The sequence below is a fragment of the Bidens hawaiensis genome, unplaced genomic scaffold (assembly GCF_021521415.1).
Source record: "Bidens hawaiensis isolate Kalapana, Puna unplaced genomic scaffold, B.hawaiensis_p1.1 tig00001093_1, whole genome shotgun sequence".
Taxonomy (NCBI): Eukaryota; Viridiplantae; Streptophyta; class Magnoliopsida; order Asterales; family Asteraceae; genus Bidens; species Bidens hawaiensis.
The window spans coordinates 416,736-488,824 of NW_027491064.1; the positions used below are offsets into that span (position 1 = coordinate 416,736).

The 72,089-nt window shown below is 38.7% G+C and overlaps 1 pseudogene; it reads right to left on the reverse strand.

The window, feature by feature from the left end:
• Nucleotides 1–406: 406 nt before the first annotated feature.
• LOC143559733 (1-aminocyclopropane-1-carboxylate oxidase homolog 1-like) lies at nt 407–40,530 on the reverse strand (annotated as a pseudogene).
• Nucleotides 40,531–72,089: the final 31,559 nt, after the last annotated feature.

A 72,089-nucleotide genomic window follows, 5' to 3' on the forward strand; every position in this document is an offset into this window, starting at 1 on the left:
TCCTAGCCAATAATTAAATAAGTTGTTTTCAAACTCTATCCCAAACAACTATAAATAAAAAAGTTTATACGATAATTTGTTATTATATATATATCGCATTGAGCATTTACGGGTATGCCAGGATGCAACTTCCTACTCATTTTAACTCGTCTCTTTAAGTTTATTTCCTATTACAAAATGCTTTCTTTAGTCTGGTTCAAGATTTCCAGAACCAATGGTGACTCAATATTGAAAATATCTACCTATTCCAAAATGTTTTCTTTAGCTTAAAAAGACTAATGCTAGTTTACTACAACCTCCCACCTAAAGTTTGTATAACTTGTTTGTATCAAAATTCCTAAAATTGGCCAAATATTTTTTTTTAAAGTGCAAGCATGGTATGATTAATAAGTATATATGTTTTTTATACAAACAAGTAATTATAGGTTGTAAATTTAATAAGCTCGGTACAATTTAAATCTTCAAATGAAGTAACCGAGGAACCCCATCAAGGCCCTTAGAGAAGGAATACTGAACGTAGTCATGAACGGGTGGTCTCCCTGTACCTCGCTGGGTTCTCATCGGAAATCAACTCCTTGATTGGTCCGTACACCTTCGTCGACGCTACTAGGGAGCTGCTGAAAAAACACGCCACTGACACCCTCGGCCCTTTCTCATTTGCCACTACTCTGTGCTCCACACTTTTTAATTTGTCATTTGATATCAACTGAAACTTAACAAAAGTGTCATACTATAGCTACACCACCCCTATATGACTTTATACGGTCAAGCGACCATCAATAAAACACTAAGATGGTCGTTTTGATAAAAAAAATTCAAACTTTGAAAAATTTGGTTTAGAACGACCATTTGAACAATATCACGAAGGTTTCTGACTATACAATGTTCAAACTTTGAAATTATTGGTCAGTGGGTGTTTGGCATTGCTTATTTTATCTCCTTATAATTTATAACTTATAAATAAGTTACAAGGTGTTGAAAAGTTAAAAATTATGAGTGTATAAGTTATAAACTAGAACTTTGTAACTTATACCTTATGACTTATATAAGTTTTAAGGAGGTTAAATAAGGAATCCCAAACACCCCTAGAAACCAATGGTAGTTCTTACCATAGGACAGTCTAAGTTTGAAAACTTTTTGGTCAAAAGTCGTCCAACCTCTATTTGGGCAATCGTTTAAAACAGTATAGGATTGGATGTCAAACTATGTGTATAATCGCTAGTCCTTAGCTAAATTCCTTAACAAACTTAGCCCGAATTTTTAAGTTCCATAATAATAAAAATCAAACGAAACTTGCCTGTAACATATCACCGATATTGACCACAAGCGCGCAGGAACAGGTGGAACATCAATCCATTGATTTTGATGAAGTATTTGCAACCCTCCGATTTCATCTTGTAGAAGCACCGTAAGGAAACCGTCGTCTGTGTGTTTGGTTGCACCCATGGTTACATCTGGTTGCGGACACGCAGGGTAATAATGGCCTACAAACGTCAGCGCCTTATCACACTCCATATCTCCCAAGTGACTTCCTTTCAAACCTAACGCCTCCGAGATCAACTCAAATAACAATACCCTAATTTGAGGACATAATTTGAGAACTCGATTTGAATGTCTTTACAAACCTCTGGCAACTCTTCAGCACCCGGCAATGAATAGAAAGTGTCTCTCCAGTTAGCTGCAGGTGAAGAATACAAATCGAAATTACTATTATACACAAATTATCTCTCGTGTAAAACCGCTTCTTTATCTCCACGTCTTGTTCGTTAAATCTACGTACTCCTTGAAGCATCTCATGCATGACAGTCACTGGGATTCCATGATTCACTATTTGAAAAAACCCGAGGCTTTCCGAGGCCGCGACGGATGCTGTCCACCGTTGATGCTCTATCGGTGGATGCAAGGTCTATGACCGGAAGTGTTGGAATTACGTATGCCCGAGACACATACTTATACTAATGTGGCTAACTGTGTTTGATCCAAGTCGGGTCATACCCAATAACAAGCTAGACGACACCAAATGTATTCTTTTAATGATTTGATCATTTAAACGAATACCGAACACTACGTGTGTAGAAAATTGGTTTTCTAAACAAACACACTTGAGGATTTAAATAAATTATCTGGATAATTTGTTTATATAAATTAATTATTTAATTGGTTAAATAATTACATAAATGTATGTGCATTTTATAAAAATGAGTTTTATAAAATAAAAGGAGATGTTTTAAATGGTTAAAACAAAACAACAAAAAAAAAAAAAAAAAAAAAAAAAAAAAAAAAAAAGGGAAAACCGGCCACCCCATGTGGGTGGTGGTTTTGGTTCAACCAAATGTTTTGTCCTTTTGTGTGGACCATCTCTTTATACTCCACCATTCACAAGACATGCATTTTTGATCTTGTCCCCATTTTGAATTCAAGAGTTGAATCAAAAATCCTCTCTCTCTTCCTCCTCCAAAACTCACGGCCAAAGAGGGATTTTGGGGAGAGCTTGGTGAGCTTGTTTAAGTGTTCATAAATCCTAGCAATCAAATTGGTGTTGTCACAAATAGCTTGGGGTATCACTATCTTGAGGTCTTCTTCTTTGGAGGCTTGCCATTCATCCACCATCATCTTCAATATCTTACTTATTCTTCTAAGGTAGAAGAAGGTACATTTACATTTTGTGAGCATATTGTTCTTGTAATTTTGATCCTTGTTCATTGGGTTTTGATTTTAACATAATGGTATGTTCATAACTAGATTTAAAATCTAAGCTTCCGTTGCGTTTTCTAGTTAAATATGGTTAACTTGACTTTGATAAACTTGTATAAAACCCAACAATGGCATCAAGAGCCGGTTACAAGGACTTATGCTCCTTGCATGTTCATAGATTTCGGGTTTTTCATGGGTGAAAAAGGGGTCCGAAATTTTGGTGGATTTTACCCCTCATGGTTTTGTAAGATCTTGACATGCATGCAAAGATCTTAGGAAACCATTTAACATTTGGATGTTGAAATATCAAAATTGCAAAAATTTTGGGGGGGGGGGATGGGCCGTAGCCTCTTGGGGGGGGGGGGGGGCCGATTCCTTTTGGTGATTTTGGGCATTGGTTGCTTAGGTTGCATGCTTAGAACATTTGGTATGTTTGATTGTGTCATAACCGAAACCGAGACCTTGGATGTGTTGATTGTTGTTTGTGTATGTTGATTATGTTTATTATTCAATATGGTTGTAATAATTCATAATCTTAGGCTTATGTAATTTATTTATTCATAAGTTGGTATGTAATAAATAGATTAGTTGCATTTTCTTTTTTTTAGAAAAATATGTATTAGGATACATTTTGTAAAAATTGAAGATGCAAGAATTGGTGGATTTGGGCCTTGGACCGAAATTTTGGGCTTGTTGGGCCTCACCGGCCCATCATGGGATTCAAGCCCATTAGGCCCATAAATTTCACTCTTGGGCCCAAGAAGACTTTTGGAAGTTTGGAGCCCATTTACAAGCCCAACAAGAACACAACAACTTGGAAAGGATACTTGAAGCATTTGGATGCAAGGTCAAGTGGGAGTCAACATTCCATCCTTGTGTCATGTTTTGTCCCTTAGGTGAGACTTATGACCTATACTTGTTTCGGCTAACAAGTATGGTCAAACTTAGCGGTTCTCGGTTATGACTATATTTTGCATGTATGCTTGGTTGTTTGTTTTACTTTATGTAATGTGTGGTTGATAGATATTAGGATATCCAAACCGTCACATAGGAACGACAACTAGCATAAAACGGGTTCTAATATATATTTGGTAATATCGCGTCAATTAGTTAATAAAATGGGTTTATTAAAACTAAGCGATTACTCACATATAATAAAATTGGTTTTATTATAACTAGAACCTTGAAAATTGGTTTTCAAAATCGCCATATTACTAAATGCATGTTAGGATATGGCATAATGTTTTTCAAACTAGAATATTGGAAAACTTAAAAATCCCTTTTTCATAATTACCAAGGAAACAAGTCTAACACCATCCTTTTGTAAGACACTTAACGTATTAGGAAACTTTAAATGGGATAAAGGTCACCTAACCATTTTAGAGCAAACTAATATACTTAAGGTAATATTAACATAATTGTGGGATAAAGGTCACCTAACCACTTGTATGTTAATCTTACATGTTTATACAAGTAGGACGACTTGAATTGGAAACCATGTGATAAAGGTCACCTAAGCATGGGGTCCAATGGTGTTGATGGGATAAACATGCCAACACGAAATAAGGATTTCGAATGGTCCCATACCTCTAGAAGTTGCAAAGGGTTGCAATTGTCAAGGTTGACTACCTTGTTAAATCAAATAACGGGATAAAGGTCACCTAACCGAAATTTGATTTATCATTGGATTCTAGAATTTAATTATTATTTTAAAATTTGGAATAAAAGGGTATTAATAATTAAATTGTTTATAATACTAAAATAAAACTTTGTTAAATTTTGTAGATGGCCGCTAACAATGCAAACACCTCTACCCATAACACCCGTAACCTATCCTTAAGAACCATCCTTGAAAAGGATCGTCTAAACCATAATAACTTTATGGATTGGTATCGCAACTTGAGAATAGTTCTCAAACAAGAAGAGATATCATATGTCTTAGACGATCCCATTCCCGACGAGCCTAACGTGGAAGATGAGGAGGCTTATTACGATTGGGTTAAGTACACCAAAGATTCGGTGCAAGCCTCTTGCCTCATGTTGGGAACTATGATTCCCGAAATCCAAAAGGATTTCGAGCATCATGGGGCATACGACATGATAACTCAATTGAAGGAAATGTTCCTTCAACAAGCTAGAGCGGAACGTTTCGAAACGGTTCGAGCGTTTCATGCATGTCGTATGGAGGAAACCCAAAGCGTCTCATCTTATGTCCTAAAGATGAAAAGCTACATTGAAAAGCTTCGTAGGTTGAATTGTCCCGTCTCTAATGAGTTGGCTACGGATTTGATCCTCAACTCTTTGACCAAAAGGTTTGAAACCTTTGTCATGAACTATAACATGAACGGGTGGGACAAAAGCATTGGTGAGCTTCACGCAATGCTAAGAACGGCCGAAGCGGGAATGGGTAAAAGGGTTTTACCCGTTCTAACAATCAATGAAGGCAAAAGGGGACATAACTCCAACCCCAAAGCAAGTGTTGCTAAGGGCAAGGGCCACGTCCAAGGAAAGGGAAAGAGGAAAGCCATCACGCCCTACAAACCGAAGGAAAAGAAGCAAAAGGTTGCGACGCAAGATCCATGCTTTGAGTGTGGAGAGATAGGTCATTGGAAAAGAAATTGTCCGACCTATCTCAAAGCGTTAAAAGATAAGAGGGATGCGGAGCAAACCTCAGGTATTATCTTTACTATATATGTTGAACTAAATGTTATTTCTTCAAATACATGGGTACTTGATACCGGATGTGGAACTCACATTTGCAATTTGTTGCAGGGGTTCAAAAGAAGTAAGCAACTCAACAAAGGGGACATTAGTCTCTTTATGGGCAATGGAGCAAGAGTTGAAGTCCAAGCTCAAGGAGACTACATGTTAAAGCTTCCAAGTGGTTTGGAAGTAATTTTGAAAAATGTTTTGTATGCTCCTAAGTTAAGGAGAAACATTATTTCCGTGTCCCTTTTAAAACAATGTGGCTTTGATCTTAAGTTTATTGATTATGATATTCATGTTTTGATGAATGGCATATTTTATTTTAAAGCTATACCCATGAATGGTATATATGAAATAGATCAAAGTAGTATGTCACATAGTAGTTCAATGTATAATGTCAACACCAAGAAACTCAAGAAGGACTTGGGTGATTCCTATCTTTGGCATTGTCGCCTTGGACATATAAGCAAGAATCGCATGCAAACTCTTCGCAAGAGTGGTATTCTAGAAACCAATGAGTTTGATTCATTTGATGTATGTGAATCTTGTTTACAAGGCAAAATGACAAAGCAACCCTTTAATAAGACTTTTGAAAGGTCAAAAGAATTATTGGGTATCATACATTCGGATGTATGTGGTCCTTTTAGACCAATAACTAGGAATGGTGAAAGATACTTCATTACCTTTATTGACGATTATAGTCGATATGGTTATGTGTACTTAATGAAACACAAAGATGAAGCTTTTGAAATGTTCAAAGACTTCAAAACTGAAGTAGAAAGACAACTTAAGACAACAATCAAAGTACTTCGTAGTGATAGAGGAGGTGAATACCTAAGTGGTGTTTTTCAAGATCATCTTAAGAGTTGTGGAATTATTTCACAACTTACTCCACCTGGAACACCACAACATAATGGTGTGTCTGAAAGGAGAAATCGTACCCTATTAGATATGGTTCGATCGATGATGGCTAGAAGCACTTTACCTCTATCATTTTGGGGCTATGCTTTACTTTCCGCTGTTCGCATATTGAATATGGCTCCAACCAAGAAAGTGGAGAAGACACCTTTTGAAGTATGGCATGGAAAGGCTCCATCGCTATCATTCTTAAAAGTTTGGGGTTGTGAAGCTTATGTAAAGCAATACACCCCAAACAAATTAGAAGTCCGATCCACTAAGTGTATCTTTATAGGTTATCCTAAAGATGATTTAGGATATTACTTTTACGATCCTAGTGAGCAAAATGTTATTATTGCTCGAAAGGGTAAGTTCTTGGAAACTAAGTTCCTTGAGGAAGGAACTAATAGTAGAACAGTGAAATTTGATGAGGATCAAGAATCACAAGATGATACACAATTGGTTGATACTAGCACTCAACAAGAGGTTGTTGAAAGTGATCAAGTGGTTGATCAAAACACACAAAACGTTCGCAGATCTGGTAGAATTAGCAATCCACCTGAAAAATATGGATTTTTTGTAGAAGGTTGCTACGTGGTAGATTCGGATGAACCGACCACATACCGTGATGCAATGTCCAAGAATGATTGTGACAAATGGCTTGAAGCCATGAACGTTGAGATGCAATCCATGTATGACAACCAAGTTTGGGAATTGGTTGAACCACCACTCAACTCCAAAGCTGTTGGAAGTAAGTGGGTTTTCAAAAGGAAAACTGATATGCATGGAAACTTGGATACTTATAAAGCAAGACTTGTAGCTAAAGGTTTCACTCAAACTCAAGGGGTTGATTATGATGAAACTTTTTCGCCTGTGGCAATGCTAAAGTCTATTAGGATATTATTTGCCATAGCTGCACATTATGATTATGAAATCTGGCAAATGGATGTCAAGACCGCTTTCCTAAATGGATATCTTGAGGAAGATGTCTATATGGTTCAGCCTGAAGGTTTTGTCGATCCAAAACATCCTAATAAAGTATGCAAGTTAAAGAAATCAATCTATGGATTGAAACAAGCATCTAGAACTTGGAATCATCGTTTTGATGAAGAAATCAAAAGTTTTGGATTCATCAAGAACGCTGATGAGGCTTGTGTGTATAAGAAAGCTAGTGGGAGTATAATTACCTTCTTAGTATTGTATGTCGATGACATTCTACTATTTGGAAATGACATTCCAACCATGGAAAGCGTTAAGGCTTGGCTTGGAAGTAGATTTTCCATCAAGGATCTTGGTGAAGCTGCCTATATTTTGGGAATAAAGATCTATAGGGATAGGTCAAGGCGCTTGATAGGTTTGAACCAAAGTACATACATTGATAAGATCTTGAAAAGGTTCAAGATGGAAAACTCCAAGAAAGGTTTTGTACCTATTCAAAGAGGGACCATATTGAGTTCAGCTCAATGTCCAAGCTCAAAGGGTGAGCAAGACATGATGAAACAAATCCCATATGCTTCTGCTATAGGATCCATCATGTATGCGATGATATGTACTAGACCGGATGTGTCATGCGCTTTGAGCATGACAAGCAGATACCAACAGAATCCAGGAGACAGTCATTGGATGGCTGTTAAGAGCATATTGAAATACCTTAGGAGGACTAAGGATATGTTTCTGATATATGGATCTGGTGAGGAGGAACTCGCTATAAAAGGTTACACGGATGCGAGCTTCCAAACTGATCGAGATGATTCTCGATCACAATCTGGGTATGTGTTCACTCTTAATGGAGGAGCTGTCTCTTGGAAGAGCTCAAAACAGGAAGTGGTAGCATTGTCCACTACAGAATCAGAATACATCGCCGCTTCATTGGCAGCTCAGGAAGCTGCATGGTTGAAGAAATTCATTACTGATCTAGGGGTGGTCTCTTCCATTCAAGACCCCCTAGAAATCTTTTGTGACAACGAGGGTGCGATTGCACAAATCAAGGAACCTCGTTCGCACCAAAAGACAAGGCACATAGAGCGGAGATTCAACTACATAAGGGATGAAGTTGAAAAGGGAAAGATATGTATTCGCAAAGTTGGAACTGATCAAAATCTTGCGGATCCATTCACGAAGCTCCTAGAAAGACCGAAACATGAGCGTCATGCGAGTGGCTTAGGACTTCGATATTCTAGTAATTGGATTTGATCTATTTTGTATTACGTTTAAAAGACTTTTGTAATTTAACTCTTTTATATGATTATGGAATCTTGAGTTAAATTCTAATATTGCATGTTTAATCCATGAATAAGTTATCTTATTCTAAAAGTCCGTAGTCGATCACATTTGTGGGAACAAATATGAAGCAAGACTATTATGAACTAGGATTGGTGGATATTCATAAGGAATGAATATGGAGCATAGGTTTGCTGCCAAAGTTCATAGATATTTGTGGGATACAAATATTGGACTGACCCGCTCTCAATATTACTACATGGAGTCGATTGACCTGATCATTAGTAATTTTGAGTAAAGGAGAATTTCATATTATCCTTAGACCTGAGATGTATATTGGGTCTTGATTTTCACCGAGTATTACACTTTGACTCTCCCCTTCGCTATTCGTAAAAGATGGTACATAAGGATGAGCTCAGGTGGAGTATAAAGTGATAATGAGAGGCGTATACAGTCAAGACGGAATTTGTTCCTCTTATGTGTTGAGAGTTTAGATGTCTAAGGCCTGATAAAGTTGAATTGTAAAGAGAATGATCACCTATGTCTCTTAGATTCAACATGACATCTAGTAACAAAGGGATATAATGATAGATTCACCTAAATCATATCAAGTAAGGGACTTGAAGGGATGATGTTATTGAATGGCACTTCGTCAAACACATTAGGGGTGGTGAACTGTTGTTAGGCGGTATTCACCACTTGCATTAATTTTCTATGTATCTCGTGCAAGTGGGAGATTGTTGGAATTACGTATGCCCGAGACACATACTTATACTAATGTGGCTAACTGTGTTTGATCCAAGTCGGGTCATACCCAATAACAAGCTAGACGACACCAAATGTATTCTTTTAATGATTTGATCATTTAAACGAATACCGAACACTACGTGTGTAGAAAATTGGTTTTCTAAACAAACACACTTGAGGATTTAAATAAATTATCTGGATAATTTGTTTATATAAATTAATTATTTAATTGGTTAAATAATTACATAAATGTATGTGCATTTTATAAAAATGAGTTTTATAAAATAAAAGGAGATGTTTTAAATGGTTAAAACAAAACAACAAAAAAAAAAAAAAAAAAAAAAAAAAAAAAAAAGGGAAAACCGGCCACCCCATGTGGGTGGTGGTTTTGGTTCAACCAAATGTTTTGTCCTTTTGTGTGGACCATCTCTTTATACTCCACCATTCACAAGACATGCATTTTTGATCTTGTCCCCATTTTGAATTCAAGAGTTGAATCAAAAATCCTCTCTCTCTTCCTCCTCCAAAACTCACGGCCAAAGAGGGGATTTTGGGAGAGCTTGGTGAGCTTGTTTAAGTGTTCATAAATCCTAGCAATCAAATTGGTGTTGTCACAAATAGCTTGGGGTATCACTATCTTGAGGTCTTCTTCTTTGGAGGCTTGCCATTCATCCACCATCATCTTCAATATCTTACTTATTCTTCTAAAGGTAGAAGAAGGTACATTTACATTTTGTGAGCATATTGTTCTTGTAATTTTGATCCTTGTTCATTGGGTTTTGATTTTAACATAATGGTATGTTCATAACTAGATTTAAAATCTAAGCTTCCGTTGCGTTTTCTAGTTAAATATGGTTAACTTGACTTTGATAAACTTGTATAAAACCCAACACAAAGTTCACTGAGCGCATCGCGAAGGCTCCCATCCAGCACAAAACCAAGATGCCAAGTGGTTTGGGCAAATATGACGGCACAACAGATCCAGATGATTTCTTGCAAGGTTTTTACAACACGGGAAACCTAGAGAGCTGGACGATGCCAACATGGTGTCACATGTTTGCTCGCTGCCTCACGGGCGCGGCGCGTGTCTGGTTCGAGAGCTTGCCGACGGGGCAGATCGATGGGTTCGAGGAACTATTGGAAAAGTTCCAAGCCCACTTCGTACAGCAGCGCAGACACACGCGCGACCCTGATGACATCATGCACTGCGTGCGCAGGAATGATGAAACGATTGAAGACTACATAACACCTTTCAATCAGGAGTCTCTGGCAATCGGAGGTATAACTGAGCAACTCCTGCGCGTGGCCTTTATACAAGGCGCGCGCAGTGATCAACTCCGAAGAGCTCTCGTAAGCAGAGATGGCATGCCCACCACTTGGGCCAAACTAATGGAAGCATCGCGAGTCTTCGCGAGAAATGAAAAACAAATTGCCCAAGATAGGGCAAGAGAAAGAGCGCATCAAGCTGTGTCACCGCGCAGCAACGAAAAAAGGGGCAAACAGAACTCTGTATGGTCCAGGTTGCAACCAACCAGTTTTTCTTCCGCAGAAAAGCAGGCGCAACCAAGCTCACCCCAGCCCCAAAAAGACGTTCGTAGTCGCGGGGAGGGTGACAAGAGGAAGGCGGCAGAGATCCTAACAGACCTCTGCCAAGAATATGGACTCCCCTCACTAAAACACCTTCACAGGTGTTAAGCACTGAGAATGTCCAATTCAAAAGCCCCAAGCCACCACACTACAAGGGACCATCAGACAGTGGCAAGTACTGTGAGTTTCACAAGTCCACAGGACACAACACTGATGCATGTCACCACTTGAAGGATGCAATTGAAAAGGATGTGAAATCAGGCAAGCTGGCTCACCTGGTGAAAAACTCAAGACCAGAAAATGAACAATCAGGAGCCTCAGCCAGCAAAAAGTACAAAAGAATCTGTGTAGCCGAGGGAGGAAGGCAAGGGCAAATATCACGAAAGAGAAGCACGCAAATCCAAGGAGATTGGCGCGAGCAACAAGTCATCTTCCCAAGAATCAGGGGAGGCCCTTCCATCAGCAGTCCTCTTGTCATCACTACACACATTGCTCATTATGAAGTGTCAAAAGTCCTGGTGGACACTGGCAGCGAATCAGACATCATGTATGAGCAATGTTTCAGGAAACTGGATCCGCCAGACCAAGCAAGGCTTGAAATTGTGAATGCACCAATCTCTGGTGTTTCAAATGAAATCATTCATCCCCTAGGTCAAATACAATTTGAACTAACCATGGGGGATGAGAAACACAAGCGAGCCGAAGTTGTTAACTTCCTGGTCTTGCCCACCACTTCTTGCCACAATATGATCTTGGGTAGGGAAACGATTGCCCAATTCAACGCCATACCGTCGCCAGCGCACGGCGCGTTGGGGTTCCCAACACCAACAGGTGTAACTTTTGTATACCGGGATCATTTGTGTGCAGTGACAAGTACTCCGCGGGAGGGGAGAATGAAACTTCCAATGGCAGACAACGTGCCAGAGGAATGGATTCTCTACCCAAAATTCCCGGAGCAGAAAATCACAATTGGCGCAACGATATCAGACGACACGCGGTTGAGAATGAAAAGATTGCTCACAGCATATATGTCGGTCTTCGCGTGGCAACACTCTGATATGACTGGGGTTCCGCGAGACCTGACACAACATTCTCTCAACACGTTCAAGTCTGTAGAGCCAATTGCTCAAAAGAAGAGAGTCATGGGGGATGAGAAAGCGAGGGCCATGAATGAGCAGGTTGAGGATTTACTGCGCGCAAACATCATCCGCCCGATACGATACCAGACATGGGTAGCCAATCCTGTGATGGTAAAGAAAAGTAACGGGTCGTGGAGGATGTGCATTGACTTCAAGGACCTTAACAAAGCGTGCCCAAAAGATTGTTACCCCCTCCCAAACATCGACGCAAAGGTGGACTCCGTGGCGCCATTCAAACTCAAATGTTTCCTGGATGCCTACAAGGGCTATCACCAGATTCAAATGGCACCACAAGACGAGGACAAGACCGCATTTAGAACCGACAAGGGTGTTTTTTGCTACACAAAGATGCCCTTTGGTTTGAAGAATGCGGGCGCCACCTACTAAAGACTTATGGATGCCGTTTTCAACGAGCAAATTGGAAGAAACCTAGAAGACTATGTGGATGATTTGGTGATCAAAAGTAGGGAGGAAAAACAAATGCTCAAAGACATCGAGGAAACCCTTGGGCGCCTAACGGAAGTTAACATGAAGCTCAATCCGAGCAAATGCGCTTTCGGCGTGCAAGAGGGAAAATTTCTAGGTGTAATGGTCACCAAGGATGGTTTTAAGGTGAACCCTGAGAAGGTGGAGGCCATCCTTGACATGCCCTCGCCATCCACCATAAAAGAAGTCCAGAAGCTGAATGGTAGATTGGTATCAATCAACAGGTTCCTAGCGAACCATGCAACCAAATCTACCCCATTTGTCAATACATTGAGAAACTGCTTAAAGAAAAGCCAGTTCAAATGGACTCCTGAGGCCGAGCAAGCTTTCAGGGAGATAAAAAGATGTTTGATAAATCTGCCCGCGCTCACAGCTCCACTTCCTGGTGAAACTTTGACATTATACCTATCAGCAGGAGAGCGCGCCATCGGCGCAGTATTATTGGTGGATCGCAAGGGAATCCAAATGCCAATATACTATGTGAGTCGGGTGCTGACAGATCCTGAGACGCGCTACTCCATCATGGAAAAGTTAGTTTTGTCACTAACACACGCGTCGCGCAAGCTTCATTGATATTTCAATGGTCATCCTATTGAAGTTCTGACTGGTTACAACATCCAGCAAGTCTTGCGGCGTCCAGCGCTCTCAGGAAGGCTGACAAAGTGGGCGCTGGAATTAGGAGAGCACACGATCTCCTATAAGCCCCGTCCAGCAATAAAGGGACAAGTCTTGGCTGATTTCATTGCAGAAGTCCCTGAAGGAAAAATTGAAGAGGCTCAGCGCGAGGTAGACCCTCCGCGAGCCAATGAGGAAGAAAATGTTTGGAGATTGTTCACTGACGGAGCTTCAAACAATGAAGGGTCCGGCGCAGGCCTCAAACTGGTGGATCCAGAGAATCATGAATATACTTACGCCATCAGGTTGGACTTCAAGAGCACCAACAATGAGGCTGAGTATGAAGCCCTGCTGGCTGGCCTGCGCATCGCGCACAAATTCGGGGTTAAAAAGTTAGAGGCCCATGTTGATTCATACTTGGTAGCAGCACAGGTCAATGGCCTTTATGATGCCAAGGAGAACACCATGCCTCTGTATCTAGAGCAGGCGAAAAAGCTCATCGAGCAATTTGCCTGCTTCAGAATCATTCATATTCCGCGCAGTGAAAACAAATCTGCAGACGCGCTGAGTAAGATGGCATCAACCAGTTTCGATCACTATGTGGATGATTTGGTGATCAAAAGTAGGGAGGAAAAACAAATGCTCAAAGACATCGAGGAAACCCTTGGGCGCCTAACGGAAGTTAACATGAAGCTCAATCCGAGCAAATGCGCTTTCGGCGTGCAAGAGGGAAAATTTCTAGGTGTAATGGTCACCAAGGATGGTTTTAAGGTGAACCCTGAGAAGGTGGAGGCCATCCTTGACATGCCCTCGCCATCCACCATAAAAGAAGTCCAGAAGCTGAATGGTAGATTGGTATCAATCAACAGGTTCCTAGCGAACCATGCAACCAAATCTACCCCATTTGTCAATACATTGAGAAACTGCTTAAAGAAAAGCCAGTTCAAATGGACTCCTGAGGCCGAGCAAGCTTTCAGGGAGATAAAAAGATGTTTGATAAATCTGCCCGCGCTCACAGCTCCACTTCCTGGTGAAACTTTGACATTATACCTATCAGCAGGAGAGCGCGCCATCGGCGCAGTATTATTGGTGGATCGCAAGGGAATCCAAATGCCAATATACTATGTGAGTCGGGTGCTGACAGATCCTGAGACGCGCTACTCCATCATGGAAAAGTTAGTTTTGTCACTAACACACGCGTCGCGCAAGCTTCATTGATATTTCAATGGTCATCCTATTGAAGTTCTGACTGGTTACAACATCCAGCAAGTCTTGCGGCGTCCAGCGCTCTCAGGAAGGCTGACAAAGTGGGCGCTGGAATTAGGAGAGCACACGATCTCCTATAAGCCCCGTCCAGCAATAAAGGGACAAGTCTTGGCTGATTTCATTGCAGAAGTCCCTGAAGGAAAAATTGAAGAGGCTCAGCGCGAGGTAGACCCTCCGCGAGCCAATGAGGAAGAAAATGTTTGGAGATTGTTCACTGACGGAGCTTCAAACAATGAAGGGTCCGGCGCAGGCCTCAAACTGGTGGATCCAGAGAATCATGAATATACTTACGCCATCAGGTTGGACTTCAAGAGCACCAACAATGAGGCTGAGTATGAAGCCCTGCTGGCTGGCCTGCGCATCGCGCACAAATTCGGGGTTAAAAAGTTAGAGGCCCATGTTGATTCATACTTGGTAGCAGCACAGGTCAATGGCCTTTATGATGCCAAGGAGAACACCATGCCTCTGTATCTAGAGCAGGCGAAAAAGCTCATCGAGCAATTTGCCTGCTTCAGAATCATTCATATTCCGCGCAGTGAAAACAAATCTGCAGACACGCTGAGTAAGATGGCATCAACCAGTTTCGATCACTATGTGGATGATTTGGTGATCAAAAGTAGGGAGGAAAACACCATGCGGCCAAAGAACAACTTGATTCCAGTAACCTCAGCATGGCCTTTCCACAAATGGGCAATCGACATTGTAGGTCCCCTACCGCAAGCGCCTGGGCGAGTAAAATTTTTGGTAGTGGCAGTAGACTATTTTACAAAATGGGTTGAAGCCAAGCCACTAGCAAAAATAACAGCCGAAGCGATGAAGCAGTTTATCTGGAGCCACATCATATGCCGTTTTGGCTTGCCCATGGAAATTGTGAGCGATAATGGCAAGCAATTCACTGACAAGAAGATATCCAGCTGGCTCAAGGAATTGCGCATCAACCAAATTTTCACTTCAGTTTATCACCCTCAGGGGAATGGACAAGTGGAACGCGCGAACCAAAGTTTGTTAAATGGGCTGAAGAAAAGGTTGGAGGGAGAATCCCATTCTTGGGTTGAAGAGCTACCTAATGTCCTGTGGGCACACAGGACATTAAGCAAAACCAGCAATGGCGAATCCCCGTTCAGCCTAACCTATGGAACAGAGGCAATGATTCCGGCAGAAGTTGGATGCCCATCCCATAGAGTGCTCATGATGAGCAAGATTGATAACGAGCGCGAAAGAAGGTTGGATCTCAACTTACTTGAAGGGCGCAGAGAGGCGGCTATCATCAGTGAAGCCAAATACAAGAAAAAACTGGAAAAATATTACAGCCAGCGCGTGAAAGAATGCCACTTCAAGAAAAATGATTTTGTCCTTCGAAACAATGAAGCTAGCCGCGCGATACCCCCGGGAAAAATGTCCCCCAATTGGGAGGGACCTTATCAAGTCTCGGAAGAATTGGGAAAAGGCGCATACGCCTTAAAAGATTTGAATGGAAAGAAGATCCCGCGCGCATGGAACGCAGCGCAGCTTAGAAAATGTTTCATGTAAAAAAAAAAAAAATGTCAAGTTTGTAATCAAGGCTTTTTAAGCCATTATGAATAATGATACGCGCTATCTTCTCTTAATGTGGATTCTATTACCTTTTGCATACATGTTTCACACTTCCCTTTATTAGTTTTGAGCAATATGACAACATTGTATTGACATCAAAACGAAATAAAAACGAAGTAAAACATACATGCGCGAGCTTCAAGCTCAAACGCGTTAACGAGTCTTAACTCTAAAACGTCAGGGCCTTAGCCCAATTCTATTACCTTTTGCGTACATGTTTCACACTTCCCTTTATTAGTTTTGAGCAATATGACAACATTGTATTGACATCAAAACGAAATAAAAACGAAGTAAAACATACATGCGCGAGCTTCAAGCTCAAACGCGTTAACGAGTCTTAACTCTAAAACGTCAGGGCCTTAGCCCAATTCTATTACCTTTTGCATACATGTTTCACACTTCTCTTTATTAATTTTGAGCAATATGACAACATGGTATTGACATCAAAACGAAATAAAACGAAGTAAAACATACATGCGCGAGCTTCAAGCTCAAACGCGTTAATGAGTCTTAACTCTAAAACGCCAGGGCCTTAGCCCAATAATGTGAGCCTTAGCTCAAATCACTCACAACATCCATCTTACATGCTGCGCAGCCTGACCATAAAACACCTAAACACAACTAAGGCAAAGCAAATGCCAAAACATAGTTGTTAAGGTCTCAGGTTGGGGTCGCGCATGAAATTGTAGTGGATATCTGAGTAACACATTGACGCGTAAAGGCTAAAAAAAAAAACTCATAATTCCATGCGCGATAACGTCGCGCAAAAGAGGAATAATGAAAACGCCAAGACACGTGTCAGCATAATCAAGATATGGCAAAATCACTTACAATATGACAAGGGTTAAGTATAATAATTTCCTTACAACCTTGTTCTTATTTCAACGTGCAAGCATATCTTATTTGCAACAAACAAACATGCGATATAAAGAGATGAATAGGGAATGCGCAAGATGCGAAGAAGGGAAAAACAAAATTTCATTCCAAAGCATTGAAATTTACAAGTTTACAAGGTGATGAAATACAAACTACAAATAAAAATAAAAAAAAAACATGAAGGGCTTCTCAGGTCTCCACGTCGACTTCAGCCTCTTCATCATCCTCATCACCGCCCTCAGCATCTGGCGCAGCCTGCTCCTCGTCATCTCCATATTGACCATAGTCAAGTTGTTCATCCTGAATGGAGTCTTCTGGCACAACAGTGTCAGGAGCGGATCATTTGGCCACGCCAGAGCCGCTAGCAGGAGCAGCATTCCCCGCGCCATCATCGCCGCCACCAGCCCCTTCGCACTCGTCAAGTAACTTCTTTAGCGCGCCGAGGTCGGGCTGGTCAGCAAGCGCGGATATCTGCAAATCATAAGCAAAAATATGAGTACAAAAATACTTGGAAAATAAATCAAAGTAATCTCATTAAAGTTAAAGTACCTGCCCAAGGATGGGAATGGGAGTATTCAAATACTTCTCCCCCATCGCGGCCATGTCCGCGCAGGCAACGTCGCTCTGATAAGGGTATTCGGATGGGTTCTTCTTCAACATGCCATATTCATAGCCATCCGTAAACCCTTCAGCTCGACCCACCAAGCGCGCGGCAGCGTTGCAATCCATCACAAGGGCCTGGAACTCGTCTGAGTCTTTCATCGCGTAAGCGCAACGAGTCATGCCCTGTGAGATTAGCCATTGGCGATCCTGCGCGAGGGAAGCAACAGACGTCTCGAGGGTAGGAACCTGAGAGTTTAACAACTCAACAGTTTCCTTAGTCTTTTTCAGCTCCTCTTTGTCGGACGCTGCTGCCGCCAAGGCTTCTTCATTTTCCGCCCGCGCAGCATCAAGTGCTTCCTGGCTAGACGCTGCCGTCGCCAGGGCTTCATCTTTATCGGCCTGCGCGGCCGCCAGCTCCTTCTTCAGGCGCGCAACCTCACTCTCCAGCGATGAGTTTTCAGTTATAGACTGGACAAGAGCTTGGTCACGCGCCTCCGCCTCCAGCTCCAAGTCGCGCGCTCTGCGCGCGTACTTGGCCGCCTCCGCCTCCGCCGCTTGTAGCTTCTCCCGCGCAGCCTGAAGCTCATGCCCGCGCTTCACGAAGGCGCTGTTGGCACTTGCTCTGTTCTCACTGTGCTCTGCTTGGAGCTTCTCAGCTCTCTCTCGAGCATCAGAAAGATGCCAAGCAGACACCTTAGCCTCTTGCTTGGCTTCCGCAAGAGCATCACGTACTTTTACATAATCAAAGCGAAGCTCTTGGGAGGCAGCAAAGAAGGCCGACCCAGCAAACATATGATCGTTGAGCAAGTCGTCGCGAGCGCGGCCCTCCTGGAACATCCTTTCAGATGGAGGCACAGCATGAGCCCAGAATTCCGCACACACACCCATGGACTGAAATGTGCTGTCTTCAGTAATATTCCATCTCGGGCGGTAAATGTGATCGGCTTCCTGCAAAAACAAAGTAATTATCTAAGTCATAAAAACATTAAGATGAAAGTCCGCGCAGCGGAGCAAGAAAGAAACTATACCTGCGGGGATGAAGCAGAAAAGTCAGCGCCAGCCCCACGAGAAGGCTCCGCCGTGAAGCCTCGTGGCGCTGCAGGACTGGCGCGACCGTGGTCGGAGTCCTCAACTTCAAACTCCTCATCCTCCTCGGAAACAGGCCTTTTCTCCTGCGACCTAGAGCCAAAATCGGTCTCGCGAGGAGGGCTGTGCGCAGGAGGAGGTGAGGGAGGTCTCGACGACGCCAGATCGACGCGTAAAACGGCCTCCTGCTCCTTAGTAATCCCGATGAGGGGAGATTCATCGCTTGCAGGAGCAGGAGCAGAGCCAACAGCGCTGGCACCGGCGCCAGGAGTGCCTCCAGCTACGGCTTCTATGAAAAAATCAACAAAAAGAAATGATTCATGACTTGATCTAAAAGAAAGTCAGAAAATAAGAGCGCAATACGTACCTTGGCGCAACTCCGTTCGCGAAGCAAACATCGCCATGAAGTCCATTCTACCCTTCTTTGAGGGTAAAACAGGGGACTTCGAAGCGACCTCCGGCGCAGCCTCGGGATCTTGTTGCGCTGTCGCCGGCTCTACAAACATTTGAGTGAGCAAAGATTCATTAGTAATTCTATCAGAATCGCGCTCATAGAACCATAAAAGATAAGTAAAGGATAAGCAAAGTATACCTGTCGAAGGCACAACACCGCTTCCCTTTTCCACCGCGCGAAGGGAGGAGGTAGTGGCACCATACCTCAGGTGGACAGGAGGTCTGCCCACTTTTTGAGGCAGGGAAGACAAGGAAACCTTGGTGGTAAACTCCTGGGTTTTCCCAAATCCCCCCGCCTGAGTAGGAGGATCCTGAACAACAGGGGCAACATCTTTCTTCTGTTTCTTACTGGCCCCCGCGCCAGTTTTCCCCTTAGCTTTACGCTTTAGTTGGGGCGCCTCCTCCTCCTCCTCCTCTTCCGCGAGCTCCAGCTCGTAGTTTTCGAGCGCATCTACAATACATGCAACAGAAGTGTTAGCAAAATTTGGTATTATAAAGGAAAATGCATAAGTACAAAGGCTTACCAGGCGCATCGCTGTCGAAGACAAATCCCAGATCAACAGGGATGAACATGTCATCAAAGCGATCGGGGAATCCAACCTCCCCAGCGCCGAGCGCGACGGAGCCACCCTCCATATGCTCATCATATGCGGCGTGGATATACTCCTTGGTGACTGCACAAAACAAGTCAAATGATATCAGCAAAAAGAATTATATTCGCGCAGAAGTAAAGCAATGAGATAAACTTACACAAGCCGTCGACTTAGATAACGGGCTCAGTCGCGCTGTCCGCCCACCTCCTGCTGATACCAACCCCCACCAGCGCCTCCTCACAAATGTTCTTGGCGGGGGATGGTTCAACGGTCAACTTATTAACCCAGGCGCCAGTTGGGTTCTTGAGGACACCCACATCCGCAGGCGCAGAAGAAATCGCGCGCATCGTCATGCGGATGGGGATCACACCAGCCCTGATGTAAAAAAACCTCTCAAACCAGTCATGAAGGCTCTTGAATGAAACAGTGGAGCACTTCACCTTCTGACTGCGAGGAATGAAGGAGAACCAAGAATCTTGGATCTTGGGCTTGTAAAAAAACTGAAAGCGCCGAGGGGTGGGCTCCTCGCGCTGAGATTTGCACATGAACTCAAAGTGAGTCATGCGCACGAGTCCAAACGGATGGACTTGGGATATATGAATCCCATAAAACCTAAGCACCGCACCCACAAACCTTGTCATCGGGAGACGAAGGTTGCAGTGGGTGAAAAAATGGCTATAAAGGGATATATAGCCGGCAGGCGGGTCCGCCGCCGTTTGCCCGGCCCCAGGCAACATGCAGCCAAACACAGGGAGAAAACCCTGAGAGGCGATAAGGCTGTCAAGATCAGCCTGCCTCAGTTTGCAGGGGATTTCATTCCACCTCTTCACGGCCTTGGTCCTCCCTACCTCCTCCGATGAGACCTCAGCAGCCTTCTTCCCCTTGCCGGTCTTCTTCAATGTAGACATTACTAACGATTTTCTACGGCAATGGATGGGGGAGATTGTGTTGTCTGAGCTATCAGACATACAACTGTGACAACGAACAAGGGTTGCTTCTGAAGAACAGATATTTGGAAGCAGAACAAAGGTAATCGGAAGACAAAGACAGAAAGAAAAGAGCTCTGAATAATAACCAAGAAGATGAAGGATAAAAAACTCTAAGGGCTGGCTTTTATAGGCCCAGGAGAGAGAAAAATTGGTGCTGATCGGACTTCACGCGCCCCCACTCGCAGGTGTAAGCCAACGCGAGCGCGACACGTGTCAATCACGCTGTGTGAGGGGACACGAAAAGAAATAATACAGCTGTTGCCAGAGTTCACGCGCCACCACTCGCAGGAACGGACCAATGCGAGCGCGACACGTGTTCCTGACACTCTGTGAGGGGACACGAAAGTGTAACATCCCGAAATTTCAAGATAATATTAATTATATTACTTAATAATAGAGGGAAAGTTTACTCGGGTTATCAGGAAATAAATAATAGAATATGAGTTGGTATGAGTCGGGCTAGTGTTGGATTAATTGAGATGGGTTAAATGAGAATGGGCCTCGGGTCCGTGGGCTTAGAGGGATATAAATATCCCATCCCAAACCCAATCTTTCATTTCCACCTTCTTTCTTCACACACTCAAAACACACACATTCTAACCGATCAAGATTCGAAGCCGAGACCCGAGATTTTGTTGATAGATCTGAGTTGGTAAGGTAAGAACAAATCCAACAAAGCTAATATTACTGAAAATGGTTAGGATTGGATGGGTTAACCGGACCCGAAACCCAAACTGCCCAAATCGGACCCCTAAAACGTCGATTTTAGGCCGATTTGATGGTTGGGATTTGTAGGCGTCGATCATACGATTCCGTGGGTACCAAAATCGAGTTATTTGGCTAAGAAACGAAGGATTTATGGGCAAACAGATCTGCAGCGCGATAACTTCGCCTGCAAGATTAAGTTCGCCTGATGAACTTCGCCTTCAAGCGTAACTTCGCCTTCAAGCGTAACTTCGCCTAAGGATAACTTCGCCTACGGCCAAGTTCGCCTAAGGATAACTTCGCCTGAAGCCAAGTTCGCCTAAGGATAACTTCGCCTGAAGCCAAGTTCGCCTAAGGATAACTTCGCCTGAAGCCAAGTTCGCCTAAGGTTTAACTTCGCCTGAAGCCAAGTTCGCCTAAGGTTTAACTTCGCCTGAAGCCAAGTTCGCCTGAGGTTTAACTTCGCCTGAAGCCAAGTTCGCCTAAGGATAACTTCGCCTAAAGCCAAGTTCGATTAGAAAATGAATTAAAAGCGATAAGTTAAAGTAAGCTAATACTAGGCCACCAGATTAGATCAGACGAGTATTGATACGTGTAACTTGTACAGTCAGCCGAGCTCAAATAGAGAAGGGATTTACAGCTATCAGAAAAAGAAGCAGAATTCAGGTGTGTTTCTAGCCCCATTCCTTGTTATGTTTTCGGGGCTGTGTGCATACTTGATGTGTTGTTAATACATTTATCCTAAGTGATAAGTGTATGCCATATGTGATATATGTGATATGTATGAATGATTGCTTGATGGTACGTGAACGATCTTCGGATATTGCACGTACTGTCAGGTTGTAACGTTATAAATATGGTAAGTATGATATGTATGTTTATGTGTATGAACGTAATAAAGTTAATAAAAGAAGGAAATGACGGTTGTATGGTTGTATGGTTACGAAAAGGGTACCGAGCCCAAATAATACTCGAGGTAAGATGTATGGTTGTATGGTAACGAAGAGGGAATCGAACCCTACTAATAATCGAAAACAAGGGACCAGACCCTTATAATATCTGTGATGTTAGGGACCAGACCCTTATAATATCTGTGATGTTAGGGACCAGACCCTTATAATATCTGTGATGTTAGGGACCAGACCCTTACAATATCTGTGAGGATAGGGACCAGACCCTTATAATATCTGTGATGTTAGGGACCAGACCCTTATAATATCTGTGATGTTAGGGACCAGACCCTTACAATATCTGTGAGGATAGGGACCAGACCCTCATAATATCTGTGATGTTAGGGACCAGACCCTTATAATATCTGTGATGTTAGGGACCAGACCCTTATAATATCTGTGATGTTAGGGACCAGACCCTTACAATATCTGTGAGGATAGGGACCAGACCCTCATAATATCTGTGATGTTAGGGACCAGACCCTTATAATATCTGTGATGTTAGGGACCAGACCCTTATAATATCTGTGAGGTTATAGGGCGAAAGGCTCTTTAAAACGTATGATTATGAATGTAAAGAAAGTATGTAAGTAAGAAAGAAAAGTATGTAAGTAAGAATGAAGGTATGAGTACTTATGTGTGTATGAAAGAAAGTTATGAGGTTAAGTACGTATGTATGTAATAAGGTATTGTATGGTATTGTATGATTAACTAGAACTCACTCAGCGTAGCTGACTTTTAGTATGCACGCAGGTGAGTAGGATGAGACAGCTGGCTTGAGTGGAGGACACATGGCAGAAGACTAAAGCCTGGCATCTGAAGATCTGATATGTTTTATAAGTTATGTTTTGATTTTGAAAGACAAGAGGAATGTTTTAAGACATGATTATGAATTGATATGTAATGTTTTATGAAAGTTTTATATTCAGCGTAAAGTTTTTAATTAACTCTGATATTTAGAACTGTGTTTATGAGTAAATCCGACGCTAAAGTAGGGTCACCGGGTTCGGGGCCTTACAGAAAGGCAACTGTAGCACCTCGAGCACACGAAAGGTCTGACATGTCTCCATCACGTACAGGGACGATTCGTTTTCAACTAAAAGGATAGAATTTCGCGCAACGATGAATAATAAGAAGAAAAAGACAACCCCTACTAAAAGAGCAAACTATTTAGTCTAACATCTATCTTACCTCGCTCGCGCGAGACAAGACATACATTAGACTGGGGGAGCTTGAAGAGGTATATACCCGCCTCAACACCGAGCGAGGCGGGTCAACCCACAAGATATAGACAAGAGGCTTGAAATCAAGACATTATGAAGGCGCAAAGCCAAAACCTATGCGCATGGCGCATATCACATATGCTCACGCATATCACATATGCTCATGCATCACATGCTCAGGCACCACATATGCTCATGCATCACATGCTCAGGCATCACATGCTCATGCACCACATATGCTCATGCATCACATATGCTCACGCATCACATATGCTCACGCGTATCACATGCTCACGCATATCACATCTGCGCGTGGCGCATCCGCGCGTGGCGCATATCACATGCTTGTGCATATCACATCTGCGCATGAAACATCTGCGCGTGAGAATAAAGAGAAGACCTCGCGCATCCTCAGGATAGACGCATATCATACATGCACATAATCAACCTCGCCCTTATCCAAATCAGGATTAGGGCAACCTTGATTGTGCACGTCAGACAACCTTCCAGAAGGTATCTTTTTAAGGAATAAGAATATGCTGATGTTGACAGCTGCCAAATGAAAGATGGACAACTCAGCATAACCCATGTGCTACCACGTGATTATAACCAATGAGAAAGCACCAGGTGTCCCAGAGGACACGTGGCGCAGAGCAATTGGAGGAGGCCAACAAGGCTGAGCCCAATCAGTGGAAACCCTAGCACTATAAATACAGCATCAACTCCACAAGGAGAGACATTCAATCATATTCAATTACATTCAATCACAGACAGTTACAGTCAGTAACACACAATCACATCCAATTACAGAGTATTGAGCTATTAAGCAATACTCTCCAGATTTCCTTACTCTGATATTATTATCTTCTCCCACAAATACTTATTCTCACACCGGAGGGTTACCCCAAAGAGGACCCCTCTGTCCCTTTCTGAGGGGTAAGTTGACGGTGCTGTTCATTTTGTAGGTGGAAGAGCCCAGATCCAGAAAAACCATCGGTGAAGAAGCATAATCATACCCGAGGAAAGTTGATCGTCTACCAGTGAGTCGATCCACGTTTCTTCAAGAGTAGTTTTGAATTATTATTCATTTAAAGTAGTCTATGAGTAACATTTATTTTTAAAAAAAATGTAAGAATAATCATGTAATTATTATTCAAGAACACTTTGGTGTTTTGAAGGTTCATTTAAAATGTAATGAAAGTAACAATCTTGATCTTATCTTGAGTTGTCACTCAAATTAAAGAATCTTCAATCTTAATGGGATCTTGAATACAAAAATAACCTTGAGCTAAAGAAAATCGGAAGAAGAACAAATACTTTTGGTCTAAATTTGGGAATTTGTTTCATTTTTGCATATACTCATCCCTGAAAAAATTGAATTGAACTCATAAAACGGAAACGACATAAGAGATTTTAGGGTTCATGTGTTGTTAGAATACTTGTTTATTTTAACGTTAATCGAGTAATATATCTTTATTGGATAGATTAGATCGTTTTATTTGAATGTTAGTCATTAAACTAGTATTTCACACGGCGCGATGCGCCGTGGTAGGTATGTTGTCGGTCTCAAGCGTTGAGACAATAAATGACACGATTTCGATCGGTTCTGGTTTCGTGTATTATTGTACTAGAACTAAAAAAATCATGAGGTGGACCAATGAGGTGGAGTCAGACAGTAAAACTCGATCGTTGGTAAAGCCCAACCATTATCGATTCTAGGCGTTGAGACGGTTACTCTACGCGAATTTGGCCGGTTTCCATTATGTTCGTTAAGATACTAGAACTAAAAAACAGTATTCGGTTGGTTTTCGTTAGGGTACCGGAACTAAAACAAAACGATGTTAGTTTACACGAATACGGTCAGTTTCCGTCACGTTCGTTACGATATCATAATTAAAACAAAACAAAATAGATTTTCAATCGATTTTGTAACGTACGTTACAAACTTGAACTAAAAAAAAAACAAAATACCACCAATAAGGTGCCGCAAAGTGACCTAATGGAGGACTTTGCGGCACCAAAGTTCTAAATTATTATATATAATAATAACTAGTTTTAGAGCCCGTGTAACACACATGATGTCTAAATAATCAAGTTACAAAAAAAAAAACAATACATAATGTATATTGAAAAATGTATTACATTTATGCTTTTATCATTATACCACGGGATGTCTAAATAAATTGATTTTATTTATATAATAAAATATTTTTTTCAAAAAAAAAAATTGAACTTAATAAAAAAAATAATGCACGTGCAAAAACATACATATGAACACTCCGTCTAATGAAAAATTATTCTCAATATCATGTATATATAATTGAAAAAAATTGGTTATGAATCAATTTCGGAGAATACTTCTCATATAAAAATAGTTTTAACCTACATCAAGAAATTTTTTTTGATAAATTTGAGAGGCTTCTCGACTTTGCTAATTGACAAAAAAAATAACATGTCAACCCGTTCAATTTTATGAATGTTCTGTTTTACTTGAGCATAATTTTTTACGACATGCTTTACATACAACATTTTGATCACTATTCAAGAAAAAGTCAATACTGACACAAATGTTTCTAATTTGATAAAAGTTAAAAGTATTTCTAGGCCTGGAGGTGGCATGTCAGAAGTGGTTGTCATTTTTTCTTAAATTTTAATAGTAGTTTAAAAATACTCAATTTGCAAATCCCAAATCTTTTGATTATTTTCAAATATGTCATTAAAAATAAATTCGAAACTCTGTCACATTTAAAATTTTAATTTTAATTTGTTTTACATTTCAAGTCAAAACTTTGAACCCGTAACAAGTTTGACGATAAATCTATTTGCACCTCAAAATTTAAAAAATATTCAGATCACCTCTTTTTTTACGCGTAACAAATTTGAGCAAAATGCAGTTAATTTGTACCAAACGATCTATTTATTAACTTTTAACATGTAAAAATCAAATTTAAGTTTCACAAAAAATCAGAGCAATACTTGGTAAAAAAAGTCCAAGAAACTAAATATGATAAACTTTATTATATTTAAAAGTGATTTGTATATACTATTCCTTACAACTTAACACATATATGTCTAGTTTACTAAATTAAATGAAAAACTAAATAGATAGATTTAAATCATATATTTATAATTTATAAATTTATATAACAATGAACAAAACAAAACCAATAAATAAATGGAGTTAGTTCTAAAAAATAGATCAACTTTTAAGCATATATCTATAATTAATGATTAGAAAAATTACTTTGTAAACTGATAGAATATTAGTGTTTTTTTTTGTTTTTTTTAATTTACAATCTTCAACAATATACATAGTATAATATGTTAATACTATTTAAAATTATATTGTTTTCAATATTTATTAAACATGGTTTTTGGTTGATTTTTGGATTTCACCAAAGTATGTTGTGAAATACATTATAACAATGTATATTAGTATAATATGTAAATATTTATTTGTATAAACATGTATAGATATAATATAAATAGAGTTTAAAGAATAGTAAATAATTCAATTAGATATAATATATATGAAGTTTTGTAAAATGAAAGTGAATAATTATTTATTTATGTCATATATTAGTTTTGAAGGGAAAAAACTGTGAGAAGTAACCACAAACTAACACGTGTCTACAATTATTTTTGTTTATTAAAATAGGTAGATAATAATATATGGATTATATATAATTTTTTTAATTTGAAAGTTAAGTAATTTGAAAAATTAATAAATGGTTTAATTCAAACATTTTAGGCTAAAAATTACATACTCAGTTTCATTCTTTAGGCCATTTTTTCTACGCAAAATTTAAAGGCCAAATGACAAAACCTAAAAGACCAAAACGAACCGAACTTATCATAAAAACTAGATAAAGCTAAATTGAACTGATTTCAAATATACAAAAAACCTTGTTATTTTCGATTCGGTTTAAGCCCAAAAGCAACTCAAGCCAACCCCCTGCGCAAGCCTAATCATGGTATTACAATTGGATTAACAAACGACCAAAAATATGATCTTTGTGTTCGTAACAACCATAATTAGACGTGCACAAATCAGGTATTTTTAAAACCTGGAACTAGGTAGGAACCGAGTATTTTGAAACCAACTACAAACTGAAACCGATTCTGGTCAAGAATCGGGTAGGACCTGGCCCGACTCGTTAGGAAAATATAAGAACCCAGTGGAACCAGGTACAGGTTATACCCGAAAACCGGGTACACTAGGTTTTCCATTTTTAAACAAAATATGACTGTTGGGAACCGGTTCCAACGGCTATATGGCCGTTTTTGGACCGTCGGAACCGATATATAAAACATACACACATACTATAAATAGTTATGTTAACTTTAGGACTTGATAAACCACTTCTCTAACTCTAAAACACACTTTAAATCTCAATATCGATTAACTGACAATCAATGGCAACCAACGATGATGTTGTTATGCTCATCGACACACCAAGGTGCCCGAGGTTTAGGTTCATTATGACTTGTGTGTTATGACTGACTCACAGGAGATGACGCAGTGCAAGTATCGTGTCAGGTTTCTGAATGCGGGGTCGAACTCCACTATCAGAAAGCATACTAATAAGTATTGTTGTGAAAAAAAAGTTTGGACACCAAAAAAGTGGAAGTGGGAGAGTCGTCCGGCTCTGCAACTCCAGCACCTGTTTCCTGGACGGAGCTTAATGGGCGTAGAGAGCGGGATGAAAATGACGGAATGGTGTTTGTTATTTTAGTTTTTATGTTTAATAACTAGTTTTTATCCGCCGTATTACGGGGGGTTGTATAAATAATATATTCGTTTCTAACACCATGAATGTATTTTTTTTGATTTTTAGTTTATTTATTGTAAGAAATTAATAATATACTTGAACCTTTTTTTATTAATTTATGTTTGGTTATGTTCATTTTTAGTGAAACGTTGAATGAGTTATCTACTTGATTTTTATATTTATTCGTTTATGTTCATTTGTTATAATTTGGATATTATTTTGTGAAACTTTTCATTTTAGTTGAACTTAAAGGAAAAAAGAATTGTTAATGTAACTAAATCCATATTGAGAAATGAAATTAAGATTTGATTACGGGGTTTGTTTTACGTTTATAAGATTTATATATTTTATGCATTTTAATTTTATTTATTGTAAGGAAATTAATAATATACTTAGTGTTTAATGATTAAAGGACTTCATTAATAAATGAGATGTTATAACCCGTTTAAAAGTTATCTGGGTATGATGATTGGCATGACCCGCTTATTTTTTTGATTATAAAGTTTTTTCATATTTATAAATAATAATTTTTATAAAAAAAATCAGATATTATTTTTTAGTATATTTCTATTTTATATGATTTTCATATAAAAAAATATTTGGTGAGATTAATTTTTAATATAATGAGATGTTATAACGCGTTTAATGACTATCTGGCTTTGGTGAGACCCATACCTTGAATTCGGGTCAAATGCATGAAAAACTACTATTTACAAATAAATCAATATGATGGCTTGAGACAAAATAGGGTGGTTTTGTTTATATATATTTAAGATTAAGATGTTTGTACTTTCTCGTTTTTATAATAAAATGTTCGTCGTTAATGGAATGATATGGTTGTTTTTTTTAGTTTAAGAAGACAAGTTGGTTATTTATAAGAAACCGATAACACTTTAAAAACCGGTTACATTAAACAGATAATAAAAAACATGACTAATACTAATTAAAGCAAGGCTATTAAACTATTAAACATAACTAATAATAATTAAAGCAAGACTAATAAAAACGATTACATGAAAGTTGATCGAGTAATTCGTGTTACATATTACATGACTAAAACAAATAGAAATTAGAACAAATAAAAATTAAACTTCTTCAAACTCTTGTCTTAGTTGTCTTCGCCTTCGTCTTCTTCACCCGATAGCCCGGAAGAAAGCCCTTTTTCCACCTCTTCATCATGAATCGGACGTTCTAGTGGTATTTCATCTTTATAATTTGCATTGTCTTGTGTACGATCCAACGCGTCCAAATGATCCTTTAGGTAAATGCACATCTCTAACGACTCCGAAGTGAGTTTTGATATTCGCATCGATAATATCCTTCCACTAAGAGAAAAAACCGATTCCGAAGCTACAGTTGAAGCTTGTATGCTAAGCAAGTCACGAGCCATGGCGGAAAGAATGAAACTCGTTTTGCTTTCCTTTCCAACAAGCCAAAAGATCAAGGTTGCGAATGTTTTCGATCGATGCACCTTCAACATAGTTTGCTCCACTATATTGACCAAGTTCACTTGTTGGTGTGCTTCCCCTTTGCCGTTTAGCCTTCGACTCACGAACAACGTTCATCATATTTATAAGCTTGTCCTTACATGGCATACTTGTTGTTTGCCTCACAAAATTCGACTTTGAGGTTGGACCATAAAATCGGAAATAATGATCACATATTTTTGTGAAGGGATTTGTTGAAACTATCCTTCGCTTCCGTGTACAACATCGGGTCCATCTCATTCATACCCACGTTAGATATATTCAAATAGGGTTTTAAAGCGGCGACACAAGTAAACATCGGTGGTATGTTTTCATAATATTTTTATGAACTTCTCATTCATTGGTTTAACAATATTATTGAAAAGTCATTCTTGTCTTCAAACTCTTTAAAATTCAAGGAGATGTTGTATAATTCTTGCAACACGCTACAACTAGTAGGATAATAAACCCCCAATAATTTAGTTGCTGAGGTTTTGAAAACATCAAGATACTCCAAGAATTAACCTATATTTACCCAAGCACCGTCGGGAAATATATCGGCTTTGCACCGATCCACAAGAGTTTTATGAAAACTTTGTAATGTTTCTTGTTGGGCAAAAGCACACAAGAGCTGTAACATCCTACTTTTGATTATAATTAATAAATGAAATTTCGTTTATTCAATAAAGTGTCGTGTGTCGGTTTAGATAAATAAACTATAAGATGATGAGTTTGGACTTTAAAAGATGGAATAAGAGATGGAATGGGTCTTAGGTCCATGGGCTTGAGGGAGTATAAATACCTCTTAAATCCTAAACCTTTCAATTTTTATCCATCTCTACACCATAGCCTACACCATAAAAAACACACACAAATAATACCCTTTAACCCGAGCCAAGATCCAAAGGTGAAAACCCGAACCCGTTGGTGCTAGATCGTCGTGACGAACCAAAACAACATCAAGACTAGACCGTGTTCGTAAACCGAACCATTTAAGGTACGTTTATAATTAGAAATCGTTCATTAGGGTTCGGATTTGTTTGGGGATCTTAGATCTATATGAGAATGATACAAATGAATCCAACACAACAAACCTTACTGAATTTTGTTAGCAACTGATAGGTTAATTTGTGAAATAAATAATCGGGTTATAAACAAGCAAATCGCACCCTTTAAGCGTAATTGTTGGACTGATTGGATGGTTGGGGTTTGTTGGCGCTGGTATGGCGAATCCATTGATACCAGATTCGTGTTATTTCATCAAGAAATGAGGATTAATTGGAAATCCTATGACTGTTGACTGTGTATTGTTCATAATCGATTTTGACTTTGACCTCTGAGTCAAACTCTGGATAGGATTGATGCAATTCGTTATGATAATGTAACATCCCAAAATTTCTAAAGTAATATTTAATATATTATTTGTCGGGTGAAATAAACGAGTTAGTGGAACGATAATAATAATAGCAAAATATGAAGACTTAGTAGGATAATTAGATGGGATTAGATATGGACCAAAAGGAAATATGGGCCTTCGGTCCATGGGCTTAAGGGAGTATAAATACCCCCTTAAACCCCAATCATTTCCATTCCATCCATTTATCCATCCTAATCTATACACACTCCAAAACACACAACCCGAACCGAGATCCAAAGGCAAGGACCCGAGCTCGTTGGTGCTAGATCGTCGTGACGAACCAAAGCAACAAGACCAGCTCGTGCTCGTAGTTCAACTCATTTACGGTACGTTTATATCGAGAACATGTTCGTTTAGGTTTGGATTAGTATAGAAATGATAGATCTGTGTTTGTATGGTAAAAACGAATCCTACAAAGCTAAACTTACTGAAAATGGTTAAGATTTGATGGGTTAATCGATTGATAAAATAACCCGTAACCTATATGCCTAAATCGCACCCCTTAAACATCGATGTTAGGTCGATTTGATGGTTGGGGTTTGTAGGCGCTGGTCAGACGATTCCGTGGATACCTAAATCGAGTTATTTGGTTAAGAAACGAAGATGATTAAGGACGAACAGTAGCTGCAGCCGACAACTTCGCCTGCAAGCTAAGTTCGCCTGATGAACTTCGCCTGCAAAGCTAAGTTCGCCTGATGACAACTTCGCCTAAAGCTAAGTTCGCCTAAGGTTTAACTTCGCCTAAAGCTAAGTTCGCCTAAGGTTTAACTTCGCCTAAAGCTAAGTTCGCCTGATGACAACTTCGCCTGCAAAGCTAAGTTCGCCTAAGGTTTAACTTCGCCTAAAGCTAAGTTCGCCTAAGGTTTAACTTCGCCTAAAGCTAAGTTCACCTGATGACAACTTCGCCTGCAAAGCTAAGTTCGCCTAAGGTTTAACTTCGCCTAAAGCTAAGTTCGCCTGATGACTGCCCCCGGACCCCCGTTCGTTGTGGGTAGTAATTAAGATTAGAAAGATGATATAAGTAGTGATAGTTAATTGATATGTATACTTGTTATACAGTCAGCCGTGCACAACTGAGGAAAGGGATTACGATTAACGGTGAACGTAACCGTGTTCAGGTGAGTTTCTAGCCCCATTTATGTGTTATGTTTTCGGGGCTGTGTGCATACTCGATATGTTTGTTCATACGCTTATCCTAAGAGATAAGTGTATGCCTTATGTGAATGATGTGATATGTATGAATGATGCTTGACGGTACGTGAACGATCTTCGGATATTGCACGTACTGTCAGGTTGTAACGCTAAGTATAAGGTAAGTATGATATGTATGCTTATGTGTATGAATGTGATAAAGTTAATAAAAGCAGGAAAGGATGGATGTACGGTAACGAAGAGGGAATCGAACCCTACTAATATTCGAGAACTAGGGAACCGAACCCTACTAATATTCGAGGAAAGAGGGACCTAGCCCTATTAATACTCGAGGAAGGAGGGTACCGAGACCTAATAATACTCGAGGAAGGAGGGTACCGAGCCCTAATAATACTCGAGGTATGATGTATGGTTGTATGGTAACGAAGAGGGACCAGACCCTTATAATATCTGTGATGTTAGGGACCAGACCCTTATAATATCTGTGATGTTAGGGACCAGACCCTTATAATATCTGTGATGTTAGGGACCAGACCCTTATAATATCTGTGATGTTAGGGACCAGACCCTTATAATATCTGTGAGGTTATAGGGCGAAAGGCTCTTTAAAACGTATGATTATGTATGTAAAGAAAGTATGAAGGTAAGAATGAAAGTATATGCAATTATGTGTGTATGAAAGAAAGTTAAGAGGTTAAGTATGAAATGTAAGAAGGTATTGTATGATTATGTGATTAACTAGAACTCACTCAACGTAGCTGACTTTTAGTATGCACACAGGTGAGTAGGATGAGGCAGCTCGCTTGAGGAGACACGTGGCACCGAATAAGAGGCTGGCATCGGAAGACTCAAGACGTTTAAGTTTAATGTTTCGTTAATTTTGAAAGACAAAATGATGTTTTAAGACAAGACGTGTTTTGTTATGAAATGTTTTATGAAAGCTTTTATATTCCGCGAATGTTTTAATTAACTCTGATATTTAGAACTGCGTTTATGAGTAAATCCAACACGAAAGTAGGGCTACCGGTAACGAGGCCTTACAGATAAGGTAACGAATTAGTTAACCAATTCGTCATGGCAAGATAACGAATCAGTTTCCCAGTTCGTTATGATCAGATAACGAATCAAATGATTCGTTTCTCACCCAATTCGTTATGTTAAGATAACGAATCAGGTCACGTCAAGATAACGAATTAGCTAACAAACTAAGATAATGAACCAGAATAACGAATCAGCTAGCAGATCTGATCAGGAAAGATAACGAACTAATCTAATGAATCAGATCATGTAAGATGACGAATCAGATAACGAATAAGGTGATTCGTTACTTACCAATTCGCTAAGTTCTCATAATGAAATAGACCACGAATCAGGCTACGTTCAGATAACGAATTAGGCTTAATTCGCGATAACAAATGAGTGTGAGAATACAATAATAATTTAAAATTCTAATGGTAAATGTGTTAAGCCAGTTAATGGAAATAAACTAGGGCTCTGCCCCTTGGACCCTGCTAGGGGCTGCCGCCCCTAGAACCCTGCTGTCAAGGGCGCTGCCCCCGGACCCACGTTCGTTGATGGTAATAATTAAACTAGAAATGCGATATGGGTAGTGATAGTTAATTGATACGTGCAATTGTTATACAGTTAGTCGTGCGCAACTCAAGATAGGAATGACCATAATCGGTGAACGTAACCGAGTTCAGGTGAGTTTCTAGCCCCAATTCCTTGTTATGCTTTCGGGGCTGTGTGCATATGATATGGTGCGTGCGTGTGGTATAAAATATAAGAGGTCTAATGATTTGCTTTTGCACAAGATCGTGTTTTAAATTTATAAAAGTGATTTCTATAGAGACTAAAAACACACAAAATAGGCAAGTGTACCTATCGTATATGTAGAATAGTATTGGTAAGAACCAAGTATCGATCCGTGGACACAAATGTTTCTAATGATAAATCGTTGTTTTACTTTAATCGGAGGTTTTAATCATTTTGGGGTTAATTTTTGAACTTTTTTATAAAATATAAATACTTATATATGATATATAGGTGACCAAGACGAGAGATTCTAAACGAGTAGTTCAATTACGTGAAGGTTACCATCTAAGATCAAGAATCCACTCCATTTTAGCATTGATAATTAATATTCAAACGTGTGGTATACTTGCCGTGGCAATATATGTTAGATAGCTCCTTAAGCCTTAAGTGAGCATCTTTGGCACTAAGGAGGTAACATGCGCATTTTAAAGTCCACCCTTTCCTAATGTCATGCTACCTCAAGAATGCCAATTTAAGTTGACAAGTAGTTTCGTAAAGTAAAAAGATTAGGATTGACTTCGATTTCTCAAATACCAATTCTAACAACTTCGGGTGGTTGTAGTGTAGTCACACAACCTCCCCTTGGTTGATTTATGTATGTTATATTTACACAATCCGTTAACATATGATTTCTTTAACTAGCATGATATCCTAAGTAAGGCCATTTTCGGATTACCAAGACTTATAGAAATACATTATAACTTATATCTCATAATTTCTAAGTACAATATAAGTATCCATGTTTCGATAATGTATCAAAGTATCTCTATCTGTCACACCCTGGTTTAGGGCCTAGGCGTGTGACCACAAGTTGGTACCTGTTTTGTAAATATATCAGATTTTATGGGTAAATTTTAGCGGAAGACTTTAGGTTGAATATAATTTTAATTTACATTGAAAATTTACTTGGGAATTAAATAACCAAGTATATGTTTACAAAATATATGTTTTATAATACATCACACCCCGGTTTAGGGCCTAGGCGTGTGACCACAAGTTGGTACCTGTTTTGTAAATATATCAGAGTTTATGGGTAAATTTTAGCGGAAGACTTTAGGTTGAATATAATTTTAATTTACATTGAAAATTTACTTGGGAATTAAATACCCAAGTATATGTTTACAAAATATATGTTTCATAATACAAGGATTTGTTTATTAAAAACGGAGCCATCTTGTACGCGCTTCTATCTTTATATAGACTCCAATCCTTGCTAATGCTACTTATACTTAATTACCTGCAATGGGTTGGAAAAATACGCCAGCTATATGCTGGTGAACACGTATGATTCTATAAAACATTTGAATGACATTACAATACAAATATATTTTTCCCTACAAGCTCAGCAGAAGCATTTCTACTTCTGGTCTATTGTACCACTGCCCTACACACACAATTATTCCCGAGCCACATAGCACTTAATGGGAAACTAGTTATGACCATTAGCCCGCGGCCACGTAGCCTTTGAATGATTAGGCTGAACGGTTATGTTTGGATCCAGACACATGTGTATTCGGTCTGAGTTGATTTTATTCTCTACTTTGTATTATCACGTTTTAGAGATCACATAATCTCATGTAAACATTGACTGACTCGTTAAGACAAACACCCGTTCGTCTTATTGAGTATAAATATGTTTTGACTGATATAAAGGTTAACGTATTCACCTGTACCGTCGGTGTTGAAAACCTTGACTGATGATTGATTGTGAATAATATTTAACCTATACATAAATAGGTTTGTATAAATGTTTTGAATGATGATTAAGCTATGATTGTAAGCTTAACCTTGTAATCATTTTATCTTTGATTGTGAATGAAAACACTTGTTTTATGTGACGTTTGATATAGCATGATTTGGCCTAATAGGTTCTATCACGTTGGTAAGTTTCTCCAGGTAAGTAAACGGGTCCCACGGTTGATTTGGATTTATACGAATTACTTTTCCTTAGGCAAGAAACTTACTACTTGTGATATCCCCCTTCCAGTTACTACATGCCCGTCAAAATATATCTTTTGTTTAACATTACTTCATCATGAAGTAACATTTATGAAAACATGATTGTGAATGATTTGTAAAATACGATCAAGGTTAAAGATCATAGCCTCGATTGATAGTCTAAGCTATAATTCAAATAACTTAAACATAACTCATACCTTAGTTTGGATACTTAGAATGATAATAACAAAAAGGCAGGATCTTGATCTACACGCTTATGTGATTGCTACTTGATTATAACTTCGTTTCTTGCACGAACTTCGAGACAATGGCACGTCGGCTTGTTTCAACAATGGGGCACGCTTTTCGAGGCTAAATGTGTGAATGTAGAGGTGTGTTTTGGGATGAATGGGTTCAATCTCGTAACTCTCTAATTATAGGCAAGTTCCCATAGCGGTACGCGATGGGTTCCTTGTGACCCTTCGCGTATCGCGACGCCGCAAAAAGACGCCGCCTTATCTGGCGTGTGACACGTGGCCTATCATATCGTGCCACGTGTGGAAACGTGGTTGGACACGTGTCCGGTGACTCACCAAGTCCATCGCGCTACGCGATGGGTTAAGACTCACCCCGTCGCCTATCGCGATGAGTTCATATTTTTAGAATTTACATTTTTAGTCCCTATACTTTCTAAGTTAGTATTTTTAAGCTAAAACTTATAGGGTTTGAGACATGGTGTTACATCCTCCCCACCTTTTAAATAATATCATCCTCGAGATTTATTGGAATAGATAGGGATACTTTTTGTTCATTTCTGACTCGAGTTCCCATGTGTACTCGGGTCCTCGTCTTGAATCCCATTTGACTTTCACGAGCTTGAGTCGTTTATGTTTGAGAAACTTGATCATGCTATCTTCTATTTGAATCGGCTGTTCTACGAATTTAAGTTTCTCGTTGACTTTAACATCCTTCAATGGCATTTCAAGGGTTTTGTCGGCTAAACATTTGTGTAGATTGGATACGTGAAACACGTCGTGAATACCTTTCATTTCATCAGGTAACTCTAGTTGGTAAGCAAATGGTCCAATTCTTTCGAGTATCTTGAGTGGCCCAACGAATCGTGGACCCAATTTCCCTTTCTTTCCAAACCTTACTACACCTTTCCAAGGCGATACTTTCAATAATACTCTATCTCCTTCTTTGAATTCCAAAGGCTTGCGGCAAACATCTGCATAGCTTTTTTGTCTATCCATTGATGCTTTTAATCATTCACAGATTTGTATTGCTTGATCGATGGTTATTTGAACAATCTCGGGTCCTGAAAACTGACTATCACCCGTTTCTGACCAACACACAGGTGTCCTACCCCTACGCCCATATAAAGCTTCAATTGGTGCCGCTTGAATACTCGTATGATAACTATTGTTGTACGAGAATTCCATCAACGCAAGATGAGTGTCCCAACTTCCTCATAAGTCGATGACACAGGCACGAAGCATGTCTTCTAAGGTTTGAATTGTACGCTCACTTTGGCCATCAGTTTGGGGATTGTATGCGGTACTTAAGTTTAATCGAGTCCCCATAGCCTTTTGAAAGCTTGACCAAAAATTTGAAGTGAAACGACTATCTCTATCGGATATGATTGATAGTGGCACACCATGTAAGGATACTATGTTTTCGACGTATAAGTGTGCTAACTTATCCATACTAAACGTTTCTTGAATTGGAATAAAATGGGCAGACTTGGTAAGTCTGTCTACAATAACCCGAATCGCATCATATTGGCGTGAAGTTTTCGGTAACTTCATGATGAAATCCATAGTTATCATATCCCACTTCCAAATTGGTATCTCAGGTTGTTGTAATAATCCTAACAACTTTTGATGCTTGGCTTTCACTTTGGAACACGTTAGGCATTTAGCTACATACAAGGCAATATCCTTCTTCATACCAATCCACCAATAATCATCCTTTAGATTGTGATACATCTTGTCACCACCCGGATGCATCATAAACTTTGACTTATGTGCTTCTTCTAAAATTTTCTCTCTTAGATTTCCGACCATTGGTACCCAAATTCTTTTACCAAGTTTAAGGATTTTGTCATTTCCTTTGATCAACTGGTCGATTGTGCCGTTTTCCTTTTCAGCCTTAATGTTTCCTTCCTCCAATGCCAACTTCTGAGCTTCTTTGATTTGATTGGTTAAGTCAACTTTAAGTTCTAATCTAAGAGCTCGTACTCTCTTTGGATTCTCATGTTCTTTCCTACTCAAGGCGTCAGCCATTACGTTGGCTTTCCCTTCATGATATACGATCTCACAGTCATAATCATTGAGCGTTTCCATCCAACATCTTTGTCTCATGTTTAACTCTTTTTGATCAAATATGTGTTTCAAGCTTTTGTGATCAGTATATACAGTGAACTTTACACTATACAAGTAATGTCGCCATAACTTCAACGCGAAAATTATAGCGCCTAATTCAAGGTCGTGCATCGTGTAATTCTTTTCATGAACTTTCAACTGTCTCGAAGCATAAGCAATTACTTTCTTTCCTTGCATCAAAGCACATCCCATTCCCGTGTGCGAAGCATCACAGTAAATGGTAAAGTTTTCCAATCCATCTGGCAAGGCCAGGATAGGGGCATTAGTTAACTTTTGTTTGAGTGTTTCAAATGCTTCCTCTTGCTTCGGTCCACATTCAAACTTAATTGCCTTTCTTGTGAGTGAAGTTAATGGAACAGCAATACGGGAAAAATCTTGAATGAATCTTTGGTAATAACCGGATAAACCTAGAAAACTTCGGACTTGAGTTGGTGTCTTGGGTTTCTCCCATTTGGTTATGGCCTCAATCTTTGCTGGGTCTACTTGAATACCCTTCTCATTTATAACATGACCAAGAAATTGTACTTCAGACAACCAAAATTCACACTTGGAGAACTTGGCGTATAACTTCTCTTTTCTTAGGGTTTCAAGTATGATCTTAAGATGAACTTGATGATCGTCTTTGGATTTTGAGTAAACAAGGATGTCATCAATGAAAACGATAACAAACTTGTCTAAGTATGGCTTGCAAATCCGATTCATGTCCATGAAAGCTGCTGGAGCATTAGTGAGTCCAAAAGGCATAACGGTGAACTCATAATGTCCGTATTGAGTTCTAAATGCTGTTTTAGGTATATCTTCTTCTTGCACTTTCAATTGATGGTAACCCGATCTAAGATCAATCTTGGAATAACAACAAGCTCCTTGAAGCTAATCGAACAAGTCGTCAATTCTTGGTAATGGATACTTGTTCTTGATAGTAACTTTGTTCAGTTCTCGGTAATCTATACACATCCTCATAGACCCGTCCTTCTTTTTTACAAAAAGAATTGGAGCTCCCCACGGTGACGAACTTGGACATATGAATCCTTTTTCTAATAACTCGTCCAACTGCTTCTTCAATTCCTTCATTTCCGTAGGTGCTAGACGATAAGGTGATTTGGCAATTGGTGAAGTTCCTGGCATAAGGTCGATCTTAAATTCTACTTCTCTATCAGGCGGGGCTCCTGGTAGCTCATCAGGAAATACATCTTGAAATTCGGACACGATTAGTACTTCCCCCATCTTCTTTGGTTCGGGTTCCTTGGTTACATAGGCCATGAATGCGAGGCATCCCTTACCTATGCAATGACTTGCTTTGATCTTGGAAATAATTCCTACCTTTCCTCCTTTTTTATCGCCGATTATACGAATGGTTTTGTTATTAGGTGTTCGAATGTCGATGACTTTATCGTTACATAGGATACAGGCTTGATTAAACGATAACCAGTCCATACCTAATACTACATCAAAACATGCTAATGTCATGGGTAACAATCGTACAGGTATGATGTGATTGGCTAGAGAAATTGTGGCATTGTTTAGAGCTTCAGTTATTCTACTTATACTTCCATCAGCAGTTTCTACTTCATAATGTTTATCTAGTTTAACTAAGGGCTCATTTAATAGACTACAAAATTTATAATCTATAAAGCTTTGGTTTGCACCCGAGTCAAATAATATCCTAGCATAAACATTATTTATAGGAAACTTACCGGTGATCACGTCCGGTATATCAGCTGCTTTCTGGGTGTCTAGCATAAAGACACGAGCGTTTCCTTTCTTGGCATCGGTCTTCGCACCGCTGCCACTTGCACCAACCGTCACCGTTGCTGGTTTCTTTTTCGAACACTCATTGCTATAATTTCCCTTCTCACCACATACGAAACATTGCCCCTACTTTCCTTGTGCAATTTGTTTCCACATGACCCTGTCTCTTGCAAAAATTACATGTAACCGAGTTGTTTGGTCGAAGGCATCTTCCAAAGTGTCTCCTACCACATGTCTTACAAATAGGGCGACTATACACAAACGCCCCTTCCCTTTTCTTCTCGGTTTTCCTCACTTTCCCACCAACTGGCGACTTGCCATCATCTTTCTTCTTCTCGTCCCGATTCCTTATCATCCCATCCATCAAATACCCGGCCAGTTCCATAGCAGATTCCGTCGAAGACGCCATATGTGACCGAACTAAATCACGGATTTCGATTGGTAATCCGTAAATATATCGCGCCACTTTGTTAATTTCAAGAGTGACCAAGTGAGGCACAATCCTACAATACTCAAGAAACTTGGTGTTATATTCCTTGAGGTTTGTTCCTACAACCTTATGGTTCCATAGCTTGGTTTGTATTTGATCCATTTCATTAATCGGGCAAAATTTTTTAATATCATAGCTTTAAATGTTGCCCAGTCTAGATTGTATAAACTCTCTCTACCCTTGATTCCGATTAGGGTATTCCACAATTCTAATGCCTCTCCTTTGAACATCTGAGAGGTGTACTGTACTTTCTCACTCTCCATACACTTGCTGATCAATACAATTGATTCCATTTCCTCCAGCCATCGAAGGGTATGTATCGCTCCTTTGTCCCCGTGAAATTCCTTGGGGTTATACACTTTGAATACCTTAAAATCACAACCTTCGTGCATTTTGAGTTTCTTTGTTTTCTCACGTAGGTCGTTTTCAGCTGTCGAACTTTCATCACTCGCTTCTTTCTTTCTTTCCATTTCTTTTTCCTTTTTCTTACTTTCTTTCTTTTTTGATTCCTTCTTAGATTCTTTCTTTGATTCCCTTTTTGAAGTAACGGATTCGCTTTTACTTTGGCTTGCTCTTTTGTTAGAATGTGAGGGGTACGACTTTGATAATTTTTTCAATATTTCATAGATTGGACTTACTGCCTCTTTTACCAGATCGCGGATACCAAGCACATAATTTTGTGGTATTGCTTGTATATTTTCCGCAGTTGCTTTTTCTTGCATAATCTCCTCAATAGTCTTTCCTTTATTATTTAGTTGAGTTTCTTATTTACTGTTTGCTTTAGACATGCTGTTATATGAATAAAACAAGATTTCAGAAAAGACATATTTTATGATACATTATTTATTTTACAAGAAAAAGGTTACAACAACTACAACAGTACACAACTATGATTTCTAGTCCTTAATCCACTTTGTAACAAGATTCTTCATCTTGTCACACTTCCGAACTATCTTTTTCCCTATCTTCTTTTTGTCCACTTTCTTGTTTCTCAGCTCGTCCATCACTGAATTTGGCGGGTTCGGATATCCCGTTGGTGCGGATGCGGCTGTGAAGAGATAAGCGTTTTCCCTTGGATAGAGATGCGGATTAGAAACGTATGCATGCATTTCTTCGTCGGGAATATTGTTGGTATAAAATTCCTCGATGAGATTTGCTTCTTCCCGAAATCTCCTTTGCTTGTTGGGAGATTGAAGGTCTCTGTCCTAAGTGTGGAGGGAAATCAGGATTCTCGTTTTCCTCTTCCTCGGGATCATCCTCTTCTTCTTCTTCTTCAGGATCCTCTTCTGATTCATAAGGATTCTTGATTGGTGTTTGAAAAGTTATCTTTTCATGAGGCATTGTAACCCTCATTTTTGGTTTCCGACTTGGTTCAGCGGTAGTTTGTGGCATCTGATATTGATAACTCATTGGTGGTGATCCAAATTGCCATATCCTTTGATCAGAGTGACAATTCATCCAGCTAGACGATTCCGATTCAGTCTCCTATTTGATCTTGCTCTGTACTTCCTGTTCTTCGGAAGGATGGTATGTTGGAATGTCGGAGGGGTAATACTGGGGAATGTTGTCCTCGGTATTATCGGAAATTTCGATTGGGCATTGTTGACTGCCTGGAAGATACACGGGTTGGCTCCCATATGGTAACACCGGATTGATTGGTTGATTGCGATTGAAAACGCTAGTATAATAACTATTGCTACTTTCCATATCAGAAGGTTCGTGAATGATTGTTGGTATTGATCGAATGGCTACTCGGTGTCTAAGACCAAAGTAGTTAATATAAGACATCTGCACTTTAGTTAGATTAGGGATAGGAGGTTTACCAATCCTATCTTATCCCTATGAATAATAATGATAGTAATGGTTAAAGCCTAGGTTCTAATGTTTTAATACCTAATTCGCTGAAACCGATGGCTCTGATACCAACCTGTCACACCCCGGTTTAGGGCCTAGGCGTGTGACCACAAGTTGGTACCTGCTTTGTAAATATATCAGAGTTTATGAATAAGTTTTAGCGGAAGACTTTAGGTTGAATATAATATTAATTTACATTGAAAATTTACTTGGGAATTAAATACCCAAGTATATGTTTACAAAATATATGTTTCATAATACAAGGGTTTGTTTATAAAAAACGGAGCCATCTTGTACGCGCTTCTATCTTTATATTGACTCCAATCCTTGCTAATGCTACTTATACTTAATTACCTGCAATGGGTTGGAAAAATACGTCAGCTATATGCTGGTCAACACGTATGACTCTATAAAACATTTGAATGACATTACAATACAAATATATTTTTCTCTACAAGCTCAGCAGAAGCATTTCTACTTCTGGTCTATTCTACCACTGCCCTACACACACAATTATTCCCGAGCCTCGTAGCCCTTAATGGGAAACTAGTTATGACCATTAGCCCGCGGCCACGTAGCCTTTGAATGATTAGGCTGAACGATTATGTTTGGATCCAGACACATGTGTATTCGGTCTGAGTTGATTTTATTCTCTACTTTGTATTATAACGTTTTAGAGGTCACATAATCTCATGTAAACATTGACTGATTTTTTAAGACAAACACTCGTTCGTCTTATTGAGTATAAATACGTTTTGACTGATAAAAAGGTTAACGTATTCACCTGTACCGTCGGTGTTGAAAACCTTGACTGGTTGATTGATTGTGAATGATATTTAAACTATACATAAATAGGTTTGTATAAATGTTTTGAATGATGATTAAGCTATGATTGTAAGCTTAACCTTGTAATCGTTTTATCTTTGATTGTGAATGAAAACACTTGTGTAGGTTAATCTTGCATTAGCCTGTCTGTTCCTTGCCCTTCGTCCGGTAAAGACTAAAAATGCATGAACATCGTCTTCGTACTCGGCCATCTGCATTTCATACCCAAATTAGTCAAAATTTGACAAAAATTTTCAGTGCTTTCAAAAGCACGGCGGCGTGCTTTCAAAAGCACGCTACCGTACTGTTGCTGCTGTTCAGTTCCTTTTGATTTTGACTTTTGGTTGACTAATGGTTGACCACGATTCGTGTTGTTAAAGGCACGGCTCATGTTTTTAATACTAATTTCTACCCTATTCAGATTCGAACTTCATTTCTAACCGGTTATAACAATTGGGTTTATTAGTTTGTTGGATATTCATCTCAAGATCCAAAACCTGAATTATTCCTTTCTATTAAACCTTAACAATAAAATATTCAACAATATATTCATCCTATACTAATAGAATAACCCATATCATTTTCGGGTTTAGACCGGATTTGGTCGATTTGAGAGATTTTAGGGTTAAACCAAACCTAGAATGATGAATTTGAACAATATAATTGTTAAATTAACATACCTTTGGTTCTAAATTGAAGATTTGATGAAGGAATTAGTAAAATAGGGTTGGTCGGCGGTTTATCGTCCAGAAACGAAGTGGATGTTAGGGTTGATGGTTGGGAAGAGTTATTTTAATAATTATAAAATCGTAACTGTTCTGGGGTTAAAAGCACGGCGCTGTGCTTTTGGAAGCACGGTACCGTGCTGCATGATGCAGACAGTTTTTCTTTTGATTTTGTTTATTTGTCGAGCTGGTTCGTTTTTAACTGATTTTGGTTATAAAAGTCCTAAATTTCATTAAAACATAAAACAAAAAGACACAATTAAACATAGTAGAAATGAAAAGTACAACAACAATCCTAGATCCTAACACATAACACTAGCGGGAGAAACTTTAACATGAAACAAAGTCGGGACTTCAACGACCACCATTCCCGAACAAGTTTTGAATGTGTGGCGGTGCTCGTTTGGCTTCCAAGAGCTCGGAATGCTTTTTGGCGAGCTTTACGATTTCTCGGTTGAGAAAGTTAAGCTTGTAAGCCACATCTTTGTGGTGGCCATACACAACATGGAAGTTTTCGAATCTAAGCAGTTCGACTTTGTTGATTAGCTCGACTACACGAGCTTCGGTTTGAATGTTGCTTTCAACTTGGTCCCTTATGATGCATTGTAGCCTCATGACTTCCTCCTCAAGGTATGAGGAAGATTCATGTTGTTTGTCTTTCCTCACTGGCCTCCATTCAACCTTCTTGTTTTCCATTTCAGTAATGTTTTGTTTGGTGTGAATGGAATAGTGAGTTTATGCATGCATTATATAGAGACTGGAAAGTTGAACACGGCCCCGTGCTTTTGGAAGCACGACCCCGTGCTGCTAGGGGAATAAATGTTTCTGAGTCAGAGAATTGTACGGAGTCGGCGCGTATCATGCTGAAGATTCTAAAGTGACCACGGCCTCGTGCTTTCGGAAGCACGGCCCTTGCTTTTTGTCACATATAATTTTCTTGTATTTTTCAGCAAAATGCGAGAGCAGGAATTCTTAGAATGATGTTTAGTATGTTATTTTAGAAGTTTTGTCATCCTAAAAATTACTTTTCATTAAATTAAAAGGTCCTAAAACAAATACGGGATAAGCCCGGTTTTTCCTAGAAATAAGAAAATACTCGGGTTAAGCCCGAAGTTCCTAGCACATTGTGCGTAATGCACTTGTTTACACATAAGAACAGAAAATTAAGCGTAACGATTCCGACGAAACCAGGTATACCCTAACCGGTAGACGTTAGTTACGTCATAGGTAATGTCGGGTACATGAGTTACCATGGTAATTATACGAGAAAACATGATTCATTGTATTGATTGTACGTGAATATATAATTCACCGTATTGAATATGCGATCAAATGATCGATAGTTATTGAAACCCGAATGAATCGAGGGTTCAATTATAGACGAGATATATGATATTTAGTGATGTTACGAAGTATTAAAGCTTCGGGATAAGTGGATTAAAGCACAGAAAAAGGATTTCGATTTAATAGTACGTCGGTACGTTAAACGAAACCTTTAATACCAAACCGAGCAAGAGACGATCGATCAAGCCGAAAAAGATGCGTAATAACTAATAATATGACGTTTTAAGTTAATAAATGTCATGGTTTAAGTTTTTAAATCGATTTTATATAAATTTTATTTTTAAGCCGAAAAAACGACCGTTTTGGTCTCGTTTTAAGCCGAATTAAACGTTTAACTGAGAAACGAACTGAACCAGATTATCCAAAACATTATCCGGATTGCGGATATCCAAATGAGTGGCCAAAAATGAACTTGTGGGACCCATCCCATCCATCCCATAAGTCCGATCGGACCACACCACCTCAAAACACATTACATTTTCTTTTTTTACAAACACCATCCAACAAACCTTTAATTCTCTCAAGATCTTGAATCAAAAACCGACAATTCTAGCAAGAAAAACCGAGGTAAGATTGAATTATATACGTGTTCATCTTCGTTTCTTGAGTTTGTTTGCAAGAAAATGAGGTTTCAAAGATGAAAACCGATTCTTGCATGATCAAGTGATGTATACGGGTTATACAAGGGATCTTGGTCCAAGAAATGAGTTAAACGAATCAAAAACGAATTTTTACGGTAAAATCTTTGTTTTTAGTATCATATCCGTAACCATGAAAGAAATGGCTTGATCGTGAGTGTAACTTGCTTGGTATTGTGGTATGTTGTTTGTAGGCTCTGTATTTAGTGGTAGATAAGGCGGAAAGATGAGTTTGTAGCTTGTAGTGGCGGAAAACGAAAGGTATATTCGGTTATGTTCGGTCATGAAATTTTACAGAGGTGTTAAACACATGAAAAGATGAGTTCTGTGAATTTTTAGTAATTTTTGGATAAAGGATGAATATTTGGTGAATTTAATGCTCGGTTTTGGCCAAAAATGGTGAAAAATAGTTAAATATCATGAAAACTTCTGGAAAATTTCAGATAAGCTTTTCATATCATGTATAAGTCACACAAAAAATTTGAGGTCCGTTGGAGAAGTCTAAGTAGGCTTTTCGGTTAAACGAGTTCTAGGGATTTCTAGCTCGGTTTTGGAAAAAGGACATGTAAAAGAAGATTTTGGTTCTGGAAAAATTACAGGGGACTATGTGGATGGCAGGGGACATCCAGGAAAAATTTGGGATTTTTCTAAGGTCGTTTGGTATTTACGACATATTTAGTGTTTAAATGGTGTATAAAAATAGATAAATAAATTTTAAATATAAGAATTAATTATGGAAATATTTTTATAAAATTCCCCACTATTAAAAAGTGATTTGTGCAAAATTTCAAGATCCGAGAGTAAACGGATAATTAATCGTGCTAATTATCAAACTTTTAAAGTTAAAACGCGTAAACCGGTGAGGTTCGCTTAAGCGAGCTGACTGGTGTATAAAAACCTTAAAAATGGACTATTTTCATATAATTGAGTTAAACAAGTAAAAATGAATCATCCGAGAATAATTCGGATGATTTGGGTATTTTTAACCGATTTAACAGTTTCCGGTACGCCAAAGACGGAAACGGGTCCCGCGGCCAATCGGGACGTCTAAACCGAGCTATAATTTCACATTTTAAATTGAATTATCAGACAACCACTATTTTCGGGTCGTGTGTGACCAAACTCATTTTTGAAACATAAAACGGATAATCGTGCTAGGCACGCAAAACGAGAAAACAACTAATAGCAATTGTGACCATGGAACTCTAAACGACATCACAATCTGAGTCCGGAGAAGTGTTTCTGGGTTAACATTGCCCCCGGAACAGGTACAGTACTGGGTTAACAGTGTCCCCAGATGTACCGATTGATAAGGTTAAAGATTATATAAACAATAATTGTATAATAACGATCGTAGGGATCATATTACAGATTGGACGTGTTAATTGATAATGATTGTTGTTACCTGCTTGCATGTGCTAAGGTGAGTTTCACGAGCCCCTTTTTACTGAAATGTTTTAAATATTTTCCCGGGGCGGAAAGCATGTTTCTATCAAAATGATTAAGTACATGCTGAACGCATGGAAATGAATGTATTTATATAATGTTTATTGTACGGGAATCGTACGGTAATGTATTAAAATGGTAATTGTTTGAGTTGTTAATATTGTAAGGTCCCGCAACAGTGTTCTGGGTTAACAGTGTCCCCAGAGGTTATTGGAAGTTTCTGGGTTAACAGTGTCCCCAGAGGTTAGTGGAAGTGTTCTGGGTTAACAGTGTCCCCAGAGGTTATTGGAAGTTTCTGGGTTAACAGTGTCCCCAGAGGCTATTAAATGTAATTATGGGTTAACAGTGTCCCTAGATAATATTATATTATGATATGGATTTATCATGGTTTACTAAAATTGTGAAACTCACCAACTATTCGTAGTTGACCCGTTTTCTCACATGCTTTTCAGGTACAACTAAGATAAAGTGATTGATTACGTGCTAAGTGCTTGATGTGTGTAAGGTTTGCGTGCTGGACGTTAGGATACATTATAATAGATAGAATTATGAATCGTATTGTATGATGTGTGTATCACCTAGACTGTAATGAAGGATGAGAAAATGTAATTTTGAAGTATATTAATGCATTCGGTTTTCTTTATAAACAATGTGGTTGATATCAGAGGTGTCTGTCGCATCCCGTTTACGTTTCCGCTGCGGTCACGGGGTGTTACATTAAGTTTCCTAAATGTCCCCGAAAGGCTCTCCTCCTCCGAATGGTCCTGGTGGTGGAAAGTACGTGAAACCAAGAACTTGAAATTGGAGCTGTTCATTGACGTTTCAAAGTTCCATTTCCGTGTTTTCACTGATTCGGTGAGTTGAACGAGGCGCATTTCAGCAAGGAGATTCATTTCGGTGAGTTCTATTACGAGTTCTTGAATTTTCAAGAGAAGCTCGATTTTGGAAACATGGCGGGCATCGTTTCTTGGGTGTCGAGGAACGGGAATTGCTTCACTCATTTCAGTAGGCATGTAGGATTTTCAGAGAGAATTTTTTTGGTTTTGGTTGGTGCATGGAATGCAATGGCAAGAGGTGCCTTTTATAGCCAACTAGATACATAAACACGGCCCCATGCTTTTGGAAGCACGACCCATGTTGTTGCTCTGACAATTCTGTTACAAGCCAGTCTGATTGAGATTTTTGCAGCGAAAAGTCCGGTCGCAATTTTTGGCACATGACCGTGCTTTTGGAAGCACGCCCCCGTGTTTTTTTGTTTTTAACAATTTTTTTTATTTATTTACAAGGCCTAGTTAGTGAAGGTCCTGGCAAGACCTTGTTTCCTTAATTTCCTATTCATGGAGTTGGAGGGTAAATACCTCCAAAATTTCTTCAAATGGTCCATCGATATATGGCTTTAATCGATGCCCATTTACTTTGAACTTTTGGCCATTTGAATTTGAAATCTCAATTGTCCCATAATCAAAGACTGATTCAACTATGTATGGACCTGTCCATCTTGAATTCAATTTTCCTGGGAAAAGACGTAATCGTGTGTTGTATAACAGTACACGATTGCCAACTTGGAATTTATTGTTTCCTTTTAAATGGGCGTCGGGCAAGCGTTTAGTCTTTTACTTGTAAGACCAGGAATTTTCATAGGCTAATGTTCTCAATTCCTCGAGCTCGTGAATTTGATCTTCCCAGTTTATGCCGGCGGACGTTAGATCAAAGTTTACTGCTCTAAGAGCCCAGTAGGCTTTGTGTTTCAATTTTACTGGTATATGACATGCTTTCCTGTAAACGAGTTTGAAGGGTGTCGTTCCTATGGGGGGTTTTGTAAGCCGTCCCGAGGGCCCACAAAGCGTTATCTAGCTTATCTGCCCAATTTTTGCGATTCATCCCTATGGTTCTTTCTAAGATCCTTTTGATTCCTCGATTCGAGACCTCTACCTGCCCACTAGTCTGAGGGTGATATGGTGTTGCCAGTCGATGGTGAACTCCATATCGTGCTAAAACTTTGTCCATTAAACTATTACAGAAGTGAGTACTCCTATAACTAATTAGGGCTTTTAGAGTGCTGAATCGTGAAAATAATTTTTTCAGAAATTGTACAACTACTCGAGCATGGTTAGTGGGAAGAGCTTGTGCTTCTACCAATTTAGATACGTAGTCGATTGCTACAAGGATGTATTTATTTCCGAACAAGTTAGGAAATGGGCCCATGAAATTTATTCCCCATACATCAAAGACTTCACAAATTTGAATGCCTCTCTGAGCCATCTCATTTTTGGCTGAGATGTTCCCGGCTCTTTGACAAGCATCGCATGCTTGGATCAAAGTATGTGTATCTTTGTTATGGTGGGCCAGAAGAATCCTGCATCAAACACTTTTTTAACCGTAGTGACGGTACCGTGGTGCCCACCAGTTGGTCCTTCATGGCAGTGTTTGAGAATATCTAGGGCTTCCTTTCCTGCTACACACCTACGAATAACCTGATCGGCACCTATCATAAACAAGTATGGATCTTCCCAGAAGTAGAACTTAAGGTCGGAGAAGAATTTCTTCCGCTGTTGAAGAGTAAGTCCTTTTCTTAGGATTCTACAAGCTAGGTAGTTTGCGAAGTCGGCATACCAAGGACTTTCGTCTTTCTCCTCTATGACCGCTTGGATGTGCATGAGAATTTAATGTGGAAAATTGATGTACATAAAAATATACATCTTTTCGGCATCAAATAATCTCTAAAAACTGCAAATTCTATCTAATAACATAGCATAAAAGACTATTTATCATAATAAAACATAGTTTCAGGTGAAACCAAGCCTCAAACGAAGAAACAAGCAAAAAGACGAAGAAAAACATTAGAAAACAAAGAAACACGCCCCATGCCTCAAGAAACACGCACAAGAAAAGACAAAATCTGAGAACAAAAGCACGGGGCCGTGCTCAGCATGCACAGGGCCATGGACGGAAATGCAGACAAGACAAGGAAGAATTTAGCACATGTCACTAAAAACCACGGGGCCGTGCCTGCTAACCACGGGGACGTTGCCACCTCACACAAAAGACAAAACAAATCTGGCACATGTCATAAAAATACACGGGGCCGTGCTCATCTTGCACGGGGCCGTGCCTCATCGTCCAGATTGCCTATAAATAGTGGCTCATGTTGCATTCATCAAGTGTGCCTTGAAAAGATTTCTATCCGATTTTCTCTTATATAAACACACACTAACACTCACTTTGAAGATCTAGTGAAGAGTTTGAAGGCTTGGAGGTCATCATCACTAATCATCATCATCATCAACCATCACTACCATCATTAAGAAGAAGGATTCATCTACATTTGGTCAGATTGTTCTAAGTTTAATCATGTATTTGTTGTTATCAATCATCTTAATGTTTATCACTATGCTCATTATGAGCTAAACTCCTTTTACCATCTAAAATCTATGAAGAAGCTTTGTTTTACTTGATAATTATTCAAGACATGTGAGGTAGTCTAGTTAAGTACATGGTTATGTTACAATTATCTTTTGATGAGAAATGTTTCACCGTCTTAAATTAGTAAATCAAAGTTGGTGGTTGTCAATATCATTGGCAATCGTTCATGATCGATTCATGTTCTTGAAAGATAGAAATATTTTGATACATTATCGAAACATGGATCCTTATATTGTACATAGAAATGATGAGATATAAGTTATGGTGTATTTTTCTAAACCTTGGTAATCCGAAAATGGCTTTGCTTAGGATATCAAATTAGCTAAAGAAACCATATGTTAACGGAATGTGTAATCATAACCTACTTAAATCAACCAAGGGGATGTTGTGTGATGAACTAAAACCACCCGAAGTTGTTCGAATAGGTATTCGAGAAATTGAAGTCAATCCTAATCTCTCTACTTAACGAAACTACTTGCCAACTTAAATCGACATCATTGAGATGGTATGACATTAGGAAAGGGTGGACTTTAAAATGCGCATACCATCTCCTTAGTGCCGTAGATGCTCACTTTGGGTTAAGGAGCTATCTATCATATATTGCTACGGTAAGTTTATCACATGTCTACATATTAATTATCAATACTAAAATGGAGTGGATTCTTGATCTTGGATGGTAACCTTCGCATAATTGAACAACTCGTTTAGAATTTCTTGTCTTGGTCACCTATATATTATATATATAAGTATTTACATTTTATAAAAAGTTCAAAATCTAACCCCAAAATGATTAAAACCTCCGATTAAAGTAAAGCAACGATTTATTATTAGAAACCTTTGTGTCCACGGATCGATACTTGGTTCTTACCAATACTATTCTACATATACGATAGGTACACTTGCCTATTTTGTGTGTGTTTAGTCTTTGTAGAAATCACTTTTATAAATTTAAAACACGATCTTGTGCAAAAGCTAAATATCTTATCTTTCATATTTTAAGACGCACGTGCACAGCACATCAAGTTTTTGGCGCCGTTGCCGGGACATGGTACGTTTCTAAGAACGATCCAAGTTTTAACTTAATCATTGTCTATAATTGTACAAATTTTTTAATTTCTATTTTATCCTTATTTTTTTTTACTAAATACTAAAATATATAATTTTACGGCTAGCCTACTTTTTACCTTTATTTACCTAATCTTCACTTTAGCTTAATTAATTTAGACCTTAGTTTAGTTTAAAGTAGCGTAGCATAACTTGTAGCTTAATATTAGACTAACTTTAGCTAACTTTTACTTTAAGTTTAATTTTGATTTAGCCTCATGTATGTTCTCTACTTCTGAGCGTGAGCTTGTTTCTCCAATTTCTGAACCGGAACGACTCTTTCGTCGACAAACTCGTAAACGGACTGCAGAAACAATCATAGACGAATCAGTAGATGCCACCACACCAGGAGAAAATAAAACCGAAGAAATGATGGCAGCCTAGAACAATGAGCCGAACATGAGCCAGTATGCCAAGCCAACTCTCGAAGGCTACGGCAATGGAGTAGCTCCACCCGAAATCACCGAAAATTTCGAAATCAAATCAAGCACCATCCATATGGTGGAAAATTCAGTTCAATTTCATGGTCTCCTCGACGAAGACCCTCTTTCTCACATATCTCGATTCTTACGAATCTGCGGAACCTTTAAAATTCAAAACTGTTCAGAAGATCAAATCAAGCATAAACTCTTTCCTTTCTCTCTAAGGGGCCAAGCCCTAGAATGGATAGAATCTCTTTCCTCTGGTTCCATTACCACTTGGGACCAGATGGTTGAACAGTTTCTTCTCAAATATTTTCCGCCCGATAAAACTGCCAAATACCGAGCCAGCATTACCGGATTCCGGACCGATGATGATGAATTGTTACACGCAGCATGGAAAAGATACAAAAGTCTTCTAAGAAGATGCCCACATCATGGACTGAGCGTATGGTTACAAGTACAAACTTTCTTTGACGCACAATCCAATCAAAACAAACAGGCCATCGACCAAATCGCTGGTGGAGACCTGGGATCCAAATCACCTAACAAAGCATTTGAAGTCCTGGATAAGGTCGCAAAGAAAAGTTTCGCTTACAACCCACCAAGATCTACACCTGCCCATAAAGGAATACACCACGTTGATTCCAACACCCTTGTCACATCACAATTTGAAGCTCTTTCTAAAAAATTCGAACAACTTCAAGCTGAGCTATCAAAAACCAGACTCACCTGTGACACTTGTGGAGGAAGTCATAATACGAGTGACTGTAAACAAGTCATTATGGCTATGGAAGAAGTCGATTTCATCGCTTGACAGAACAATGCTTTCAGCAATAACTACAATCCAGGTTGGAGAAACCATCCAAACTTCAGCTGGAAAGACGGAGGTAACACTCAACCCCTACCAGGATTCGAGAAGAGACCGATGAATCAATTCTTCCAACAAAATCCTCAATACCAAGATCAGAGCTCGAGTAGCCATCAAAACCCAATCTACTCTAAGATCGAAGAAATGTTAATCCAATTAATAACTAAAACAAATGAAGCCGAGAAGAAAGCCGACTCAAGAGCTGTTGATATCAGCGGAGTATTACTGAAGCACGAAGCCGATCTCGAAAGTCAACAAGCATCACTTCAGAACCTAGAAACCCAAATCGGGCAGATTGCTCAACAATTTTCCGAAAGACCACCTGGCACTCTTCCAAGCAATACAATCACCAACCCGAATGCAACAGCTAACACTGTTACACTCAGGAGTGGTACAACCACTGTTGTCTCACCAACTTTGGAGAGAAAGCCTTCTGATGAAACGCAGGAAGGGCTGACCCCAACAAGCACAGCACTGCCTAAGGAGCCAGTTCGAACCTATGTTCCACCTATTCCATATCCTGGAAGATTGAAGCAGGAGCAATTGGAGGCCCAGTACGGGAAGTTTCTAGAACTCTTTAAACAACTCCATATTAACATCCCTTTTGTCGAAGCTATTGCTCAAATGCCAAAATATGCCAAGTTTCTCAAAGAAGTACTGACAAACAAAAGGAAGCTGGAGGAGCTCTCGCATGTCACCCTAAGTGAAGAATGTTCAGCTGTCCTCCAAAGCAAGCTACCAACAAAACTGACCGATCCAGGGAGCTTTACTATCCCTTGTCTCATAGGAAATTTATCTGTTAGCAATGCCCTGGCTGACCTAGGAGCTAGTATTAATTTAATGCCTTATGCAGTTTTTGCAAAACTAGGGATAGGAGAACCAAAGCCCACCCGCATGAGCATTCAGTTAGCTGACCGATCCGTTAAATATCCTTGGGGCATTGTTGAAAACATGCTTGTCAAAATTGATAAGTTCGTTTTCCCAGTAGATTTTGTGATTCTAGACATGGAGGAAGACAAAAGCGTACCTCTAATTTTAGGAAGACCCTTTTTAGCCACCGCAAAGGCAATCATTGATGTTTGCACCGGCAAACTCACTCTCAGGGTCAATGACGAGGCAATCACTTTTGACATAGGAAAATCTATGCAATATCCGCAACAACACGACGACACTTTATATTGTGTTGACGTCATAGACTCTATCGTAAGTTGCTATATGCGAGATTCCTCCATCAATACTCCTTTAGAAACACAAGTCTTAGACACAACGCTCAACAAACCCATTTTGGAAAACGAAAATCTCAACAATAACTATAACGAAGAATCTGAAGAAGTGTACGAAATCATTGAACACAATGAAAAATCAAAAACATCAATCGAAGAACCACCAGCCTTAGAATTAAAAGAACTACCAAAACATCTCGAATACGCTTTTCTAGAAAAGGACTCTCAACTCACAGTAATTATTTCATCTTACCTTTTTGAAGAAGAGAAAGACGAACTTCTTAAGGTTCTCAAAAACCATAAGAAGACCATAACATGGAAGATCATGGATATCAAGGGCATCAGTCCCTCTTTTTGTACTCACAAAATCCTCATGGAAGAAGAATACAAACCCGTGGTCCAACATCAAAGACGTCTCAATCCCAACATGCAAGATGTGGTGAAGAAGGAAGTAATCAAACTGCTTGATGCCGGATTAATCTACCCAATCTCAGATTCACCTTGGGTAAGTCCCGTTCAAGTGGTGCCCAAGAAGGGAGGAATGACAGTCGTAATGAACGAGAAGGACGAGCTGATACCAATGAGGACCATCACAGGCTGGCGAGTTTGCATCGATTACCGGAAACTTAATGATGCCACAAGAAAAGATCATTTTTCCACTTCCTTTCGTAGATCAAATGCTCGAACGATTTTCTGGAAAAAGGTTCTACTGTTTTCTTGATGGATTTTCCGGATATTTTTAGATTCCCATTGCTCCTGATGATCAGGAGAAAACTACTTTTACATGTCCATACGGAACCTTCGCCTACCGAAGAATACCATTTGGACTATGTAATGCTCCAGCCACCTTCCAGCGTTGCATGGTGGCCATCTTTCATGAAATGATCGAAAACTCTATGGAAGTTTTCATGGACGAATTCTCAGTCTTTGGAGACTCCTTCGATCATTGCCTGAAAAATCTAGACAGAATGTTAGCAAGGTGTGAGGAAGTAAATCTAGTGCTCAACTGGGAAAAATGCCACTTTATGGTGAAGGAAGGCATTGTTTTAGGACACAAGATTTCTCAAAACGGACTAGAAATCGATAGGGCCAAAACATAAACCATATCCAAACTTCCGCCACCAACTTCGGTCAAAGCCATTAGAAGTTTTCTAGGTCACACAGGTTTCTACCGACGTTTCATAAAAGACTTCTCAAAAATTTCAAGACCCATGACCAAACTTCTAGAGAAAGACGCGCCATTCGTCTTCTCTGAGGAATGTGTTGAGTCATTCAATACATTGAAAGACAAACTTGTCAACACACCAATCATGACCACACTCGATTGGACCCTTCCATTCGAAATCATGTGCGATGCAAGTGACTTTGCAGTTGGAGCCGTACTCGGACAACGCAAAGAAAAAAAATTTCACCCAATCTACTACGCCAGTAAAACTCTTAACGATGCACAGGAAAATTATACCACAACTGAAAAAGAGTTACTAGATGTAGTATTTGCCATTGAAAAATTTAGATCCTACTTAGTTCTTTCCAAAACAATAGTTTATACCGATCATGCCGCAATACGATACCTGTTCAACAAGCAAGATGCCAAACCTAGACTCATCCGGTGGATCCTACTACTCCAAGAATTTGACATCGAAGTTAAAGACAAGAAGGGAGCAGAAAATGTAGCCGCAGACCACCTCTCACGTTTAGAATGTCCAACTTCCAAAGAATTTCCCAAGGAAACTATCAATGATAATTTCCCACATGAAGTTCTTATGCACATTCAAGAAGTGATAGAAGAAAAAGACGAAAGTCCTTGGTATGTCGACTTCGCTAATTATTTAGCCTGTAGGATCCTTAGAAAAGGGCTTACCCATCAACAGCGGAAGAAATTCTTCTCCGACCTTAAGTTTTACTTCTGGGAAGATCCATATGTGTTTAGGATAGGTGCGGATCAAGTCATTCGTAGGTGCGTAGCAGGTAAGGAGGCCTCAGATATTCTCAAACACTGTCATGAAGGACCAATAGGCGGACACCACGGTACTGCCACCACGGTCAGGAAAGTGTTTGATGCAGGATTTTTCTGGCCTAATATATGCAAAGATACACATGCTTTGATCCAAGCATGCGATGCTTGTCAAAGAGACGGAAACATCTCATCAAAAAATGAGATGGCTCAAAAAGGCATTCAAATTTGTGAAATCTTTGATGTATGGGGGGTAGATTTCATGGGGCCATTTCCTAACTCATTCGGAAATAAATACATCCTTGTAGCAGTCGACTACGTGTCTAAATGGGTAGAAGCACAAGCTCTTCCCACTAACGATGCTCGAGTAGTTGTACGATTTCTAAAAAAGTTATTTTCAAGATTCGGAACACCAAAAGCCCTCATCAGCGACAGAAGTACTCACTTTTGTAACACCCTGATGGGCAAGGTCTTAGCACGATATGGGGTTCACCACCGCCTGGCAACTCCATATCACCCGCAGACCAGTGGACAGGTGGAAGTCTCGAATCGAGGAATTAAGAGAATTCTGGAAAGAAGTGTGGGGATGAATCGCAAAAATTGGGCAGAAAAATTAGATGATGCATTGTGGGCCCTTAGGACGGCCTACAAAACTCCCATAGGAACGACACCCTTCAAGCTCGTTTACGGGAAGGCATGTCATCTACCAGAAGAATTAAAACACAAAGCCTACTGGGCCTTCAGAGCAGTGAATTTTGATCTAACGTCCGCCGGAGCAAACCGGGAAGATCAAATTCGGGAGCTCGAGGAACTGAGAACAATGGCTTATGAAAATTCCTGGTCATACAAAGAAAAGACTAAACGCATACACGACGCCCATTTAAAAGGAAAGAAAATATTTAAAATTGGCGATCGTGTACTGTTATACAACGCTCGATTACGTCTTTTCCCATGAAAACTGAAATCCCGATGGTCAGGTCCATACATAGTTGAAACAATTTTTGATTATGGAACCATCAAAATTTCAAATGCAAACGGCCAGAAGTTCAAGGTGAATGGACATCGATTGAAACCATATATCGACGGTCCACTTGAAGAAGTGTTGGAGGTATTAACCCTCCAAACTTCTTGATTAAAAAACATAAGGAAATAAGGTCTGGCCAAGACCTTCTAAAAACTAGGCCTTGTAAATATTTTATAAAAAAAAATAAAAAAAATAATAATTTTAACACAAAAACACGGGGGCGTGCTCTCAAAAGCAAGGTCCCGTGCCTAAAAATGCGGGCCGGCATCTACGCTGCAAAAATCTCAGTCAGATTGGCTTGTAACTGAATTGTCAGACTAAAAACTCGGGGCGTGCTTCCATAAGCACGGTACCGTGCTTGGTTTCCTGTTTGGTTATAAAAGGCACCTTGTGTCATTGCATTCCTTGCACAAACCAAAACCAAAACCAAAAACCTCTGAAAATTCAGCATGCCAACTGAGATGAATGAAGCAATTCCCGTTTCCCGACATCCGAGAAATGATGCCCGCCATGTTTCCAAAACCGAGCTTCTCTTGAAACTTCAAGAACTCGTGAAAGAACTCACCGAAATGAATCTCTTCGTGGAAATGCGTCTCGTACAACTCACCGAATCGGTGGAAAACATGAAAATGTAACTCCGAGACATCAACGAGCAACTCCGGTTTCAAATTCTCGGTTTCACGTATTTTACACCACCGGGACCATTCGGAGGAGGAGAGGCTTTCGGGGAACTCTGGGAAACTTAATTTTATGCTTTTATGTGTAATCAAGTGCATTAAGCACAATGTGTTAGGACTTCGGGCTTAACCCGACTATTTTCTTCTTATAGGAAACCCGGGCTTACCCCGAAATTGTTCTAGGATCCTTAATTAATGAAAAGTAACTTTTTAGATGACTAAACTTCCAAAATTATCACAATAAACGTCATTCTAAAAAATTCCGGATCGCAAATCATGTTAAAAATCAAAATAAAAAAATCACTGTGACAAAAAGCACGGAGCCGTGCTTTCCTAAACTTCCATGTGGTGGATGGACACCACAAGGATGTAACTTCCAAGCTCAACTTTCTCAACCGAGAACTCGCCACGCTAAACAAGAAGCTTGACGAACTCATGGAAGCCAAACGAGCACCACCACACATCCAGGACTTGTTCGGGAATGGTGGCCGTTGAAGTTCTCACTTTGTTGCAAGTTTAGGTTGTTCCTGCTTGGATAATGTGTTAGGACCCGGAAATTGTTGTGACTTTTCATCTATCTTAATTTATATCTTTGTTTTTATGTTTCAATGAAAATTAGGATATTTAATTATCAAGTTTAAAATAACCAGAAAATAAAAACCCAGTTAAAAACAAACCAAGATCGACAAACAAAATAAACAAACAGTTAAAAACAAACCAAGACCGCCGAAACCTCAACTATTTCACGAATTTCTTCATCAATTCATCAATTCTAAACCTAAGGTATGTTAATTTAACAAATGTATTGTCTAAATTCGTCATTCTAGGTTTAAGGTAACCCTAAAATTGTTCAAATCAACCAAATCGGTCAAAACCCGAAGAGGGTATAGGTTATTAAGCTTGATTTAGATGAATAGGTTGTAGAAAGATTGATGGTTAGGGTTTAATTGAAAGAAACAAATCGGGTTTTGGGTTTTTACACAATTACCCGACCCAACATTAAACCCAAGTGTTATAACCGGTTGGAAACGAGGGTTCGAATCTGAGTAAGTTAGAAATCGATATTAGAAACACGAGCCGTGCCTAAAACAACACGACTCGTGGTCAACCAAAAGTCAAAATTCAAGGAAACTGAACCAGAAGCAGCAGCACGGCACCGTGCTTCTGAAAGCACGCCGCCGTGCTTTGCCTTCTGTTTCAGAAAATGCAAATTTTTCGTATATTTTGACTGATATATGTGTGAATTGCAGATAGCCGAGTACGGGGACGATTTTCATGCATTCCTAGTATTCGAAAACCAAAGGAAAAAGGACCAATTGGCAAACGAAAGATTAACATACCTCAACAATAGATACCCGGAAGCCCATTTCCGTGCATGTGAAAACACCCTAAGAAACGTAAACCAATGGGACCGATATCAAAGCATTCTAACGGAACCTTGGAAAAGAGTTTTTAACCAGACTGGGGATTCAGTTACAGAACTCACAAAAGAATTCCTGGCCTCGTTCAACTTCAAAAAGAAAAAGTTTGACATGTGGGATACTAAGGCGATCGAGTTTCGTTGTGGGGGTGTTTGGCATACAACCTCTGTCACCCAACTGGGAATTGATTTGGGTATTTACACGGCCGAAGAAACCGATACCGACATCTGGTTCGAAGCAAAAACAACGTTTACAGATGAAGGTGATGATGATGAAGCCGTAGCAGGTGCCATACGGGAAGAAGCTTGGGAACAGTTAAGTGATGGAACAACAACATACAGGCCAAGCGTTTCTAAAAGCACTACACTACGTGACCCGCTGATGAGGTATATCCACCGTTTGTTGAGTCACACCGTCACAACTCGGGGATGGAGCGAAGGGGTTGTCAACCTAAAGGATCTTTGGGCATTGTACTGCATGAAAAACAACATACCTTGCAATATCACAATGCTTTTCTGCAAACTTTTCATGTCAAATGCTGCTGCCCGAGGGAACTCCCCAATTTTCGGTGGTCCCTGGATCTACAACCTCTACAGGGCCTATGGTGCAGACACAGAGGGAACCCCAAGCCTGGAAACGATCGCTCTCAACCTTGACTACTGTGAAAGCATGAAGATGGTTCAGGAAATCTGCACGAGAGTGTGGAGATTTTGTGACAAAAACAACCAAGTGTGGGACCCGGAAGACCCGTCAGAGATGTTGATTCAGGATGTGCATGAAAGACGACAGTCACCGCCCAGACAACACCGCCGCCGCACTTACCATCAGACAGGAGGCCCATCTTCATCAGGGGCCGGCCCCAATTCATCACATGATAGCCGATACTCCTTCGAGGGTATATTTGGACTTATTGATCAATTCTTAGCTAACACTACTGCCTTTTTTAACAGGATATCAGAACAAATGGCTGCATCAGACGCACAGCGAGCAGCCGAATATGCAGAGACGAGGTGAGAGATTGATCGCCTGGGCTATCGCATGGACAGGCAATGGGGACCGTTTGACCCGGATGCGGGTAACTGATGACTGGCGGCACTGGTAGGTCGGGCATGGGCATGGGCATGGGTTGGTAGTTTTATGAACTTATTATTATGTGTGTTTTAAACAATTTAGTTTTCCTCGTACTTGTTTATTTATGTTTGTGTTGGTTTGGATATTATTATGGCCGTGGGTGCCAAAGATACTACTTTAGGTACTAATTTAGCCCGATAGGGCAAGGGATGGATGATTCCATACCCGATTTTCAGCAGTTTATGCTTGGTTGTTTGTGGTTGTTTGCAGTTTTATATTATACAGGTACAAAATAGAAAACGGACGAAAAACAGGGGACACTCTGTCGAAATTTCGTTAACCCGTAGGGAAGTAACTCTCCATTTTCTCCCATAACATGCAACTAGAATTTTTATACATTTTCATGAATCTTGTCACATTGAGGACAATGTGAGATTCAAGTGTGGGGAGGAGAATTACTTGACTAAAGTGTTTGTCCAACTAATTATAAAAATTCTCTAAAACAAATATTTTTGCAGCAAACGAAGACTATTCTTAACCTAAAAAGAAAACCAAGAATTTTTTTTGCAAATAACCAATCATTACATAAAAGTGAAAAAAGTAAGAAAAAGTTTTGAAATATTGAGAATAAATTTATGTAAAATATGGCGTTAATACCCAATCCTCCGTTACAGTGAGATAAACCTCATGCCATATAAATAATTTTTTCGGAAGCTTTGAGTGAGTCATATGTTTCTTGTGATTTAGAACTTGTCATAATTTATCATTTCAAGACCGCAGGAAGCGTTGTATAAGGAAGAAGGTAATATTTACACAATTCCATCAAACCCATTATCAAAAACCCGATCACCCTATCCATTTCCACCGGTAAAATACAACACTGGTCTTTTACCGGCAGACCCTAAAGAACTGGAAATGCATTCTTTCGATTTCAATTTCCTTTGCTGCATACACTTTACAAAACCTAGGTTGCCTCCAGAACTTAGGGAGAGAATCTTTCTCTTTAGCAATGAGGTGAGGAAAAAGTGGTACCAAAACGAACAAAGGCCACCAATCTGTGGAATTTCCAAAAACGCAATGAAGAGAAGAGCAAAAAGATATGAACGATGCTTAGGTTGCGGAAACTGGTCCCACGAAGGAAGATGTAGAAAAAGTCAAACTCAGTCTCAGCATGAATATACCGAGCTAATGAGGGTGGGGGCTATTAGGCTCAAAGCCGAACGATCCATTAGAGTTGGAAGTTATATTCATAACAGGATTGAGGAAGAATTAATCCACATCCTCGACAAAACCGGTCTTGACAATCTGACCTTAAAAGAGTCATTAGGTATATAGTAAAAAAAAAACTCTCAAAGAAAAAGTAGCTAACAATCGAAGACATCTCAACAAACAGTAGAAGTTGTATTTACCATTTACCCTTAAACCACCACAAAATACCAATCCCTACTCACACAAAACCACGGTTTACCTTCCGATGTATGCAACCTTTCAAAAGGTGGAGATTTGAACTTGTTACAAGCTTATTTATCACAGGTTGCATTTTGGCTAAGAGTGTTCACATACCTACATCACAGGTATGATCAGATATAAAACCGAGTGTGAGTGAACATTGTGAGAACGTGACGTTTTGCATAAACGGAAACTCATAAAAATAAAAGTTTTTCTATCTTTTATCACTAACATATAGATTGGTTATTTTGTTTCATCTTCTTGGAGCTCACTTAAGAAATATCTATAATCTCAGTTTGCTGTTTTTAGAGAACATTTATAAGATGATTGCTTGAGGACAAGCAATGTTCAAGTGTGGGGATGTTTGATGTACATAAAAATATACATCTTTTCGGCATCAAATAATCTCTATAAACTGCAAATTCTATCTAATAACATAGCATAAAAGACTACTTATCATAATAAAACATAATTTCAGGTGAAACCAAGCCTCAAACGAAGAAACAAGCAAAAAGATGAAGAAAAATAGAAGAAAACACAAGAAAACAAAGAAACACGCCCCCATGCCTCAAGAAACACGCCCCCATGCTTCCAACACAAGAAAAGACAAAATCTGAGAACAAAAGCACAGGGCCGTGCTCAGCATGCATGGGCCCGTGGACGGAAATGCAGAAAAGACAAAGAAGAATTTAGCACATGTCACTAAAAACCACGGGGCCGTGCCTGCTAACCACGGGGCCGTTGCCACCTCACACAAAAGACAAAACAAATCTGACACATGTCATAAAAATACACGGGGCCGTGCCTCATCGTCCAGATTGCCTATAAATAGTGGCTCATGTTGCATTCATCAAGTGTGCCTTGAAAAGATTTCTATCTGATTTTCTTTTATAAAAACACACACTAACACTCACTTTGAAGATCTAGTGAAGAGTTTGAAGGCTTGGAGGTCATCATCACTAATCATCATCATCAACCATCATTACCATCATTAAGAAGAAGGATTCATCTACATTTGGTTAGATTGTTCTAAGTTTAATCATGTATTTGTTGTTATCAATCATCTTAATGTTTATCACTATGCTCATTATGAGCTAAACTCCTTTTACCATCTAAAATCTATGAAGAAGCTTTGTTTTACTTGATAATTAATCAAGACATGTGATGTAGTCTAGTTAAGTACATGGTTATGTTAAAATTATCTTTTGATGAGAAATGTTTCATCATCTTAAATTACTAAATCAAAGTAGGTGGTTGTCAATATCATTTTGATGAGCTAAACTCCTTTTACCATCTATAATCTATGAAGACGCACGCGCACAACACATCAAAAATTATCGTTGATAATTTTCTTGTGAAGTTCTTCTGAAGCTGGGCATTCTAAACGTGAGAGGTGGTCTGCGGCGACATTCTCTGCTCCCTTTTTGTCTTTGACTTCTAAGTCGAATTCTTGGAGTAGTAGGATCCATCAGATAAGTCTGGGTTTGGCATCTTGCTTATTTAAGAGGTAACGTATTGCGGTATGGTCAGTGTAAACTATGGTTTGGAAAGAACGAGGTATAATCTAAATTTTTCAAAGGCAAAAACTACTGCTAGTAACTCTTTTTCTGTTGTGGTGTAATTTTCTTGTGCATCGTTAAGAGTTTTACTGGCATAGTAAATTGGGTGTAAATGTTTTTCCTTGCATTGTCCGAGTACGGCTCCAACTGCAAAGTCACTTGCATCGCACATGATTTCGAATGGAAGGGTCCAATCGGGTATAGTCATGATTGGTGCATTGACAAGTTTGTCTTTTAATATGTTGAATGATTCAACACATTCTTCAGAGAAGACGAATGGTGCGTCTTTCTCCAGATGTTTGGTCATATATCTTGCAATTTTGGAGAAGTCTTTTATCAAGCGGCGGTAGAAGCCTGCGTGACCTAAAAAACTTCTAATGGCTCTGACTGAAGTTGGTGGTGGAAGTTTAGAGATAGTTTCTATTTTGGCCCTATCAACTTCTAGTCCGTCTTGGGATATCTTGTGACCGAGAACAATGCATTCTTTGACCATAAAGTGGCATTTTTTCCAGTTGAGTACTAAGTTTACTTCTTCACACCTAACTAACATTTTGTCTAGGTTTTTCAAACAATGATCGAAGGAGTCTCTAAAGACTAAGAAGTCGTCCATGAAAACTTCCATAGAGTGCTCGATCATTTCATGAAAGATGGCCACCATGCAACGTTGGAAGGTGGCTGGAGCATTACATAATTCAAATGACATTCTTCGGTAGGCGAATGTTCCATACGGACATGTAAAGGTGGTTTTCTCCTGATCTTCAGGAGCAATGGGAACTTGGAAATATCCGGAGAAGCCATCAAGAAAAAAATAGAACATTTATCCAAAAAATCGCTCAAGCATTTGGTCGATAAAAAGAAGTGAAAAATGATCTTTTCTTGTGGCTTCATTAAGTTTCCGGTAGTCAATGCAAACTCGCCAGCTGTGATAGTCCTCATTGGTATCATTTCGTCCTTCTCGTTCATTACAACTGTCATGTCACACCCCGACCAAAGGCGGCGGAACATGCCGGGGTGAACGGATTGCCCAAAAATACAAGACACTATTTAAAGTGACAATACTTAACCAACTCATTTATTTCATAAATCAATAATCAACACATCTCGTTCACACGAACAAATTGAATACAAGTAACATTTATATTGTTCGTTTTACTAATATCCTAACGGTCTTGGTATCGTTTTTCGTCAAGTCCTCGAGTCAACAAAAGTCAAACCTGTAACATTTCATAAAATAAAGTTTTATCAACACAAAGATGGTGAGCAATTCGTAAGTTTGAGCATATAAATATATAGTAATAAAAGCCACAAAACTTGTATACAAACTAATAGATAAAAGCACTAGATTTGGATAAACAGACAATCGCTAAACACATTAGCGCCACCTAGCTACAAGGGGTTGCCAAGTAGTATAGGATTTTATAGTTATCGTTAATTGCATTACGTTAACGACACCGTGCTATAAGAGAATACCAGATAGTTCACGGATTTATAGATTCCACCAACCAAAAGCGATAAACACGTAAGCACATAATCATAGAACACCAAATCGAACAAGTATTTAAGTAATGTATACAATCACATTTGTGGATTTGAGATTCAAGTAAATAAAGCATTTAGTTTGATAAGTATGAAATGTCACCCCAAAACAAAAAATGGAAAACGGGGTATGAAAGTACTCACCTCGATTGACGAATTGAGAAACTAATAAGTGATCGACATATAGATAGCCTGTGAACGAAACGAACAAATCCGACTTGAAAGCTAATTGAAAAAGAATAAATAATATATTAATGAACTTGAACTTTAATTGAAACTACATTGGAAACATTGAACGAGGAGGTTCGGTTGTAAATCGGATTACCGGTTAATTTGTTAACGATTAGGGACTCGTACTTAATTATTAATTAATATAAAAATAATATTATTTTATTTGGGCTTTTAAATAACTAAACCAATATTAAAAAGAAACAAGACGGGTTTTAAATCAAGGGTTCGGTTTTTATAAAAATGAATTGATAATAAAGCTTAATAATGTTATTAATGATAAAGATAGTAAAGACAATAATGACTTTAAAATTATGTTATATATATATATATACACACAGAGCAAAGTTATAATAAAAAGTAGTTTATTTCTAAAAAGTATAAGAAGAAATCTGAGCCGTTAGATGCAATATAACACACAAGAGCAGAATGGTAATCAACCAAATCTTTTAATTATGGACTAAATCATTATTATTAATGTGATCCCTTAAACTTTGCTACTTTTGGTTAGCACGTATATTCTGGATGGTGCTAATCATGGGGGCTAATATTTTGAAATGGTATTATTTGGTTTCCACGAGGATCTTCTACATTATTATTGAATGGATATTATTTTGGGTTAATATGTTTTTCAAGGAATTCTCAACTCTTTGACTTACTTGAATTTTATTTGAGTCTGTACATGGAATAATTGAATAATGAGTTCGTCATAAGCTGGGGTCAAGAACTATGTTGGTCTACGCACAGGGTGAACATCTTGGGATTCGCTTTGGGATTTTGTATGGAAAGGCATAGTGTTTTTGTTCACGACATTTAAGAATATTGTGTTTTAGTTCTTTATATTAATCATTATGTACACCGTTTTTTTAAAATGAGTTTTAGTTCCTCATATTAAACCAGTTTTGTTGCATGATGTTGTTAATGAAAGTTGTTGGTGTTGTGGATTTTGGTTATTTGTAAGTGTGTTTTTTGTTCTTGAATATTAGTTACTTGTAACCGGTTTGAATCATGTACAAAGTGTTCATGGTTTTGTGTTTTAATTTTGGATTAAAATTTGGTGTTGTTTTTAAATTTTGATTATTTTGATTTAAAACACACTGTAATATATTTTGGTGTTGTGTTTAAATTTGGATTAAAAAATGATAATTATAGATTGTTATGTTTCCATATATAATATAGCACACTGGACGATTATGTCCCTAGAGTGTTATAAAACAAGTATAAAAATAAAACACACCCTGAAAAAACACTACAACGAATCTAACCATTAGATCACGTAATTCAACGCACCAGATCACTTCCTACAGTTCTTAGACACAATTATACATATATGGATATATAAGATAATAATAATAACAATAACTATTTCTAATAATACTAATATAGTATAATAATTATAACAATAAATATTATTAATAATACTAATAATAATAGTTAAAGAATAAAAATATTGGTATTAATTTAAAGTGTTGTTGATAAAAATAGTAATAATAATAAGTTTATAATAATAAGTAATATTCAATAGTAAAAATGATATCATACTCGATATTGGTTCGATTTCTAAACGAATTCACAAAATAAATATAATATTATTATTGTTAATAAATAAATGATAGAAATATGATTTTAATAAATAATAATATGATCTTTATTAATAATAATAGAAACTTTAATATTTATAATAATAATGATGATGATAATAATAATAAGAGAAATCTGCATTTTGTCTCCCTGGTTTATATCGTAGCGCGATGGGTTAACCCCTGAAAAAGATTTTGCGAACTTTGGACCATTGGATTTCTCGGGCGGGTTTTTTTGACTCCTATCGTCAGTTGACCGTCCTTTGACTGTTAATGGTGAAGGGTAAAGTTGTCTTTGTCATAATAATAATAATAATAATAATAATAATAACAACAACAATGATAATAATAGAGCAGCTCATCTTCTCAACCATCATCATCATCATCATCATCATCTTCCCAGTCATCTTCTCAGTTCATCATCATCATCATCATCATCATCATCTTCTCAACCAACATCATCATCTTCACAGTTCATCGTCATCTTCTATATTAACCCCATCTCTTATCAGATCTACGATTTCTTCCACCTTCAAAATCCCCAATTCAATCCAATTCCAAACCCTAGATCAATAACATCCTCACCGTCTTTTCCGACAACACCTCCACCATAACAATAACCACAACCTCAACACTCAGTCCCAGAACCTTCATCGTCGCCGGCAACGCCATGATTCCAGCGCCGATTATGGTCGTGGACAGGTTCATCACCACACCCGACATCGATGCTCCGTTAAACTAATTATGGGTGGTTCTCTGTTTCTTGGGATTAATGGGGTTTTGTCATTGACTGTGATTATGTTGCTGCCTTTGTCTTTCTTTTTGCTGGTTTTGAGAGATGGGTGTTTGGGTTTTTTGGTTGAAGATTGGATTGTCATGATTTGCTGTGTAATTGGACATTTAGGTTGGTGGTAAAATGAGTGGAAATGGAAGATGAATTATTGCATGTTAGATGTTCGATGAAAAATATATTTTATTAGTGAGATTTTTGACATGATTCATTTCACACTCACAATTCAACACATAATTACACATCACCAGATCTATTTCAATTCCAATTCAATCCTTACTTACTTACTTACTTACAAAAAGATGATTAATACTTATAAGTCTATTACATAATTAAAGTTTCAATTCTAATGGTGAATATATATTACATACTGTATAGATTTATTAAATGTTAGCTCATCTCAAATGGTTGGTGTTGTGTATTATTAAATTGGGGGTCGGGGGTTCGAACCCCCCTCTTTACACGAAATTTGGATATTTAGTTTTAGGATTAATTATAGACTCAGGGGCAAAATGGTCATTTCAACGTTTTTTGGTCAGTCAACTCACAGTCAACTGAGGGCAAGGAGACAGACTGACCCGCCAAAATTTCACAGTGGTCCCAAGTTCGCAAAATCTTTTTCAGTGGTTAACCCATCGCGCGACGATATAACCAGGGAGACAAAATGCGGATTTCTCTAATAATAATAATAATCGTTATAAATAATGAGTTTTACATATTTAAATAGTTTTATACTAATTATACGACTTTTAACAACGATAACACAAAATTGGTTTTTAACGTGGGACTCGAACTCGGGCCTTGACGAGAAGACTCAACAATTGAAGCCGAGGGAGTGAGAGACGGAGAGAGAGAGAGCCGGAGAGAGAGAGAGAGAGAGAGAGAGCCGGAGATAGGGAGAGAGGTTGGAGCACCGGTGGCCGGTTTTCCGGTCGCCGGAATAACGAACCGGAGAGGGAAAGTGAGGGAGGGTCGGCGGCTGGGTTTTCGGACTAGAGGGGAGGGGAAATACGGCCGGAAAAACGAGGGGTGGTGGTGTCAGGTTGAGGGGGTGGCTGAGATGGTGGTGATGTCATGGAAGGTGGTGGCGCCGACATGGGTGGCGGTGGCGGCCGGAAAAAGGGGAGGAAGAAGATGGGTGTGGGTGGGTTATATGGATTAGGGTTAAGGTTGGGTTAAATATATATGTATTATATATTTTCAAAAACGACCCCTTAAGTTTCAATCGAGTTTAAATACGAGTTTAAAGGTTCTTAAAACTTATAACGACTTTACGAAAATCATTTTGAACTCTTTATGTTTTTCTTAACGACTCTATAATATGACAAACATCGATTTATTTACGATCGAGGTCTATAACAATATTATATAATAATTAAATAAGGTTCTAAGAAATGTTGAGTCGAGTTTACGTAATAAAAGTTCAAAACGGTTACAACTCGAGACTCAAATTTGACGGATGTCACAGTATCCCCAACTTTTTGGAAATTTCGTCCCGAAATGAAAATAACTTAAAGAAAGGTAATTACTAACGAACGTCGCTCTTGATAAAACAATTGCATGAATTTTTTTAGCAGCGAATCACGTCAAATTCTTTCATGATTTGAAAAAAATGTTACAAATGGGAAGCATAATAAAGGCACTTATATATAGGATGTACAGGCGGCGTATCCACCGTGCCCTTATCGTAACTTGCATTTCTACCGTTTTTCCGCTATCATCCTCGGGCCTGAGTTATCGCACACAAATGTACTTACTATGGCTTCCATACGGGGATTTCGATAATTAAGTGTGCACCCATAATTATTTCAATCGTCGTATGGTCCACATGGTTCGTCCCATTGTGTGGTTTAAATAACGTATTTATTTTTGAAATCCTAAATATTTGAATCGTGCATAAATCTGTTGAATGTTACACATATTGTTAAAATAATACCCGCGATTGGAAATTATGGGGTTGACCTTTTAAATAAGTAGGAATATGGAATAAATAATTCAAACAATTAAAATCTTAAAGTATAACCAAGGTGAAAATAAATACTTTGGTTTAAATAAGTAAAGACGATCGAATAAATAAAATCTAGGGTAGACAATTACGAAACGAGGATTGAAGTCAAATGCCCTCAGCGTGAAGGAATAAGTAAATCATTAAAATCCATGGTTAAAAGTCGGGTCACTAAATTAGTATGAAATCCGATGAGTGAAATTTTAATAATGAGGACTCTGATAGAGGGAAATGAGAAATCAAATAGATGAAACGAGAATCCAAAGAGTGAAAAATGAAAAATCCAATAGGTGTAAATGAGAAACCCAAAAAGTGAGTACATGAGGTCGGGGTAAACAACGTTACAATTTAATAATGGCGTACGATGAGTTTCATACGTGAACAAACTTGAGGTTTAAAAGTAATTGAGAATTCGATTGCGTAGAATGTAATAACATGATAAATGAGGTGAGTTTCTTTGGGGTGACGCATACGTGCATCAATATAAATAAAATAGTATTGATTAACAACCAAAACAATCGATGAAATGTGATAAAACGTGAATACGGCCACTATTTGAAACCATTTATATAATCGTCATTATAATAACGGTTTTCTAATAGCGCCAAAACATGTAGACAACCACACATAGGCCATTAATAGATTAGATGAAATGATATAGAATAATGTATAGAATTGTGTTTACATAAATGCTCAAATATAAATAACATAGTCATGAAAATATCGTTTAAAAGATAAACGAGATTTTGACGAATTTAAGGTTTTGAAAGTATTACACAAATTGTTATTGAATAGTCTGCATTCGGTCACGAAAATCAAAACACAAAAATGAAATCTCATGTGCATAATATTGTCATCGAAACATCTCATCAAATGAAAATAACATCGCAATAATTGTGAGACTCAAATTTAATGTCGAAATATGTAAATCGCGTAGCGTATAATAGACTAAACCTGAAATGAGGTCTTAAGTAAGGCCGTTTTATTGTTTCTAAGAAATGTATATAATAACAAAGCATCGCGGTAACGCATTGCTAGGGAAAATATTTAAATCATTATTAAATGTAAATCTTGTAACCCAAATTGTTAAAGGAGTTTGTATACATAAAGTTATTGTGATGACAATAAATTATATAAAGTGATAATGCTTGCGATAATAAGAGGTAATAGTCGCGTAAATCGTTATTGAACAAAATTCAGGTCACAATATGAAGCATAAAGTATTTATAAATGCGTCCCAAAAAGTTTTGTAAAGCCAAGGTCATTGAGTTTATGCAAAATGATGAAAGTTGTAATTTATTATTGAATAAAACTTACATTCAACATTCAGAATGAAACCTCGTATTTATAAAGTTATTAAGAGAATTATCACCTTAGGTGACAATATTTAAAGCCTTGAAATCATACATATAATCGTTTAATAATCCTTGAATACTAATCCTCATAATAAAATTTTGTTGTCATGACAATCTTAGATTTTTCAAAGATGATTTATAAGATTTGGACATAATATGTAAATCGTTAATCTTGAAAGAGTTTATAATCTATAAGTGATTATTTGAACACATGAGGTTGTTATATGTACACTAGTTGTGTGTGTGTGTGTGTATGTATATATATACCTAAAAAAAGTTAGGGAAAAAAATGAAGCTCGTGTGTGTATGGAGGGGTTTTAGGCTTCGTACGGTGAATGGTTTGGAAGTTTAGTGGTAAGTGAGAGTGTTTAGGTTGGCTTAGATAGTTGAGTTTTCTTGAGTTGAATCGATGAGGTTTGTTGAGTTTTGGTCATTTGAGTGGGTTAGGCTTAGCTGATTTGTGTGAGTAGTGGTTGGGCTAATAGGTGATGTTTGGCTTATTTGAGCTTGGGTTAAGTTGATGGGTTGGATAATTTGATCTTGGCTAGTTTGGGTTAATATTTAGTTTATACATGTATTTTGTAAGGAGTGTTTGGGTTACTATTTTAGCATCAACTCTATGGTTGGATGGAAACGGTGTGGCGATATGGTTTGGTGAATTGACATATCATGGGTCGAAGAATTTGAGTCATAGTTGGGTAAGCTTTGGTTTGTATATGTTCAAGCATTCGTGAGTGTGTTTGAGTATTAGGATAGTGAGTTTGATAGGCTTTCGTGGCGTGGGAGTGTCGGTATTTTAGGCTTTTTGTTTGGTTAATGTTGTACATCTTGGATTTTGCATGGGGCTTGAGTTGGTGAGGGTATACTTTTGGATGTTTAGGATTTCGTTCATATTGAGGAAAGACTTGAGTACGTGGGAAAACTTTTGTAGTGGAATGATAGTATGATTTTGAGGCG